The following is a 61424-nucleotide window of genomic DNA, read 5'->3' on the forward strand; positions in this document are numbered from 1 at the left end:
GACTCTGAAAAACACCAGAAGAAAGATGTATAGGGTTCCTGCTCACCTGCATGAACATGCCATAGACCTGCTACAGGGAGACAGGAAGGACAGCTGATTGTCCTTGCAGTGGAAAATTACATGTAACCACGTGTCTCCCCCAGACGTGATGGAGAACATGCAAATGACTTGATGGAAGAGTGGAGTAACATCTCTCAGAAAGACAGAAAGAACTGACAAATCTGGTGCAGACCATGAGGATGAGATGCACTGTAGTACTTAAATCAGATTCTGACTGCTACTTTTGATATCGACCCCCACTTTGTTCAGGGATTCATTATTCCATTTCTGTTCATCAAATGTCTGTGAACTTGTTCAGTTCATGTCTCAGTTGTTGAATGTTTTTATGTTAAAACAAATATTTACGCATGTTAAGAAATTAGTTGGAAATAAAAGCAGTTGAATGTGAGAGGACGTTTCTTTTTTGCTGAGTATATACACTAGCGGTCAAAAGTTTAGACATATTCATTGTTTATTTATTTATTTCACCTCACATTTTAGAATAATAATAAAGTCATCAAAACTATGGAATACACAAATGGAACGATGCAAATTATGTTGTGATATAAAATCCAAAATAAATCAAAATAATTTAATATTTTACCATCTTCAAAGTAGACGTGCTTTTTGCCTAGAATTTCCAAAAATGTATTCTTGGCATTTTCTCGAGAAGTGTGTTGAGGAATCTCCCTGAGATGCTTTTCAAACAGTAAACAGTATTAAAGGAGTCCCCACCTACGCTGGACACTTATTGGCTGCTTTTCGGAATATTTTGCTCCAAGTCATCCATTTTAAAAAAATATTTTTTTGTAAATAAAATGTTCATTTTCTAATGAAAGAAATATGTTGGCACAATTATTTGGCATGAATATTTTCAATTTCAAACATTTAATCATATACCTTCTGATCAAAAGGTTTTTAAGATCATGAGAAACATTCCAGTAGTGTGTATATATATATATATATATATATATATATATATATATATATATATATATATATATATATATATATAGTTCAGGAACTATGAACAACCACAAAGTAACATGGAACAACAGAACACTGCTTTATCACTCCAGCATTCGACAACATTTAACAGACTGTTTAGTCTTCATGTTATCATTAACTGCCAAAGTGTCTTGCCAAGCTCTTGTAAACAAATAAGTATGGTAGTGTTTTAGAGCCATCCAAATATAACAGGTCAGGCAAGAGTGCATTTGCATATTTAGTGAGAGTTATGTGTATTTTGTATATATATAAATAGATGAAACATTCAATATATTTTATTCATTTTTTTAAATGAGGAAGATGTGTTTAACTTTCCAGTTTACCATCTGCTGCATTTATTTGCATGAACTGTTAACGTCTTTGTTGAGACATATATTCACTGTGTTCTACAATGAATATTGTATATTCACTAATGTCTCAATTCATAAGAACTCATTGTATCCACCAATGTCTATGGGGTACATATTTCATTTATGACACATACCATTTAAATGTGACTTTTTACCGTTGATTTATGATAAATGGATCTGCATATCACACACACACACCCACCCACCCACGCACACACACACACACACACACACACACACACACACATACACACAGTTTAATTAGTTTTTAATGTATTCAAGCTGGGCAGTGGCTCTCAGAGTTCACTGGAAATGAACAAAGGTGATACATAAATGTAAAACAAGCCATTTACAGTTATGGGTTCAGAAGGCATTGTGTGAGAAGTGTGCTTTGTGATGCAAATGTGGAATTTTGGATTGGCCAGTGGGGGGTTAGGGATGGGGTAAGAAAATGGCTTTACTCTACACTACGCTCACTGATATTAACATTTACATTTATTCATTTAGCAGACACTTTTATCCAAAACGACTTACAAACGAGGAAATAATTAACCATTCATTTTCTGTCGGTATTTAATATGTGTGGATTCATTCAAATATACTTCCTAGAATCTCAGCGGTATTTATTGAGGAAACTTGGCCATAGAAATACTTCTACATACATTCTATAGTTTCAGATGTTTTACAATATATACATATATACACATATATATATATATATACACACACACACACACATATATATATATATATATATATATATATATATATATATATATATATATATATATATATATATATATATACAATGGCAAGGAAAAGTATGTGAAACTTTTGGAATTTCATAGTTTTCTGCATAAATTTGTCATAAAATGTTATGTGATCTTCATCTAAGTCAAGGGTATTGACAAATATAATGTGTCTAAACTAATAACACAAAAAAATTCGGATCTTTCATGTCTTTATTGAGAACAACCACAAAAATCTCATAGTGCTTGTGAAAAAAAGTATGTGAACCCTTGCGTTAATGACCTCAAAAAAGCTTCTTTTTTTTTTTGCACACCTGGAGTCTCGTTAAGAAAATGATTTGGAGGTGTGGACTACAGCTACTTTGACTGATAAAAAAAACCTCAAACAAAAAAAGAGCTTTCAGAGGATCTACTATCAAGAATTGTTGATTTACATAAAGCTGGCAAGGGTTACAAAGCGATTTCAAAGACTTTAGAAATTCACTAGTCTACAGTTTGGCAAACATTCTACAAATGGAGACACTTTGGGACTGTTGCTACTCTACCAAGAATTGGGTGCCTAGTCAAAATGACACCAAGAGCACAACGACGACTCATCACTGAGGTAAAGAAACAACCCCGAATGACAGCCAAAGATTTGAAGGCATCATTGGAACTGGCTAACATCTCTGTTCATGAGTCTATAATACGTAAAACATTGAACAAGCAGGGTATCTACGGCAGGACACCACGAAGGAAGTCACTGCTTACTAAAAAGAACATTGCTGCACGCCTGCAGTTTGCAAAAGAGCACATTGACACTCCACAGCGGTATTGGCAAAATGTTTTGTGGACTGATGAAACTAAGCTTGAACTATTTGGAAAAAGCACACAGCACTACATCTGGCGTAGAAAGGGCACAGCATATCATCATGAAAACATCATCCCAACTGTAAAGTATGGTGGAGGAAACATCATGATTTGGGCCTGCTTTGCTGCATCAGGGCCTGGCCAGCTTGCAACCATTGTGAGGAAGATGAATTCCCAAGTATATCAAACAATTCTTCAGGATAATGTGAGAATGTTTGTACGTCAGCTGAAACCGTGTAGAAGTTGGGTGATGCAACAGGACAACGACCCAAAACACCAGAGCAAGTCCACAACAGAACGGCTTCAAAAAACAAAATCGGCCTTTTGGAGTGGCCAAGTCAGAGCCCAGACCTCAACCCAGTAGAGATGCTATGGAATGACTTGAAGAGAGCCATACACATGAAATGTCCAAAGAAATTGACAGAGCTAAAGCTGTTCTGCCAGGAAGAATGGGCTAAAATTCCTCCTGAACGATGTGCAGGTCTGATCCACAGCTACAGGAAGTGCCTGGTTGAGGTTATTGCTGTCAATGGGGGGTCAGCCAGTTATTAATTGTAAGGGTTCACTTACTTTTTCCACTGCCATTTTGAATGTTGAATGAGTGTGTTCAATAAAGACATGAGGGATCAGAATTTATTTTGTGTTATTATTTTAGGCACATTATATTTATCAATACCCTTGACTTAGATGAAGATCAGATCGCATTTTATGACAAATTTATGCAGAAAACCATGAAATTCCAAAAGGTTCACATACTTTTTCTTGCCACTGTGTGTGTGTATATGTATGTATGTATGTATGTATGTGTATGTATATATATATATATATATATATATATATATATATATATATATATATATATATATATATATATATATATATATATATACGTGGATAGTCTGTTCCTTTTGCAGAAATCAAATTATAAATCATAATTAACTAACAATTATTATTTGAAAATTAATCTAAACTCAGTCAGCAGGGAAGTGTTGGTGTACTATTTTGACTTACATTTGAGTGCAAAAGTTTGCATACCCTTAGGAAAAAATGACAACCACAAAGAAACTTATCTGAACCAATTAAACTATTAGTGAGTTAGGTTTCGCATGTTCTTTCATTATCACAAGTGATGAATGGAAATGTCTAATAGTACATGTTTAGGTATTAATAGTAAACTAAATAATGAATTCTTTCCAACATTTCTGTTCTAACTCTAGCTCTTGTTCAATTCAATCCTGGAGACCGTGAGACTGTCATGGCTTCTTTTCTTTGGTTCTTTTCAAACTGTTTATTTTTGCTTTATGATTTAAATTGTTGTTTTATTTCCGTGTAGACATATTTAATATATAACTTCATGAAATAATAATGGTATTTATTATTATTGTTTTTATTATTGTTGTTGCTGCTGCTGTTAAGTAACTATGAAAGCACGAAGGATGTAAACCTGGGCACTCAACAGATTATTTGTCATTGAACCGTTTGACTTTGGGCCTTGAACATCGCAGAGCTCTGACGGAGTCTTGCAGCGTGACACGGTTTATACCGAATGGTTTTATATATATATATATATATATATATATATATATATATATATATATATATATATATATATATATATATATATATATATACAGATCAGTTCTCTCGTTCTCTACCGCCCAGCTTACTGCGTTGATCACGTTTTTGACAGTCAATGAGAGAGAGAGAGAGAGAGAGAGAGAGAGAGAGAAAGAGAGAGCTGTGAATGGTGAAGTAGCAGGGGAGGGCAGGCAGAGAAAAGGCGAGAGAGAAAGCGGCTGGCCTTTGTAGTCGGCCGAGGAATGCGGAAACGTCCCTGCTCTGTGTCAAACTCCTCCGGAGGGGGTCGAGGCAACATTCAGCACAGCGTGGGAAAGCGACGGGCAGAGCGAGCTCACCGAGCAGCTCAGCGCACCAAACTCTCTCCGCTTAGATGGGAAAAACGCGTAGTTGGGGGAAAACGGACGGACGGTAGCCTAGCCGAACTGAGGATATAAGCAGTTCTGCTTGCACGCTCACTGAGGGCTTGGGGGAAGAAACGAAAAAGCAAGTCGCTGAGTTGAGCTCGGTGTGCCGGAGTGGCGCAGGCGCTGGCGCAGGGAGGATGGGGGGTTAAAGCGCTGCAGCCGCCGACTACCTGTGTGGCCTCGCTGGGACAGTCCGGGATGTAGAAGGGGGGAGAGAATAAAAAACCCCACTCCTGCTGCTTCTTTCTCGCAGTTTTTTCCCCCTTTTAATAAACGCTAACGCTTGTAGCGTGATTTACATTTCAGTGAGAAACTAAAAGGGGTAAGTAACCTAGTCTACCACTTGCAGAATTCTTTTATTGCATTACGCATTATTATTATTTTTGTTTATTTGTGCAGTTTTGCGACTTTTGCACTTGCCTGCTTTGCACACATCCTCACGCGCATTTAATACACAGGCTAGTAGAAGACGGGCAAAATAAGTTAATAAAAGTTGCCAGTATTATGGTATTGTCAGCTTGACCAGTCGCGCAAACCGAAACTATTGTAGGCTACACACGCGGAGCTTGGCCACAGCTTTTTATTGATACTATGAACAATGAAATCAGTAGGCAGCCACGTGCTCGGGGATTTCGGGGCTATAATGCACGAGCATCTTTGCTCATTCTGTCAGAACTTTAAATACTTACAACTTCCCACTAAGGTCTGACCTGTATGGTTTACCTTCAGTATTATTACTGATGAGCGTTGTCTTGTGGGAGGCTGTTTATGTTACGTGAACGCTTTCTTTTGAATTGCTTAATTGTAGCCACTGTGTATTGTATGCGTAATAAGCATAATATTATAGCCTATGTATCAAGCAAGACCTTTAATAAATTGTGATTAGCTTACTTAAAAAATTATGCACATGTTTGTATGATTAACTTAGCCATTTTTTAGTATTACAGCTGGTACTGCGTAAAAACGGGAAAACATATTGGCCTATATATATATATTGGCCAAACGTTCAGCGCGACAGATGTTTGGACATCAGACTGTTGTGATGTTAATCCAAAGCTTGTGCTCAATTCATTCATGTTTACCTTGCCCCGCTTTGCGCTTGCTCTCCCTACAGGCAAGGCACGTGCAGAAGCGGTGCTGACTCTCCCGGTCATGGCTTCGTGAAAGAGCCTTTCCGGGCACGTTTTCGGCATTCCCCGGGGTCGGGCTGCATCCGAGCACAGAGACGCGCGTGCCAGAAAGGCAAGTAGATAGCGAAAAAAAAGGATGGACAAAGAAGCTCTAAATCAGCGGTATGAGCCCGTGGCTGAGATCGGCGAGGGCGCGTACGGGAAGGTGTACAAGGCGCGCGACCTGAAGAACGGACGCTTCGTGGCGCTGAAACGGGTGCGCGTGCAGACCGAGGAGGAGGGCATGCCCCTATCCACTATCCGCGAGGTGGCAGTACTGAGGCAGCTCGAGTCTTTCGAGCACCCCAACGTTGTCAGGTACAGACGGCATGGGGGTTTTAAACTCTCTAAAATCTCTAAGCACTCTCATAATTCCGTTTTTATTAGAGATTGTCACAAAGCAGCTTTACAGAAACCTAGATGTAGATTTATATTTAGATCCCCAATGAGAAACCAAAATGGGGATGGTGGCAAGGACACAATCTCTGAGATGACACAAGGAAGAGACCTCGAGAGGAACCAGATTCAAAAGGGAACTCTTTCTCGTCTAGGATTATAAATAATTACTCTACCACAATTCTATACTATAAAGTCAAACAGTTTTTTGAAGTTGAACGAATGTTCAGTATGAGCATCATTGTCTGTATGATTACAGCAGCAATTCTCAGGTACAATTCTATTATCCAGATGAAATTATCCAATGAAGAAAGCGTGAGTCACGGGTATAAACTGATGGGAAGTGCAAATCTTTAGGGTATCTATGTGGGACTGTCCACAGCAGCAGGGACTGAGTCACAAGGCTCCATCAGGAAGGTCCAGAGGGCGATATATCATATTGAACCAAAGTGTTCAGAATCAGCTTTAAAAAGTACTACTCTGTACCTTGCCTTGTGTCTGGGGTGGTACCCTGAAGAATACAGCTTTTGTGCCTGTAATGTGTATCTTTTACATGGTAGGCTATTGTGAATGTAGAATACATTTTAAAAATGAGGCACACATTTGGTCCTTAAGGTATTTTAATTAAGTTTTAGAGTAATACTTTAAAGGTACATGACGTACACCATTCCAAGCAAAAAATGAACACTACAGGTACAAATAGTCCACCATTTAGGGTGCCATCCCAGTGACAAGGAAAGGTAAAATAACAACTGTGTTTGAATTTAAAAAAATTCTACAGTATCACACTGATATTGGAATGCAATTCATCAGTCAAGGATGACAAAGTCCACAGAAATGGCAAATCAAAATGCAGGAGCCACCTTACAACGTTCAGCAACATCTCAAGAAAGTAAAAGCTAAAACATTGGAAAATGTGCTGTTTGCAGGTCAGTGTGATTTAATGATGGTTTGATGAGTTAGAGAGGGATCTGGTTAGCTCATTGTTAAGTTGCTTAGAAGTGCCCTATACTTTCCCCATTTTCTTTCACCTCAGAGTAAATGTCATAACAATTTTCTGGAACTTCATAATTATTGCCCTGATGATGGAAATGTGCATTTTCAAAGCTTTTGCTATATTTTTATAGCCACTTCCCATTTTGTGAAGCCCAACAACCTTTTGCTGCACATCACAGCTATACTCCTTGGTCTTACCCATTGTAATGAATGACAAAGGGAATTTGGCCTTTGTGTTACCCCATATTTATACCCCTGTGAAACAGGAAGTCATGGTTGAACAGTTTCCTGTTCTTAGTCACCCAGGTGTACTAAAATAAATTAAAAATATCAATGGGAATATACTTCAAATATATTTTTCTCAAATGAATTCATAGAGGTGCCAATAATTGTGCCACACATATATTTAACAAAGATTTGGATAAACCTGTGTTTTGTTTGCAATTGTTTGATATCCATGAGAGCAGAATATACTTGTGAATTTTTTTAAACAAAAGACCGAAAGGTTAAACAATAATAACAAATTTTCACAGCCTTCTTTGCTCATATTTACCAAGGGTGCCACTATTAGTGTCATGTCCCAAGACGTAATGGAGTAGAATACGGAAGCAGGTGCAGGTAAAGACGTTTTTATTTAAAGCAGACAGGCAGATAAATCCAAATCGTGAAACAGATGTGTTGTCAAAAACAGGCAGTGGGTCGGTCGATCGGCAAACAGGCATAAACGGGGCAAAGCAGGAATCGAAGTCACGGTCACAGAAAACAGGGTCAAAACACAAAACAGGAAACATAAAGCTATGACAAGGAACTGGGAGCGGAAATACCAGCATGGTCTAAATGAACTAATCTAGCGTGATAAACTAACTAAATCTAACAAGGTACGTAACATGAACTATTATACTATTATACTATACTATATCTAATATGAGCGGTATATATCCCGAACATAATCAGTGTTAAGTGCTGGCAGCTGAAAACAATGAAGCCACACCCTCGAACAACAACCAGTGACAAAACAGGGAGGAGACAGAACAGAAACAAAACAAATGCACGTGTCCACAGTAAACAATGTCATGGTTATCAACATCCGAAGAGCATGCGTTCCCTGAGTACTCGTGCACGTAGCCCGTGCATGCGCGTGCCCTCCGGCTCTCTGAGCGTGCTGCCAGAAGGGGAGATCGTGACAATTAGTGGAGGACACTGTATGTGTTTTTCACCAATTCTGTCTGACACACCATATTGTGCAATGGATGTTGCATTTACTGGAAAAAAAAAACAAAAAACTTGTAGTAAACAAAGATGTTTCTGATGTAAAGCAGCCATGTGGAAAAGGGTAACCTGCACTGATTAGCCATAACATTAAAACCACTGACTGGTGAAAGGGATCTGAGTGAATTTGACAAGGGCCAAAGTGTGATGGTTAAAGACTGGTTCAGAGCATCTCCAAATCAGCAGGTCTTGTGGGGTGTTCTCGGTATGCAGTGTTTAGTACCTACAAAAAGTGGTCCAAAGAAGGACAATCGGTGAAGCAGCAACAGGGTCATGAGCACCCAAGGCTCATTGATGCATGTGGAGTTCAAAGGCAAGCCCATCTGGTCTGATCCCACAGAAGAACTACTGTGTAGAATTAACACCTAGAGTGTGGAATTAACTCTTTTAGTGTTCATTTGTGTCTGACAGGACATAAATCAACACTGTAGGTGTTAATTCAACACTGGATTTTACTGTGTGTAGCCCAAATTGCTGAAAAGGTTAATACTGACTATGATAGAAAGGTGTCAGAAGCACAAAATGCATTGCAGCTTGTTGCGTATGGGGCTGCGTAACCGCAGAACGGTCAGAGTGTCAATGCTGACCCCTGTCTACCACTGAAAACTCCTACAATGGTGAGCGTCAGAACTGGACTATGGAGCAATGGAAGAAGGTGGCCTGGTCTGATAAATCAGTTTTATTTTATGGTCAGGTGCACGTGCTTTGCTTACCTGGGGGAGAGATGACACCAGGATGCACTATGGGAAGAAGGCAAGTTGGCAGAGGCACTGTGATTCTCTGGGCAGTGTTCTGCTGGGAAACCTTGGGTCCTGGCATTCATGTGGATGTTACTTTGATACATATCAACTACTTAAGCAAGTACACCCCTTCATGGCAATGATATTTCCTAATGGCAGTGGACTCTTTCAGCAGGATAATGTGCCCTGCCAAATAGCAAAAATTGTTCAAGAATGGTTTGAGGAACAAGGTGTTGAATTGGCCTCCAGATTTCCCCAGATCTCAATCCAATTGAGCATCTGTGGGATGTGCTGGACAAACAAGTCCGACCCACAGAGGCCCCACCTTGCAACTTACAGGACTTAAAAGATCTGCTGCTAATGTCTTGATGCCAGATACCACAGAACATATTCAGAGGTCTTGTGGAGTCCATTCCTTGATGGCTCAGAGCTGTTTTGGTGGCACAAGGGGGCCCTACACAATATTAGGCAGGTGGTTTTAATGTTATGGCTAATTGATGTTGTCTGCAGTATTTTCAGGGCCTCATATAGCTACAGGCTACACTTAGATGTTTCACATGAGAAGATTGATTTTTTCCATATGTTTTATGTCAGCTGAAAAGGAACAATTTGGATTCCTGGAGAAGAATTTTTTGGAGAAAACTTAATCAGTGATGTCATAGGAATGTGTTACTTTCCAGGATTTTTCACAATATATAAGGTTTGGCTTGGCCTGCCACTTACAACTAAAACAATTTTTTTAATGTCATAATTTTATCAGTAATTACTAGAGGATGATTCAGTTCATAATGAGATGAGTTTGATAAAAAAAAAAAAAAAAACAAACACAACAAAAAACATTGCAGTTCAAAGATCATTACAATGTTACAAGTTACAACATTACAATGCTTTTGGGAAACTGTGACCAGTTTTACTGTATTTTTCCTCATAGTACAAAGCAAGGTGCAAGTAGTTGGAATTTTTTTTCATACATATCTAGATGTATGACTCAAGGCTTGTCACTAACAGGTAATTGTAGTCATTCTGATATTAAGTGGGTGGAGCTTACATAATTATGAGCTGTGTGAAAGGGAAAATATGTAAAATAAAATAAAAATTACAAAAGCGTCTGGTACAAAATTATGGAAAATGTGCATTTTAAATTTAGTCTATAATTATTATCTTTGAATTGATCCGTTGATTGGCAAATGTATTTTTTGTCAATATATGACAGATTTAATTAAACATGATTTTAATGTTGTAAAGGTTAAAGGAATCTTAACCATTTAAAATATCATTATAGTAATTTTCACCTGATCATGAGAGAATACTCACAGCATGTCAAGAAGCTGATCTGTCATGAACTTACAGTTGGAAATGCTGATCACTTATTTGCACTTTGCCATGAAAACTCTGGTATTTGAAGCATAACAAGCATTCTTTCAGACAGTCAGGCAAACTAGTCTGGACAGTTAGCTCACCCTTTAGGATTTTTCCCCTCTTAACTATAGTGTTTGGTTCATTTAACATTTGAACATCAGGCTGCTTCATGCTGAAAAATGAACAACATTCTCTATAGTTCTTTGCCAAGAGATAAATACAATGAAAATAGTATGTTTGAATGATGAATATGTTTGCTCATGATCACATGTTTTCTTATGTTATTCCTCTAGGTTGTTTGATGTCTGTACAGTTTCTAGAACTGATCGGGAGACCAAACTGACTCTGGTCTTTGAGCATGTGGACCAAGACTTGACCACATACCTAGAAAAAGCGCCTGATCCAGGAGTGCCACCCGAAACCATAAAGGTACTCAACAGCTGATCATTTATAAATCATTAGAAAGCTAAATAGCAGCAGCAGATTCTTGGCATTACTTGTTCAAAAAAAAAAAAAAATACAAAAAGAGGAAGACTTATACAGTTGATGCCAAAGGCTTCCTTACATGCACCTACACTAAAGACATTCATACTCTATTTTTAACAACTCCACACATTTCATGTGACCATACATTTCCTGTGTTAGTACAGTTAGGACATCTACTTTATTTTCACAAAAGGCAGTTTCAAAATAATAGCTAAGATTATGGAATTGCCTTTTAATTGCTTGAACTTGGATCAAATGCATCTCTCAGTACTTCTTTAACTGGGTTTCTAAGTAAAGAGAACCTTAGCCCTTTGCTTCTGACAGATCTAGTGTAACTCTTTGTTGGATTGTTGGCCTCTTTACTAGGACTCACTTTTTCAGTTCAGTCCTAAAATTTTCTATGGGATTCAGGACAGACTTTCATGATGGCCACTTCAATACTTTGATTTTGGAGGTATGCTTAGGATCACTGTACTGTAAGTCTCACTTGTGGCAAAATTTGAACTTTCTGGCTGTCTTGAAGTGTTGTTTCAGTATGTTCAGATAATCCTTCTTCATCTATGCCATCTATTTACTGAAGTGTACCAGTCCCTATTTCAACCATTGATGCCTCATCCTAATTCCTCATATACAGCACTAATCAATGGCCTAACAATTCAATTTTTGTTTCATCTGACCAGAGAACACTCCTCCAAAGGCTGGTGAACTTTAGACTGGCTTTTTAATGCTGGTCTTGGAGTAGGGGATTCTTCCTTAATGACCATGTTTCAGACCATGGGGAATTAGGAGTCGCTTAATGGTGGATGTAGATATGTGGTATCTGATGCCTCCAAATCTTTCACCTCATTCACAAGTTGCTATCTTGAGGTTCAGAATCTTTTGGACCAAAGTTTGTTCATCATTTGGAGTTATTTTGTGCCACTTTCCTGAACAATGCAGTGTCTGTATGGTCCCAAGCTTTTTATGTTTGCTTGGACTTCAATGGTACAGTAGGCCCTGCTACAGTCACATGTGCACTCTTAATTAACTCCTAATTATGGTAATTGGCCAATCGAAAGCATCTACATTACTTTCTGGAATCTTCCAGACTGTTTAAAGAGACAGCAAACTTGGTGTATAAATAAATTTTACACACTGGAAGTCAGATATAGTGAATAAATAATTTCTATCTCTAATTGATTGTTTTAAAATGACATCTGATATGAACAAAGTAGATGCTGTAATTGACTTGTCACAATAAATGTATGGTAACATGAAATGTGTCGAGTTGCAAAAAACCGAGATTGAATATCTTTAGCCTATCTTTTGGCCTCGACTGTATATATGCTGACCTTTTAGCTGATTCAGAGCACCTCACACACTTTTACCAATATGACTTATGTGTATTACACAAGTAAACCTTGTGTTTTGGATTTCCAATTTGAGGCCCCTGAATGAGAATATAAATGGAGTCTTTTGGCATGCTTTAAAGAAGCAGATGGAGGATGGAACTCTCTAAGACTAGGGTGAGGCCTGGCCTTTTGATGGGCAGTGCATGTGGTAGATGGGCTTCTAATTAAAGAGCTGGGCCCTTGTGTGTGCCTCTATTTTCATTCAGCTCTGGCTTTCACTGAAGACTAGCCAGAGGAATGTTGTTCTGAGTGTGTGTGTATGTGTGGTTTTGTCTGCAGTGGCCCTCTCAGTTGCTCGCTTTTTGTTGTGAATAGAGAAATTGAATGTAGGAGGCTTCTGTAAGGGGCAGTAAGTAAGCGATCCTTATGTAGTGTGGATATACTTTTCATTAGTCCACAGATAATCCTTTAAGGCCAGCATCGTCAGAGTTCTCTTACCACTTTTCTAAAATGCTGAATATCCGATGGAAATGTTGGATTTTTTTTTCCTGAACACCTACTTTCTCATCAGTCCCGTTCCCACCTGCTAGTCTTACAAATCCATTTATCTTATTTCCATGCCTGTGCCCAAAGGATATGATACATTAAGTCCTGAAACGAGATATATCTTCTCTTCAGTTGTGTTCTACTGAAAACTGACTTTTCTAAAGTGCATATTTATATGTAAAGGGTTTCCTTTGCTAGTTTATCTATCAACATGAAGGAAAATCTTTGGAGACGCAAACATTTTGACTATATTTTATGGTACATAATCCACTGGTTCTCAAAACATAGTCTGCTAAACAGCATGTCTTGCTGCTGATCAGCCATTTATGAACGCATGGTTTCATGACAGCTGGCAAGAGATTAGGGAGAAAAGTGCAAAGCAAATGGACAAATATCATTTTTGAGAAGAGAACTGCTGTACAATACAGACTACAAATCAATACAAAGTTCTTTTGACTGATCAACTTTATTCGATGATGAAACATTTCTATGCTGATGGGAGTGGTCTCCTCCAGGATGACCATGCCTCCATCGACAGGGTATAACGGCTCACTGAACTGATGTTTTGATGAGTAAATGTATGATGAATAAATTTTATGCTATGGCTTTTATAGTCACTAGATCTCACCCTGGTTAAATACCTGGGAGAATTTGGACTGAGTGCCCTCTACCACCATCATCAACACACCAATTAAGGGAATATCTTTTGGAAGAACAATGTTCATCTTTCCAGAATAGTTCCAGAGGCTTGTAGAATATATGCCAAGGCACACTGAATCTGTTCTTGTAGCTCATGATGGCCCAAACCTTTAATAAGTTCATTTATGTTGGTTTGTGCTTTAATCTGTCGCCCATAAGGCTTAATTAACCAAAATAAGTTTGTGGAAAACTGTATAGTCAGGTTGGATTTTCTTGGGCAGATTGGATTTCTCATCAGAACATGATATAGTGGACATTAGGGACAGATGATAGGCTCTAGTGCAGTATTGCTAAAGACCCCCAACAACTTCATTTACTCTCGCCCTCCCAGAAAGACACCAGATTGCAGAGCTCCCAGCTCCCCCCTCCTTCCCATCCACTCCAAATCCCCCATTCTGTCCACTCCTGCCTCATTTTGGACCCACCACATGCTAATTGATGAAAAAGGCCCCAAGAATCAAACGGGCTGGAAGGACATCAAGCAGCTGGTGTTGTGTTGGCAAGTCCGGCCGGCCATTCCAGGCTCAGCGTCTCTCTGAGGCTTGTCTCCGCCCCATAAAGGAGAGCCTAATGAAGCATGGGGAGGGAATTACAACTAATGCTAACTGGCAGATGTCTTGCATTGTGCCAGGCTACAATAAACAATATGGCTGCCTCTCATGAATTAGCATGAGAATGGGGGGTGCCTTCTGGAGGCTCTGTTTTGACTGCTGTTTTTAAGGAGACTGTGTTTTTTTGTCTCTTCTCTTTTTTTCCTTAGTGCTCTGTCCATGTCCTTTGCAAACGAGGTGATGTTTAGGACAGGTGTAGTGTTTGTCCTGGGTGTTTGAGGTTGATGCTGTTGCTTGCTTAAGCAGATGGTTTTAAGCTGTAATCAGGTTTTTTTGCTCTGAGGTAATGCTACACAATGAAATGTACTAAGTGGCACTTCCATAGCTTTTAAATTCAGCCTCTTGAATTGCACTGTGGAAGACAAGGAGAGGTTTTTAGACAAGGAGAGGTAGCCACTTAACAGGTGTTAAATGGAATAAGGTTCTGCCTGTTATTCTGTTATTAGATATATTGTTATTTTCATTTATCCTATTCAATTGACATTAAGTAAACAGGTCAGTCGTATTAACCCTTTAATTATACAATCTCAGTAGACGCAGTGCAGCTTAAGTTAAAAAGACAAAAAAGAGGGCTGTGGGGTGAGTGTTTGTTTTGTCCTTGGGTCATTATGCTTGAGGAAATGTGGCAATATGGCTCGAAGCCAAAGCAGAGTAACTGATGAGGCATAATGCCGTTGCGCCAGCCTGCCTGTGCCACGGCAGCTTGGTAGGTCTGGTAGGTCATGGCTGGATGGGCATTTAGAAAGGGGCCCTTGTTTATGGTGGCCACCATGCCCCCAGGCCTCACCCTCATACACACGTTCATTTGGCTCTAGCTCCCTTTATCCGCATTATCAGAGGCCCCATCCCCTTCCCTCTTATGACCAGATCTGTGCCGTTTGCAAATGTTTTCCGCTTGAGTGTTCACACTATTGTGTCAGTGCTTTTAATCACTTACCAGCTGGTTGGGGACTGAATGGGGTGGTGGGCTCGGATCCATGTCACTTGTGAGGTCTTGGAGGCAGGTTTCTCCAGGACTGCCATCAACCCGTGCCTCTAGTTTGGGGAAATTCTTGCAACAAATGGTCACTTGCTTTTTTAAAACCCTTTCCCATTTGTCAGACACCTTTGCTTATTGACCATCAGGGCAGCTCCAAGAGCCTCCATGGCTGTAGTTTTTTCATGCTCCTATTGTGCAAGTTACACCAGAGGAAATGGCAGTTAAGCCGTTTTCTCTCATTTCATAGGCATTAAGGCTTGCTTTTCGCTTGGCCCACAGACTGAACAAGTGCTCGAAAGACAGCTGCAGGGAAGTGGAGGCCCAGCAGCACAGGACTTTAAAGTAACATGTCTTTCCGGCCCTGCGTCAATATCAGTTAACAACATCTGCCATGCTCCAGATTAAAGGGCCACACTCAATTTTTCCGCCAAGCCAAGCCAAAAGCCAAAATTTTCCAAACAGAAATTCTGATATCAACAGGATCCTGTGATAATTTGCTCACATCTTTGAACATTTCCTTTCCTTCTCATTCCTTGATTTCCTTTACCTTCTCATTAGCCTGCTACTCATCCATAAAGCAATGCTGACATATCTGGACCAGAGATAATAGGGAAAATCTGGGTTTTCTGTGTTTTTCAGGATATGATGTACCAGTTGCTGCAGGGGTTGGACTTCCTTCATTCACACCGTGTGGTTCACAGAGACCTGAAGCCTCAGAATATTCTGGTCACCAGTGGAGGACAGATCAAACTGGCAGACTTTGGCCTGGCACGCATATACAGTTTTCAGATGGCGCTTACATCAGTGGTGAGTCCACTTGGCATTTCCTTGCCCTCTTTTCATGGTTGTTGTATATACCTTTAACTTAAAAAAAACAGTCCAAGAACATGAGCTACATAGCAAATTTATGAAATCACGCTTATAAACATTCATCCAAAACAAATGGTATCTTACAATAATAAATGAACCTGATCCTAATATCACTCTCTTGTTTTAAAAAAAGTATTACAAGCTACAAGCGCAAGCTACAAGCTACTCATGATTTAAATTCCACTACTCTTGGTTCAGTTTTTTGGGGGGAAATATCTAGCTGGCTAGTTTTATCGTGCTACACTGCTACTTGGTGAAAAAAGTTAGTAGCACTACTACTTGTAGCTACCTGCCTCCTGACACTGCAAATATGTCTGTCTTTTTACACAAGTGACTGATCCCAATATCACTGATCCCAAATTAAGAATAAATATCACGATCGCCATTATTGTCCTTCATGGAAAAGCTTGTTATAAAGCTGATGTCTAATCTTTGCATTTAAACCCCATGTTTCTACATTTCTACCCCGTCTCTTGAGTCCTCCCAGGTCTATTTTAGCAATGGAGAGATTTAAAAAAAAAAATAGCTTAGTTAGGTGCAGGCCTGGTTAGATTTATTTCTATAATGCACCTTTGGTAAGTTTAAAAAAGTGACCTGCAGTAAAGTGAATAGATCAGCTGGTCCCCTGAGTCTGACATGGACAGCTTCCAAACAGGCGTGAGCTGCACTGAAAGAAAAGCCACCCATCAGCTGCTAGTCTAACAGCAGGTGTATAAAAAGTGTAAAATGAGACTGGCTGATTAATGTCACTGGGCCCCACAAAGTGGTCTGGAGATGAAATGGATCACGTGATTGAATCAGTGAATTCCCCCTGTCATTCTTTGAAGCCATAGTCTCTTGAAGGGAGCTCTGATGTCAAGAGATAGCATATAGCTTGTGAATGGACATTGTATCTTTTCCACTTCACACTGAAAATAGGAGATGCTACTCAAATGTGTATTGTATTGGTCTGTTAAGCATTTTAGAAAGCGAGTATTGCATATCATCTGCTGGACTTTTTTCTGAGGTATCTGAGGGAAATTTGTAGAAACTTAACGGAATCCCCACTCAGTAGCACAGCCTCAAGTATAGGTATTAACCCACTCGGTTTCACTGTCAATTCAGTTTGTGAAATTTGAATGACTGCTAAAATGTTCTTTCTGTTGTGTGGTTTCAGTGGTTAGGCAGTTGAGTGTCTGTAAGTTGAACTGGTACCACCAGAGATATTAGAGAACCCCACCTTCACCGTTAAATCAACTGTGAAACAGACACATAGTGAGAAACAGACAGTAAGAAGAGTTGGTGAGAAAGGGAGGGAGGGTGATATAGAGAAGTGATATACTTGAGAAAGGAGAGTGTGAGAGAAAGAGAGAGAGAGCCAGATAGAGAGAGAGAGGTGAAAAGTGAATGTTGGAATGTTCTGATTCATTTTCCTGCATCTGGAATCCCCCACATCACCTGCTTTCCATGTGGCTAAAACACTTCCTCTCTGTCTTTTACCGGATAAAGAAACGATAAACTCGGGTATGCAAAGCAGGCTCTGAGGTCACTTTTTGTTTGCTTTTTTCCCCATCATAAATAATAACTACTAAGTACCTGCTAACTAGATAGATGATATTCAAATCTAGAGCATGCAGAGAAACAGAATAGTTTCAAAAAGATGTCTAATGCCTGTCAGTGTCTGACAATCAAGATGAATCATTCAGTGAAAGGTTTTTAGCTGTCTGATTTACATAATATATGAAGGCATGTCCCTTGGGGATTTTACATGAAGAGGTCCATATTTAGTCAGTCTTCACATATTTAGTCAGTGTTCACCTATTTAGTCAGTGTTTATGCTCATGTTATGAGAAATCTAATGTCTTTTTTTAAGTCATGGATATTGACTAGATGCTTTCTGGCTCATGGCAATGGATATATATATATATATATATATATATATATATATATATATATATATATATATATATATATATATATATATATATTTGCTGTAGAGCAAAGATGCCTTCAAAATAATACTTGATAATAATAATAATGAATTACTAAATAATTAAATGTTTCTACATTCTAGAAAAATAATGTAAAGAGCAGTAAACAGTAGTAAATGAAACAAAATACATATTTGGTGTGACAATAAAAATAAAAATAGTAGTCTCAGGTACAATTAGTGCAGTTTTATAAGGAAATTAGCTGTAAGTTTTACTGAGCATGTTGTAGAACTAGCCACGGTTCTTCTTTTTCTTTGAGTGTTGCACTTCTTATTTTTGCAGCAGAATCCAGCAGCCTTCATTGTGTTTTTATATATACATATTTATGCACATACATATATACACACACACACACACACACACACACACACACACACACACACACATTCACTTTGACAGGACACCTATGTATGTCCCTGCTCATTCATGCCGCACAATGGTTGAGAGTTTCTGTTCATGTTCACATCAAACATCAGAACGAGGAGAAATGGTTTTTGTTGCAATCTTCAAATGTCCAGTATCTGTGATCCTGTGCACACCTGACTGGGAGGAGTGGAACTCAGTGTGGTCTTCTGATGTTGTATCCTATCTGCTTCAAAGTTTTTCTTCATTATTTTCTGCTTACTATTTTTGTAATCAGTGATTATTTTAGTTACTGCAGCCTTCCTCTCAACTCAAAACAGTCTGCTCATTCTCGTCTGACTGCTCTCATCATCAAGTGTTTCTGCCAACAGGACTGCCAGTCACTGGATGTTTTTTTGTTTCTCACACCATTATGTGTAAACTCTAGAGACTGTGTTGTGTGTGAAAATCTTAGGAGATCAGCAGTTTCTTCGAAAAAAAAATTCAGTCAGGTCCTTCTTGTGGAACCCTTAACGGCTCTTGTTGCAGGGTTCTGTCTGGAAGCCTGCAAGAAGAAGAATAACCCCTTTAGGATGGTGTGATGGTTGGTTAAAGGTTCACTCTAAGAACAGGTGGACAGTCACAGTTTTCTTTTATTGTACCTGGGACAAACATGACCAAAGGCTGGTTAACATATAGTGGATCGATGTTGCTCAGAAGTCGACAGCAAGAGATATAAGACTCTGCTGCTGTGAAATGTACCGTTTCATAAGGTGATAGTGAACATATAATGGACAGAAACTAAAAAAAGAATACTCATTCCTTCATTACTTTCATCAATTCGCATTAATACAAAATAACAATAAACTAAGTGACCATCAGTTTATGAATGATGGTTTAAAAAAAAACTATACAAAATGGGAAAAACCCAACCCTATGATGGCACAGTTACATAGCTCAGCACATGCGAGCAGGTTACACATGCTCTAATGCTCTAACCCGCTATATAAGGTATGCAAATATATGCAAATATAGTGGTGCAATAGCCAATGGTAAATTTTCCCAAATTCTGCATGAATTTAACAGTGATGTTTGAACTCTGTTACACGAGCTCAGTGATTAAGACATGGGACTTCTGATTGGAAGGTTGGAAGGTTCTGAGTTCAAATCCTAGCACCACCAAACTGCCACTGCTAGGCTCTTGCGCAAGGCCCTTAATCCTCAACTGCTCAGTTGGATAAATGAGATCAATGTAAGTTGCTCTGGATAAGGGCATATGCCAAATGCTATAAATGTATATGTAAAAAATTCCAAAGATGACTTGAGAAAAAGCATATGTGGAATTAAATGATTATTAAATACAGGACTGATTTCATGACATTTAAAGGCTGGTTATACTAAATTATACAGCCCTGCTTATGGAAAACCTATTGTACTTATTTAATATTCTTTAAGTTCAGAACATGTTCAAAATTCCTGAAGTGTTTAGCATGAGCACTGCCATTGTGCAGCTGTCTCATAGCTCTTGTTCGTTCTTCCAGCATGTAGATGAGACAGGGAGAGACTGAGGGAGTGTAAGCTGGCAGACCACCCATTGGGTGCTGCCGATGTGGAGATTAGCCTGACCCTTCAAATCTCATGGGACCACTGCATTGTTGATCATTATAACGACTCCACTCTCCCGGTGGCCATTGTGCACCTCTGATTGACGGCGCAAAGCCTCAGGGCAAAAGCTCAAAATATAGCAATGTTTCTTTCTCGCCCTCTTGCCTTTTTGGATACATTAGCTGGAGTTTATCCTGGGTCATGTACAGACAGAAGAGAGGTGAAGCTGCTTTGGTTACTAAGCTACAGCACAGTATTCACACGCTTTATGATGGTCATAATGTACCTTCTGCTGCCTTCTCTTTTCACACGCTGAAATTACAATAAGGTAATGGTAATGGTGCATGTTGAAAACTGATGCCAGTTTCTAACAGAAACTGGTGTAAAAGTGGAATGTCCGTTTAAGACTGTTTAAGGATTGTCTCATGAAAGTCATTAGGAAAGCACCCAAGAGCACATTATGTGCAACATGTTGCTCATAAAATTAGATTTACTAAAGATTAACTGAATGGATATTCCCTGAATAATTCATTCTGATTCGTGTGTTATTTTTACCTCAGCTAAAGTTGAGGACAAAATGAAGAAGACAGAGAAATTGAATTTATACCACCCAGACCATCGTTGTATCAGGTCTCAGAGATGTTCCTTCATTATCATATCATCATTAATGGCAAAATAGTGTTGAAAAATAAGATAAAAAAGCAAAACCATAGAAGTCCAAATCGTTGCACCTCAATGTTGGATAAATATAATAATAATACACGAGTACTCTGTATGTGCATCCTTTGCATTTATAACTGTCTCTAGCATCTTTGTGTATCTTCTGAGTAGCTTTTGTGATCCTCCCAGTTGTAATATTCCTGTCTTCTAATGCTGCCAAATTACATGGTCATGTGAACACTTCCCTTTTTTGTTTATTTTGCTTAATTGTTTTTCATTGATGCCTTCTAGGAAGACACACACACATTTTGTTATCATTTCTTAGAATTTTTGTAGATCAATTTTTAAAAAAGTGGTGCATTTGACTCTTTTTGTCCGGGAAACTAAGATATAATAATAATAATAATAAGAAGAAGAAAAGAGGAAGAAGAACCTTTATTTATATAGCAATGTTCATATATTAAAATGTAGATCAAAGAACTTTACAAAAAAACTTTCAAATTAAAGTCAGCATTAGGGAAGAAGCAGAAAAATAATTTAACTAAAAATAAAGAAAATAAAAATATAATGGACATGCTAAAAATAACAGTAATAAACTAATAATAATAACAAAGTAACCATGACTAAGTAATTAATTATAAAGATAAATGTGATCATTTGTTTATGAAACTTTAAAAAAAATAATATATATATTAAAAAGAAATATTTAATGCAAATTACATTTAGAAAATTTCAGATAGAATGGCAAATGATACAACATGTCTAAGTAAAAAGCAGAGTTTTAAGCTGTCTTTGGGAGCATATATACTAAAATAAGCCTCACCACTTCTTTTGTGTTTTGTTTTTGGAGATGCAAACTTTTAGACTCAGCTGTAATAATTGTACTAACAACTAATAAAAAGCAAGGTGTTTTAATATGGTGAAGGGTAAGATGTAAGATTTTATGATAAAGAATTATCACATTCTAGTTCATGATGACTCAAGTGAATTAAGCAGCTGAGTCTGATGCAATGCAATACAGCAACAGAACTTTTGTGTCTTTGAAATATATCGTATAAATGATTTCAGTCTTCATTTGAGGCTGCTATCCCCTCAGCTGGTCAGCTTATTATTCAGTTATCCATCTTAAAGCTTATTATTGAAATTCATAGAGACTACATGAAACTATTCAGAACGAGTAGGTAGTGTGAGGAATGTGAGTCTGGATCCATCAGAGCCCAGCATTTAAGGTTTACAGGATTGTAAACAGTACAGAACAGTACAGAAACTGCTATTGTTTGCATGGTGTTTGTGGTGTCATGCAGCTCGAGTGGCCTGATACAGCTTGTTTTGTGCTGTGTTAAAAATGACTTGATCCAGCAACTGTTTTTCTGCATACCACAAACTGCACAGCAGCCTTTGCTGTGGGTCCTCTGGGCCCTGATGCTTCCTTCCTCTCTTCCAGAGGAATGAATTCCTCATGTTGGCAAAACCTAACCACCGCCTTCTCCCTCCCTCTCTCCCTCTCTCCCTCCCTCTCTCTCTCTCTCTCTCTCTCTCTCTCTCTCTCTCTCTCTCTCTCTCTTACTGTGTGTTTTGCTTCCAACGGTCACCATGCTCATCACTTCTGTCACTATCTAGACTATCAGGTCTGATAGGGCCCGAAATACGAAAACTCAAAAATGTCAACGTGACATTCAGTCAGGTGAAAAATTAGTACACCCAATGGAAATTGTTGGCTTTTTTGACATATTTTGACAAGCAAGAATTTGATCATCTTTGAGACAGTGCCTATTAATGACGTTGATATACCTGAAGGCAAAATTAGCTTTTTCAATCATTCATCCAACAGAAATATCAATAGTCCACACCAAACATGTCTGCTGTTACATTAGCCAAACAACTCTATCTTTACTTCATCTGTCCAGAGCACATTATTCCAAAGGGCCTGGTCTTTGCCTATATGCTCATTGGCAAACTGTAGTCTTTCAAAGCCTTTTTCCTGGCACGCCTCCCATGCAGGTCAAATTTGTGCAATCTCTTTCTGATTGTAGAAGCATGCACTTTGACACCAACAGCTGCAAGACGTACTAGCAGATCCTGTGATGAAATGTTGGGTTTCTTAGAGACTTCTTTTTGCATCAGATGGTCTGCTCTTGAGCTGAATTTCTGCCCTCTCCAATCCTGGACAAATTGGAAGTCGTTTAAAATCTGCGTCCTTTGCAGTGGAATGAGGAATGATGTATCTCAATTAATTTGGAGATCTTTTTAAATCCCTTGCCAGACTCATAGGCATCCACAACCTTTTTTCTGAAGGCCTAGATCTCTTTAGATTTTGGCATGATGACACCACACACCTCAGTACCAAAGGGAACACCAGACACTAGATATGAGAGGGGTATAAATAAGACTGGTTCCACCTGCACTCCCTAAGCAGGTTGTAATCACTGGCAAACAACCTTGAACACCTGATTCAAATTATATGGATTAGAAGGTGTGATTAATGTACATTTACATTTACATTTATGGCATTTGGCAGATGCCCTTATCCAGAGCGACTTAATCTCTTTTTTCATATACAACTGAGCAATTGAGGCTTAAGGTCCTTGCTCAAGGGAACAGCAGTGGCAGCTTGGCCGTGACCTTCCAATCAGAAGTCCAAAGTCCTAACCAGTGAGCTACCACTTCCAAATGTAGGGGTGTACTTACTTTTTCCATGTGACTGACCTTTTTTTTTAATTAATTTAAATTGTGAAAATTACTGCTAAATGTCAATTTTATGTGTCATTTGATAGAGTGTATCAACTTTATTAATAGGCACTGTTTCAACTGAGATAGATCAAATGTTTGCTTGTCCAAATATGTTTAAAAAAGCCAACAATATGCCATATGTGTTAAATCAACTGCCATGTAAACATCATTTCTAGATTTGCTCAGACATGTTGCAGTTGGAGACGGTTGAGAGCAAAAGATGCCAGTTTACTGTGGCACCAGCATAATAGTTCAACTTTTGCCAACTATTTCTGCATGCAAATGAGGCTAATAAAATAGATGATTTGGTGAATTATATAAACAGCAGATTATTGTGTACAAAAAAAGCTTATATTTGAGGAGGATTTAGACAAATGGCTTTTTTGGAACGGAAGTATTTAACCTCTACCCACCATGGTGGTTAACAATCGCAGGAGGATCCCTACTGTCTGTTTTGAATTGTTGCCACCTATCCGAAGAGTAATTAAGATTTGTTCCAACTTCTAACCTTTAGATTTTAAAGTCCCCTGAAATTAAAATGAAAATATAATTTAAATATCCACAAATGAGCATGCCGGTTGTTTGAACCTTTGTATGCGTGGCTGGGAGAAATTCATCATTCAACATCCGTAACCTTTAGCTTCTTATGATTAATGATTTTGCTCTCCAAGCTTTCGCTTTAGCTGCTCTGTCTCACCTATAGTACCCAGATGTATTCCATTCATAGCATTTCCCGTATAAGGTGCCAGTCCCTGAAACATCAGCTGAGTAAAAAGAGAATGAAGTGGGGAGTTAGAAGTGTGCCAGTGAGAACAGAAAGGCAGTGTCATCTCCACCTCTAGTGGGAACTTTTTCAGAACCAGGAGGTAAGCTGATGATTAAAGTGATGGTACGGTGGCACTCAAATATAAACCAGCGAGAGTGCTTGGGAAGCGTGAACATTCAGTATTCTTCTGTTATTCCTGGTTTAACTTCCTGAATGTTTTTTATTTTCAACTCACATTCAAATATTGTCTTTATGCAAAGCCTTCAAAAATTGTCTCTTTGTTTGAGTTGGCTCTCTTTGTCTGGATGTAATATGAAGTGTGTGTATTGTCTGTGAAAGTCTAAGGAATGTTGATATGAAACAGGTGAGAGGTAATTTGACTTCATGAGGTCCCTGTTACACCCGGAATAATAGGTGAGGCTTGTACAAATAACCTTCTCTCAAACCGTTTTCTACTAGCACCTCAGATGTACTGGAACAAGTAACTGCTTTAAATAACTTTGTCATATGCCTACATGTCTGAGAAACTGGAAGGCTATTGCGAGGGGTTACGGCTCCAAACTTTTTTCCCATGAAGATTTTTGTTGTCCTAAATGCACTCACATGAAGCCAGGTTTACTTTTGATCAAAATTGTTGATGAAACTAGAGATTTATTTTGAGCTGTAGTTTCCAGAAGATTTCCAGAAGGTTCTTGTGCCGAGGGGAAGCACAGCAACTCGGTTTCTGCCAGACAATGTGCTTCTACTCTGGACAGACACACAGGCAGCGGCATGGCTGGGGGAAAAAAATGAAAACAAGGCATGCAGGAGAACACGTGCAACAGACTCTGGGAATGTTTAGATATCTCTTCCGGTATTCGAAAAAGGAAGAAGAAGGAAGGAAGAAACGAAAAAGGAAAGAAAGAGGCTGGGTTCCTGAACTGCAACAGACATCACAAACAGAGGCACAGCATGATGCATGAGGAGCTTTTTATTTGGTATTTCCTGTGTGACCCTCACCAATGGCTGTCCAGTGGTGAGCTCTTACTCTTACCTCTGTATGGATTGATTGCTGATGATGTCTTGGCAGCGGACCAGAGCAGCAGAAAAACTGATCAAGGGGGTGCAACAGCATCTGGATATTAAAGAGTTGCCTGTACCAGCAAAAAAAATTACGGCATATATCAGGAATTTTCCAACTAATGATGTGCGGATGTGGTAGCACAGGGGAAAGAGAGGCTGACTGTACTCTCTTTGTTTGCTCAGAGAGGGCCCCATACAGCATTCCTGTAAGCTCTGCATATTTTGGCAGCAGTTGGGGGCGTTTTCTTTTTTTTTTCTTTTTTCTTTCTTTTTTTTTTTACTGTATACAGTTTTGCATGCATGCTTTGCTCACTTGTGACTTCATATATCTTTTTGCCATCTTGAGCAGGCCTGACGGACTTTTCTAAATGTGTCACTATTGTAAATGGGATTTCACAAGAGCAGAGAAAAAGCACTGAATGACTCTAGGGCTTGACAATAATGATGTTTACAGTCTGTTTGTACAGGAGGTGAGGAATGAAGCAACACAAGACAAAGTATGACAAGAGGGGATATGAAAGACATTTAATCCACACATGTTCATTTAATTGATTTGCATTGTGCATGTATAGAAATCAATGATGCTGATTTAATGAATGATATAATGCAAATATGGGAAACACAATGGCTTCTCATTTCTCGTGTCCATGTAAGCTTCGTACAAATTCTCCGGTTTCCTTCCACCTCCCAAAACCGTGCTGGTGTGTTAATTTGTGACACTACATTGCCCACTAGTTGTCAGTGTGTGTGTGCATGGTGCCCTGCGATGGACTGGCATTCCCACTTCATACCCGGTGTTCCTGGGATAGACTCTGGATGCACCACAGCCCTTACCAGGATAAAGCAGTTACTGAAGATGAATCTAAAATCTTATACTTTTATTTGATCGCTTTCTTCATACTGTATTATTTGCCTTAATTCCTCAAAGTTGCTTAAGGTAGCATTTCCATAAATAACACTGTGAAACACTTTAATAGACTGAGAATTAAGCTTCTAAGCATGGGCTAATCATATCGCCTTCAAGATCTGTTATTAACTAAATAAGAGATCATTGGCAGAGGCTCATTTTTAAGGATGGCCCTTTGTCCTCTGCCAAGTTAGTAGACTTGTCCATTTAAAAGTGTCCAAGGGCAGCCTGAAAGAATGTGGACGAAGGTCTTGTGTTGAAGGGGGCTTTCATCCTTCACTTCCTTTGAGAGAGAGAATGTAAACATAGGCTGATGGCCAAGCCCAAAGGCCAGCCTTATTCTTAATCTCAGTGTATCTCTATTGTTTTAATTCCATGAGGCAGGGATGAAAAAGTGGAGGTTGGGGACTGTAGTGCTCGAGTGTAGTAACTGAAACCATGTAACTGAAGAAGATGGCAGCCAGAGTGTTTTGACATGTCATCCTGTCTGTCTGTTTGTGCATTTTCTTGTCAATAGCGATCCAGTTTGGATTCAATATTTGTATATTAGGTGCAATATTTGTATATCGGGATGGTAATTGTGTTGTGTTGTCTGATACTGAAGGTGTCACAGTCACAGGTGGTACAGTCCAGTATAGTGGAAGTGCAGCTTGACCAATTGAGCCTTGTATGATGTGGATGTGCTTGAGCAGCATTGCTAAGAAGCGCTGCAAAGCCACTGTTTCTCCTTGTGCTGAGTGAGCCCACGCCGTCTCACCAGATAGGAATGCACAGAATGCTGTCCTTTAATCTGAAGGCAGCCAGGATCACTTTATCTGACCCTTCAGTTAGCAGCCAACGGCACACAGGACCAGCCTGAGAGAGAGAAACCATTACCTCACGCAAAATAAGCACTACAGTTATAGCAGTAAGTATAACCATGTCAATGTATAGACATTTATTGTAGGGCTGAGACTCGCCGGTTTAAAGTAATGTTATCATTTTTCTCAAAAACATTTTTCACACATTTCAGTGTTTGCATTTTTTTTTCTTATGTGAAAGTTTTATTTTTGTGATCACAACATATGGTGCAAAATTATCTCCATAGACGTCCACAAGACATACGATACAACAAGAATTTTGGTTTTACAAAAAAATCCCCCCCCCTGATTTTGGTCATCCGCCAATTCCCAACCACTAGCCAGCTCTGCCGTATCATGGAACAGTAAGTCCACAGTAAGGGAGGGTGAAGGCTAACGTGCTCCCCCGAGACATGTGTAGTCAGGCATTTTGCTAAACTGCCACTCAAAGTGCAATGCAGCACACTCGGAAGAAAGCGTTTTGCACCCTCTTCTCCCATTCAGAGAGTGCCCAGAGAGACTCGAATCCTGACGATGCCACAGCACTACGTTGGCAAATTCAAAATTGCACTCTTCGGATGATGGGGTGAACAATTTTCTGTTGAGAAGGCAGATGCTATTTCATTTGCAAGAACCTGATTTCCTTCAAAACCAAATGATTAGCAGTTAGGGTAAGAACTGGTTAGCAATTAGCTATGTAACAAATACTATGTTGTAAAAAAAAAAACTACAAACACAACAGTAAAAATATTAATGTTGACAGTGAAAAACAATTAAAACAACACTATATATGCAGCAATATAATAAAACACATCCCCAAGTGGGTTGACATTTGGGGTTGACATCTAAATCCTGGAGTAAAAAATAAGGCAGAGTTTCATTTGGTTGCTTTCTCACTATAAGTAAATAAATATATTGTTTAAATTGTCTTTATTGGACTGATTGTTATAAACGTGCAATACCACTCGATACAATCAAATAAAAGTTTAATAGCCTAACAAAATCAGCTCAGTATGTGTAGAGTCATCTAAATGAACATTTATCAAAGTGATGACGGCTAGCGGTTAACACTTCAATGAGCTTTTAACTTTTCATTTCTTTTCAAAAATCCATTGACTCACATTTAAACACATGCAGAGTCAAAATAAAGACACGAGAGAGACAAAACAGGCTGTGTTACAGAACAGTCCGTGACTTTCTGCCACAAAACAGGCTTTATAGAGTCGTCTGCGTCTCCTTGGAATTAACATACCCAGACATTTTTCATCAAGTTTTTAGATCGTGAAAAAGACCAAAAAATCTTTATAAGGTGCCCGCTAGCAAATAAATAAAAAGTAGTCTCTTTCTGTTGGTGACCCCGACACCCCTATTTCCCCCTCCCTGAACCCCTCCCTTCGTTAGTAATTACATCAGACCAGTGATAGGTGATGCTGTTTGAATACAAAAGCATGACCATGACAGGAAAAAGCTGCTCAGGAGTTGATCTTTAACAGTTTGCACTTCACACCAAAATAGTTTTGAAACAATGTGACGCATGCATGAAATATGTTTTTTTGAGAAATACATTGGAATTTAGTTTTAACTGCTGGCTCAAAAGTTCTGCACTTAGTGACTTCATATTGTAAGGAAAACAAACGATCTAATGAGGCATGCAGACAAGGCCATTTATTTACCTTCACCTCACACCCACTGCATTTAATTTTACAGTGCCTTGCGAAAGTATTAACCCCCCTTGGTGTTTTTTCCTGTTTTGTTGCATTTCAACAATTATGTGCAATTAAAATGGATTTCGTTGGGGTTTGTACCGTTTGATTTACACAACATGCCTACGACTTTGAAGGTGCAAAACCAAGGGGGTGAAAACTTTCGTAAGGCACTGTATTTCATCATAATCACCGAGTTGTGTTTTGTGAGGAGCCAGTAGTCATGCAGATGGTGGCATGTGCCATTTAACAAAGGAATCCTGCTGTGTGTAAATGTCATGCGAAACAGTTTTACTGGCAAGTGGCCAAATGAAAACTAATGTACAATGTTTATGGTCGCAATGTGTCGCTAGGTCTTTTTAGCACCAGCTTCAGTGTGTTTCAATATTGTTCATAAAGCCTATTTACTCATAATGGATCTATAGCGCTTCGTTAATTTTCTTCTGATCAGAACAGTTTTATGTTTTAAATAAATACAACAATAGCACCTCAGTAGCTGAATCTTTGCTGGCGAGTTTTGCACAGCTATAGCATGTGTACCATATGAGTAGAATGTGTGTATGTGTGTGTTAATCGAAGGCCACACCACAAACTCACAGCGCTGAGAAAAGCGGATATACTTCAGCTGTGGTTCTTCCTAGAAGTTAAAAAGCACTCCTCCAGTACTGCTACTTATAGAGCTAGCTTTAGTGTAGAGTATACACTAAAGCTAAAATATAGAACTAACTAGCATATTTTGAATGCAAATTTGTGTAGTGAGTATTTTCAGGTGCTATTTATAAACCTATTTATGAAACTGTTTACTGTGACATACTCACTGTAGCCTGTCATGCTGTCGTAATCATTTTATCAGTGTTCTTGTTGAGTTAATATCGATCTGAGCAACTTAGATCATACCACCGTTCCAATAGTCATAAGACGGAACCATCTGAATGGAATCTGATTTTGAATGATGATGGAGAGCAGCTATTTTCGAATGAATCATGTGCCTATGTTTCAGTCACATGACAACAAAGAGACCAACAAGTTTCATCACTGGTTTCCTCTCCAGTTCCTCTTAATCAGGAAGACTAACTTGAGAAAGTGTCAGCGCTTAAAAATAACTCCTTTTACACATGAAAAATGTGGGTTTTAAATTTGATTCCATTCACACTGGTCTTGCACGAAGACCTTTACGTTTGCACAGTCAGAGGCTATAAAAGATTTAGGCCACAAATGAGTGAAGCAACCACAAGTTTTGAGTAAATTTATGAAGGCCATTTATGTACGAAATCCACATTGAGAAATGTAATGTATCAATGTTTTGGAATACATTGATGGCATACAATTTGTACTTTTTCCAATGAGAACATATCAGTTCATTTATACTTATACCACAATGCTGTTGAATTGTTGAATCTGATTGGTCAGACGCTGTTCATTTTCGAACTTCAGAACTCTGACATATCAAAGGTTTATACAGTCAAACCTTGGATTGCGAGCATAATTCTTTCCGGAAACGTGCTCGTAATCCAAAGCATTCGTATATCAAAGCGAATTTACCCATAAAAATAATGGAAACTCATATGATTCGTTCCAAAACCCAAAAATATTCATATATATATAATAATGATTAACACAAAATACCATTTTATATTTTTATTATTTAAATTTAATATAAAGTAATCAAATTTATTAATTATTGTGTAGGACGACTTTCACTGTTACTAATGGAATCACTGCTATCTGTTGGCTCACTGGAATCTTTTTCTTTTTGTATGACGTTAACAAGGAACCTATCCAGTGACACTTGCTTTTGCCTCCTTTTAAGGATTTCGCGGAAATGTGACATTACATTGTCGTTAAACAGCTTCTTCGCTCGCACTGCTACAGTCTTACTCGGGTGGTGCTCTTCTACAAAATTTTGCACTGTTTCCCACATTTTACACACCTCCCTAATCTTATTTGAACTGAGGGATTTCTCCGTCTTTTTCTCCTCCTCCTCCTCCTCCTCCTCCTCAGATGAGACCTCCTCCATAACCTCTTGCTGTTGCTTGTGATGCAGATCCATCAGTTCGTCGGTGGTCAGCTCCTGGCCATGTTCCTCCACCAGCTCTTGAATGTCGTCTTCATTCACCTCCAGTCCCATGGTCTTCCCCAAGGACACAATTTCATCGACAACTGACTACTCGTAACTCAGCTACTCACATACCTCGTTTGTGCTTCTCGAAGATTTCCTTCTTAACTTCCACCGTAATCATCTCCTTTTTCTTATTGCCTTCCTTTTCAAATTTTATCTTCATGGGGGCCATTGTCGCAGTACAGTTACTACACAGTCACAACAGTTACAACACGCTCACACGGATGTTGACTATACAAATGAGGCACACTGACTGAGACCGAGGATGTGAGAGAAGAACCATCGGCTCAATAGTGATCACGTGACGCTCGATAGACAAAGCAGCGTATACGTACTACAGGTACTCATATTGCTCATATTACTGAGACCTCGCTCGTATATCAAGTTAAAATTTATTAAAAATTTTTGCTCGTCTTGCAAAACACTCGCAAACCAAGTTACTCGCAATCCAAGGTTTGACTGTATTAATGTGCTACTTCTAATATTTTAGTGTTTCTAGCAGCTAATAACATTTAATTCACAGGGAAGTATATGGCAAATTCTCCGCATAATCTAAGCCTGAAAATTAACAGATTTTAAAAAGCTGTTGTTATTTGACAATGTATAATCTTTGATATGGTGAAGCTTTCTGAAAGGAAACCTTTATGGAAGGAGTATTCAGTGCCAGAGGTTTACCATCCCAGGAAAGTCTGGAGATGGAGAATGTTCTGTTTTGTGGGTAACACTTTGCAATACATGAATTATCATGCAGTAATACCTGAATTAATACTTACTTAAACAGGAACTAATGCCGAGTTAAGGCATGTATTAATCATGAGGAATAACCACCACCTTAAGTACATGTGAAAACATGTTTGTTAGTTAAAGTATTAATTAACATGTAGGGGTAAACTAAATTAAACATGCTCTATAAGAAAGCATATGAATTAAATGTGCAAAATTTTTAATTGTTTATATAATTTGCCGTATGCAGCTGCAGACATAAACATCATTGGATGGTGCTGGATTGCTTTCAAAATTTACAGTGATCCTCCTTATCATAGAAACCTAGAAAGACACACTAATAATAAACACCAATAATTTCATCTCAACACCATCCAATGGTGTTTGTGTACACAGCTGCATGTGGCAAATTATGTAAACAATTGTTTTATTATGTACATTTAATTCATATTCTTCCTTATAGGGCATGTTTGATTAGTTTACCCCTTCGTGTTAATTAATAAGTTAACTAACCATCATGCACTAAGATGTATTCATGATTGAGGTGCTCATGATTCACGTATGAATTCATAAGACACATGTCATAGTTAAGGTTAGCTCTTCATTTATTTTGTGATTAGTACATGCCTTAACTCATCATTAGTTCATATTTAAGTAAATATTAATTCAGGTATTGCTGCATGATTGTAAAATGTTATCAGTTTGTGGCTTTTCTTATAAACAATTGTGAAGAGAAAGTCAGGGAATGAGTGTTAATAATTGCTGTTCCATGTTCTGCAACCTTAAATGTGACAGTAAATACATTTATTTTATTTTTTTTAATAGGATGTGTCCAAATAAAAAAACTTGTAATCCTTAACAAATTTTTGTGGTATAAGAGGAATAAAACACCCTGCTGTAAAAGGAAAAGAATCCATGCCTCATAACGCTACCCTGCAATTGATTCTTTTCCTATAATGACCCACCCCATCATGTTTTATTCTGTAATTGTTTTTTTAATATACTTTGCTTCAATTGAACAGTTCCTCTCCCTCTGAATTGCTGCGTATAGCTCTAATTAAGCTCTAATCAGGGACATACGGCCTGTGTGCTGTTCACAGCTTCCTTCCCACACCAGCACTCATTAAGCGCATCATTCTCTTAGCGCTGAGTCCTTTGGCACATTTTATGATACGCGCCCCCGATATACACCCCAGGCTTTGCTTACAAACACAGGGACGGCTGATTTGGCTGAAAAGCCTGAGGGTTTCTGGGCTGCGAGCCCATGGGAGGACGGCATGTTGGAGAGGGAAAGCACCTGGAAGTCGTCCACTTTACTGGAACGGGGTCACTGAGTTTTGTCTGGAAGCTCTCCCTACTGTAGCTGCTCAGCTGTATGTGCCGTCTGCTGCAGCTGTAAGGCTAAGAGTCACAGAGTTTAAGGACTAAACATGGGTTTAAGTGAGAAAAAGCAGCAGTCAGATTTGAATAGTTTGATTAGTCATTAAACGCTTTAGGCTCCGTAGCGGCCTTGAGAAATATCCACACCCTGTTGGAAAAACAAAACGGGGAAAACAGGATGCTGATTTATATTAGTTAGTGCTGTCTCATACTGGTTTATCTGGTCAGTAAGTTTGGAAAGCTAGCAAAAGTGGAGTGAGCATTCTGGTTTTAGGTTTTTTTTTCTCAGCAGGGTAGTGACTCTCTGTGAAATTTGTGCAATCTTGGCATACCAAAATGAGCATTTGGAGGCTTGCACTGCCAGATATGACTTCATACCTTACATAACTCATAGACAAGGGGGCACAGAAACAAAAGTGCAGTGTGTATTTGTGAGCATCTTTGCTAAATATTAATAAAGACATATGCACAGAATCTGTGATGCTAATGATTGTCCTTGTGTCCCTATATGAACTATCTGCATGTGACAATATATGTGACGTTTGTGTTGTACTGTAGGTGGTCACTCTTTGGTATCGAGCTCCAGAAGTGCTCCTGCAGTCGAGCTATGCGACCCCAGTGGATCTGTGGAGTGTGGGCTGCATCTTTGCTGAGATGTTCAGAAGAAGGTGAGGAAAACACATCCAGTTAAACCACTTATCAGAGCATTTTCCACCCACACATACCCTTTTTACCCTTAAACTCACACCTTCTGCAGTCTCACAGATGGGAATGAGATTAAGGGATGCATATATGACGTTCAAAGCGCGTGTGCTCATTTAGACTGAAAGAAACACGTCAAGCCTAGGTGACCTGATTGCTCAGTTGTGCGCCCAGCATTGACAGTTGTTCACTACTTGGCATGCACTCAAAAATAAAACAGAAGCAGCATGTGTTCAGCTTCTGACCTTTGGTTACAGCTTCAAAGCCACGGTGACTAACACTACGGTGTCTTAGTTTATAGTTTATCCTCAAGTGTAAACGGTGTTAATCTCTATAGAAGTCAGTGATATTTCAGCTTATCAGTCTTATTTTGAATTGATTTCAATGATTTGCATCAGACTGTGTAAGCAGGGCAACACCGCATGAGCTGTTTCAGGCAATGTATTAATAACTATTCCTCATAGTTTCACATTGAATGTAGAAAAGCTTTTTAAATTCTCTGTTCTTCATCGTGAACACATTTTTGTGGTCAGTTGGGGTTGTTAAACTGTTAGGGAAATACCATGTGCTGTGGTTGCAGAAGGCATGCAAGAACTTCAAGTGCCATGTTCCTCAATGTCGGCTGTAGCAACTGTCTCTGTTGACCTGCTGCTCAATGGCCTATGAGTACTGTGTTTACTTGAAATTTTGTCATTTACATAAGTTGCACCATTACTATACTCATGTGTAGGAAATTGTGGATCTGTTATGCTGCAGGCATTTTGCTGACATGGTTTGGATCCACTTGTTGTGTTCCCCTTAGAGGGACGTGTCACTGCATCACTGATCATCTTTATTCTATGTTGAAACATTTCTATCCTGATGGGAGTGGTCTCTTCCTGGATAACTCTGCCCCTATCTACAGGACATGAGGGCTCACTGAGTGAATTGATGAGGAAGAAAATGATGTAAATCATATGCTGTAGACTTCACTTTCAGATCTCAAGCCAATTAAACACTGATGGGAGATGAGCACCATCAAACTGAGCAATTGAAGGAATATCATTTGGAAGCATGGTGTTTGTCACTTAAGCACAGTTCCAAAGACTTGTAGAATCTGTGCAAAGGCACACTGATGCTCTTCTGGTCACCTGTGGTGACCTAAAACCTTACTAAGAGACTTGATGTTATTTTTTTCCCTATAATTTGTGGCCAGTCTGTAAATTATGAACTCAATCGTAATAGGGAAAGAATGAATGAAAAGCAGCACTCTGTTTAAGATAAGCAGTTATTCCTGTGAAGGGAAGGGTGCATTTAAAATGCGAGCTCAATCTGCAATCTGAATTTCCTTCCCCTAACCGCCACCAATAAGAGACACGTCCTTTCTGTGTAACGGCAGAAAGACCCCAGGTGGGTTTCGGGCGATAATATTGCAGCGTGGGCGGGTGTGGGTGCAATGAAATGTATGCCAAATTTGTTTTAACACACGTGTGTTTCCTACTTGTCGATGGCTGGCTGAGTGTCCCTCATTGTGCTGGGGAGGATGTGGGGGCTGATGTCTTCCTCTCAACACTCTTGAGGAGGGAGATGTGTATGATGGGGAGGCCAGATTGCAGATCTACTCACACACATCCTGTGTTTCACATCCTAACAGGCCTAACTGTAATATGCAATTATGCAAACCTCAGTTCAGGAAGTTGAAATAACAAGATTATTATTATTATTATTATTATTATTATTATTATTATTATTATTATTATTATTATTATGCTGCATGCTACATTCTGCAGACCTTTCAAATGATCTTGTGACAGAAGGACTGAAGGTTAAGGTCAAGGAGACGTAGTGATTCTATTTGGTTCATGAATCACAAAACGATTGGATTCACAACTCGTTGGTTTTCCATTGAGCTCCAAAGTAAACAAAGCAAATAGAAAGATTTGATTCAATTCAGTGCACTAATTATTGTGATTTGATTCACTGGTTCATGCTTCTTATGATAAGATATGTGTCCAAAGATTTTTTTTAAATGCACACTCCTGCCAGTCGCTGCATTCATGGTTCATTTATAAATGCTTCCTGAGTAATTCACATGCTGTTCTGGCACTAAAGAATGATATCCCAGACAATGGTATTAATTTTTATGTACAAAGTATTTGTTCAAACATCAGCAACAATTTTTTACAAACTCTACTTCATTTTATTTGCAGCATTCAAAATGTTCTAGTCTGAGAAAATGAATTAATAGTAACAGCCTTAGGTAGGGGGTTAGTACTGTGTTTGACTGAGTAAAACGTGTGACTTGACTGAGAAAGGTGTGTGTTACTGTGTGCACAAGACAGGTCCTCAGCAGGTTGTGTAACGTGAGGTGTTGTACAGGTAAGGCTGTCTCACTGACACAATACCCTCAAAAAAAAGCCACCACGCTGGGCTACTGGCCTACTTCCAAGAGTGCCAGAGGGCAGAAGGGAGACGCTTTGATCCATGCAGTACACCTCCTTTTCTCTCTCTCTCTCTCTCTCTCTTCTTGAGAAGACTTTTTAAAAAGGCCACCTGTTGCAGATTAAAAGGCACCTGGGAGAAGCTTTTCCAGCGCTTCCATTCTGTTGTCTAAGAAGTGCACTGCATTCACAGATTTGAGTAATGGGGTTTAAAAGTCACTGGAGAATGATAAAGACATGGCGCACCTGAGCTAGCAACACTCTGTCTGGTTTATTGTTTTATTTACGGTTGAAAATGGGTTTTGGGGAGCAAGGCGTACAGCCTGGAAGGGATCTTTTTTTGTTGTATCAACCAAGGAGGAAGTCCTTTTCAACATAACACATCTGACGTACTGTTTAATGCAGTCCTCCAATGCAGTTCACCTGGGTGGCCTAATTTCCTTGATTTCAGAGCATATCGTTAAGTTAGTGGGAGTTGTGTATCTGAGATGGCAGAACGATTAGTCACCGTATTTATGAATTATATTGATAATGCTGTTGACATTCCACCCATTCAACGGTTCAATGTGAGCACTGACTTCTTAAGAAGACGTCCTTGTTTACTTTTTCACAAATATGCATTGTGTCTACATGTTTCTTCAAACATAAATGCTTTCGTGTTAACTCACACACACACACACACACACACACACACACACACACACACACACACACACACACACACACACACACACACAGTGGAGCATTCCACTGGCTATCAGTGCGGAATGTGGACAGAGGGACTGGCACTTGGAGTGTGACTCAGCTGTGTGTGCTGGACTGGTGTGGTGCTGCGGCTGTGCCCACTCAGTCAGGATGTATAATATCAGCCTTGTGTACAAAACAACAACAACAACAACAACAACAACAAAAATGCTCCCTTCTTCATTCAGATTAATAAGTAGGCTTGGTGCAGGGGAGAATGCAGCTTCAGTGAATTTCAAGCATACATGTTTTGGCATGACGCAGGCTAGATTACTGTGTTTTTTTTCCCATGCTGCTAGAAAATAGGACTGGTTTTCTCAGTTTTGCCCAGTTAGACTGTGAACATTTCACAATTTGAACTCTAGGCTTTCACTCTTTGGGAAATAAATGACATGTAAGTTTCGTCCATTCTGATGACACACAGTTAGCAAAAGAGAAGATTGATTTATTTATGTTGGTTTCACTTCTGACTTATAAAGAATGTTTAGAATCTGAAATCTGACAGGAAGATATGAAGGTTGTACTTGAAATAATGATTGTCTGACAAGCCATAAGACACTCTGACAGCGTAATTACTCCAGCGGGTAAAATGCACGTCTGATTGAGTCAGAATGAACTTTCCGAGGTGATGTTAGGCAGCGGTTAGATGAAGCAGAGAGCTAACATGTGGTCTGAGCCGCCTCTTTGTCTCGTTACAGTTAGTTGAGTTCCGCACTGTTGTGTATTGAAAGGCCTCGTGCCGATCTCAGATGTTCGCTGTAGTAGAGCGACCTCTGGTGAAAACTACAGAGCGTGCTACAGACGCATTCTATTACAGTGAAATTCAGTGCAACTAATTCAGGGATAGAATATAGATGCCATGTGTGAGAGCAGGACTTGTTATAGCTGCTCGCAGACTCTTTCTCATGTTTTTTAGATAGTCTGAGCCACTATTTCTCATGGCTCATTGCTGTTCCCCCACACAGCGGCATACGGACAGCCAAAGCAGACTACAGGGATAAATAGCTTTCTGCCCCCTCACCCCCCACACCCCCACCCCACCATGGTGAATGTGGTTCGGATTCAGTAATAGTGACTGGAATTTGTGAGCATGCCAAGGGAAGCATGCCCGCCTACAGGCATCGTGACGGGCCAAAAGCCACCGCAAGCAGCAGTGGTCCAGGCAAGAAGACTCCAAAACGAGTGCCGCTTCATCTCATCATGTGCTGAAAAAAGCGCTCAGTCTTCTCTCTCTCTCTCTCTCTCTCTCTCTCTCTCTCTCTCTCTCTCTCGGCCAGGAAACTACAGCATTAACTGGAGTGTAGGTCCTCACATCAGTACTGCTATATGACATGGCTGGCTTTTTCCAGGGGATTTTTCTTCTCTCCTCTTTCTATATACTCATGTCTGCACGAAAGCATCTTACAGTGTTAACAGACCATGTTCACAAACATATATGTGTGAATCACATATGTGTGAATGCCACAGAGGCAAAGTGTTTACACTCTGTTTTACAGAGTACACTTTGTAACCCTGTGTTTATAAGCTTGCATGCTATTATTCAAACTGTGTGATACCAGTCATAATAGTGACAATTTTTTAAAACTTTGAGTTTAGGTCAGAACCATATTTATAGTAAGAAACATTAATACACTTCTAATCTAATCTACAGTCACTAATGAATTAAATATATGCTGTATCTATGAGAGTTGCTTGTAATCATGAAAGAAGTATATTTAACAACATACACATCTTTTAGTGCTAAGCATCATTTTACTAACCTCTGTATTTGATTTTGCTCTATTTTAGACCGCTTTTCCGTGGGAATTCTGATGTTGACCAGTTGGGCAAGATTTTTGAGTAAGTATGATTTTAATTGATTAATAAATCCTCTTTAGGTGATAGATGAGCATTATGGTAAATATATGGCTTTAACCAATACAATAATACATATTTTCAAATGGAAAAGGTTTAACAGTACTTATGACGCCCGCAGACTTCTAGAAAGTTGTGATGCAAATGTGTTATAAACATAATGAGTGCAAACACAACAAGGAATTATGTTAGTGAGCATGATGAGATGCTTGTGCTGCTGTTGATGATGGTGATGATGATGATGATGATGATGATGATGATGATGGTGGTGGTGGTGGTATCAATGATTCCAGTGTGGTTGGAGTCCCTCCACCTGAAGACTGGCCCCAGGAAGTGGGTTTGCCTCAGAGTGCCTTTCCCCCTCGCCCCCCTCAGCCTCTAGAAGACCTGGTGCCTGATATGGATGAGCTTGGAAAATCACTTCTACTTGTATGTATCTGGAGTATTGCTCATTATCAAGTGGTTTTAAGGCTATAAGCCTGGGTTGTACCAAACAAGATTAAGCTTTAACTTGGATTGAATTGAATTTGATCTTTTAATCCAGTTGCACCAACTTTTCTTTGATTTACAAATTCATCCCTGGTCGCCAGCTAGAAATAATCACAGGTCAAGTTCTTAAGTGAAGATTTTAATCAGAAGTTATTCGAATGAAAATTAAACTTACCAAAAAATTCTTTGTTGATGCAACCCATCCTTTACTTTAATCTTTTCCGTAAATAAAATCTACAGTCCTTGCATCAAACAAACATGTCTTCATTTTAGATTGCGTTTCTAGCATATTAACAGAATTTAATGCAAATTTTTTCTCAATCTTCACAGAAATTTCTGTCGTTCAACCCAGGCCGAAGGATATCGGCTTATGATGCCCTGTCTCACGCATACTTTCAGAGCCTGGACAGCACCAGCAAGAGTCTCTATGCCCAACCCTTCCCGAGCAAAAAGCCCTCCCTGGAGGAGAGAGCTGCTTGAAAAACTTTCCTTATTTTTATAGACTCACTGGCACAAGCCCCTTTTTGAACTTGTCTTCCATCGCCGCATTACATGCTGCTTTTAGGCCTCGTTGAAGTATTACCGCAATTTTTGGTTGATGCATTTTCACTGCAGCAGGTAACATCAATATCACTGCCTGCGACACTTTTCACAAAAAAAAAACAAAAAAAAAACATCAAAAGCTGCTTTCCTGCCTGCCTGTCTTCCTTAGCAGGAAGTCCCTCTGCTCAGAGGAAACTCCACTGCCAGATATCTGATACAGAGGCTGCTACACCATGTTGCCAGGGATCACTCTGTCTTGACGAATGCCATAAAAATATAACTGCCAGGACTTAGCTAATTCTTAGCTAATAATTCACACTGCTCTAAATCAGCAAGTTCACTGCCTGTGACTGACTCAATATCATATTTGAATCCTGAAAAACCATATAGGTTTCACTGCTAATGTGGGTCTGTTGAACAGAACCACACTCTATAAGATGCAGTTGCACACACACACACACACACACACACACACACACACACACACACACTCTTTTGCTCATGCTCTAAAAGTGCCCAGAGTCAAGCATTTCGGTAAATTATCTGTCGGTATATCCCCCAAGGCTGGTCTTTGTGGACCTTGACAGCACATTTCAATTCAGTGCCTTACGGAGAATGAGAAATCACACAACTACGGTTTAAGCCCTCACACTTTCGAGGCCTTGATGACGCTTTATTAATCCAGCAGACACCCAACACTTCAGGCTGGTTTTCTGGACACAGACTAAAGTCTGGTTTATGCTTCATCATAAACATTTTATAGAATTTCTGAAAACGAGGTAGTAAACACGAAGTAGTGATGACATAGATGAAGACATTGAAGTTCTTAGTGTGAGCTCATCTGTGGAACATGATATTGAACCGCACCATCTCAGCAGTGTTGGGTAAGATATTTTTTCAAAATACAGTTATTTGTAACACAAGCTATTTTACATAAAAATTCTAAACACTGATTGCATAGAAACAGTTTTTTTCTCCAAGACCATTTTATGTAAATGTGGTTTACAGAAAGTGGTGTTGCATCAGGTAGCATCCTGCTTCACTGCTCCATGGCTTGATAATGAGCTTCACATATTTATGTGGGTTTCCTGCAGGTACAAAGGCTTCATCAGACCTCCTAACAACATGCCAGTCACCTGATTGGGTACTTTAAATTGGTGTAAATGCAAATGTTTTTGGTGCATTTCCACTTTGCTCCCAGTGGAACCTTTACAGCCCTAACCAGGATAAAGCAGTTGTTGAAAATGAATGAATGAATCATGTCCATAACTCAACTTATTTAAAATATATTTTCTAAAAGCAACATCAAGAAAATTAAACATTTTTGGCTGTTATTAATAGTGTTTGGCTAAAAGAGTTGAACTCTCGACAAGCTCACTGACATGTTCCCAACTTGCTGCTGGGAAATGTAGTTAACTAATAGTCCGGATTATCGGACTTTCAGTCCGGATTATCTTCAAAAATTGTCACTGGGTTGAAGCTGCCACCAGTTCCCACAGCTTTCCTACTGCTAGTCAATAGAAGCACAACTGGGTGGCCCAGTTGGACATTCAGTTTTGAAGCGAAACTTTTCCAAATTGTGTTGCACCCCTCCCTCCTCTCTGAATAGTTTTTCTGATCTCTGGATAGAAGCATAAACCAGTCTTGACCAGTGTAAATTAGTGTCTGGAAACCTGGCTCTTACACTTCTAATAATATAGCAACACATTATAGTCTATATCTACACAAATTGTTCTTTCTACACTGTTCAATTATTTTTAATATCAGTGTTGATTGTTGATGACTTATTGGGGTAAAGTCTTAATTTTAGTTGACTTGAAGGTGTAGGGACTTGTATGTATGACTTGTATATTATACAGTATGTATGCACCCTGTTGTTGTATAAATGGAGTAGTAACTCCTTATGTAGTTTGAGGGCTAACCCTCACTGGGTAGGATTTTACAGTTGAAATGATTTGTTATAAGAGCAAGAAGAAACGAAACTGGCAGGTGATTTGAAAAAAAATAATTGTAGTGCATAATGCTTGAGCAAGTAGAAAATGTCTAGCTTTAGAGACAATGAATGAGGCGTGAAAGGGTCGTTTTGAGAGATTAAGAGTGTTTGCAGAGGTTGACGAAGGGTTATGTAATAACTGTGTTTTTTTGCAGAAATTCAGGACTTGTACATTAAGTTTGAACTTCCATTTCATCCTTCCATTTTCCAATTCACTCAAGTCTGGATTGATGATAGCCAGGTAGCTCATAGACGTATCCAGCTTTTTGTCTGGCTCTTCAGATGAGTCAGAGAGGGGAAGGAAAAGAAGAAGGAAGAATGCTGCTTTAGAAATGTAGGATGTGGCCCAGGAGCTTGGTCCAAGATGAGGCTAAACAGAAGAGAACAACACCCATATACTGTGTCGTAGGCCTTTATCCACAGGTTCATCCATATAAGCACTGGTGCTTCCTTCATACACTCAGGATCTCAGTAGACTCATTGGTTCCTACTTATTAGATAGCTCTGATTTTACAGGTGATCTGTGATGGACTTTTTTCCTTTCATAGTAAAGAAGAATTTCTGATCAATATAACTCACTCTACCACACACACTCAGGTCTATTTATGGTTGTTTATGCATAGATTCAACAGGTTTCATATCTGTTTCAGTTTAATCTTGTTTTAACATTAGTGCATAGTAAATTAAGTCTGCAAACTAGTCACTGTATTAATTCCAAAATAGCATAGTACAATAAATGTTGCTTTCAGACTATTTATGGCTATATTTACACACGTTCATCGGGTTACTGGTATCAGCAGACATTATAACAATTAACACTGTTACAGTCTGGACTTTTACATTTATGAAGGTTTTGAATCATTAATGTCTTTTAGTCTAGAAAACTGGACTTGTGTTTAAATCGTGAAGACATTTCACCACTCATCTGTAGTACAGCATAATGAACACGGTCCAGCATAATGAGGAATTTCCAGAATTGTATGTTAAGTGAGTAAATTAACCACTTAGATGAACAGGAGAACAAATTCCTCAGGGCAGGACCAAGCCATCAACCTATACCTGAAAGACAGGCAACATTCACATCAATTCACACTTACAGATGCAAGTGTTAGCCCAGTGACAGTAGCCTCATGACATCCAGGTGTAAGATAGTTGGAAATTTCCAGCTATTTAGCAGAGCTGATGAAGTCTTCATGATTGAAACTCAAGTCCATAGAGGACTACAAGACATTCTGGACACGTATATGTGTGGCGATCTGGGGGAAAAAAACCTGTGAGATATCTCAGTGGCTGAACTCTGAAAAACAGCCCAAATGGGGAAAACAAAACAAAAAAAACATCAACAAAAACAAAAAAACAAGGTTTTGACCAAAATTGGGGTTTTCTGTCTCTAACATACATTAAGACTAGAAATTTAACAAATCATAAATATATTTCACAAAAACAATGTTTTTATGTTTTTATTTTCTTTTGGGTAAGGAGCAAGTTTAAGAAAAGAGATCTGTCTAAAGATAAACGTCTGCCAAAACCTTGCTAACTAAGTATGATTTTCTTAGACAGTGAATGTTATGTTGAATAGTTACATACTGTAGTGAAATGCATATAAGCATACAATCCAATCAGTTTTTACATTTACATTTACATTTATTCACTTAGCAGACGCTTTTATCCAAAGCGACTTACAAATGAGAAAGATACAAGTAAATCAGACACTGACTGTCAAAATGTCCCTGATGCTCCTGCACTCCAATAGAGTCGTAATGACAAGGGTTTTCCCAAGCTGCCACACATACAGATTTATAATAAAACATGGAGACAGTTTTGTCTTTTTTTGGGGGGGTTGCTGTTGCTTCTGACACTTTACCGCTAACATTCCTTCCAGTTTTTTTCCATGTGTTGTTAAAAACTCTTCTCTTTTGGGCAGTTCCTCAACATGACTGTTGGTTCAGACATAGCATGTTCTTTCCCTCTCCCAAAATGAGGAGCAAATGAGGATTGTTGTTATTTTAGTGGGCATTAGATGTCAAAAAGTACAAATATTTACACAAGAAAGTGATAATTGTACTCATTTGATTACAGCATTCATTCCGCACTAAGCCTTTTCTGTCTCACATAAAGTCACAATGGCTTGGAATTAAAGCTGAGTTCAAGGCTAAAACTTTGGAATGTTAAACTAAGATAGTAACAAACTAAGATGTGACATTTGTCACAAATAGCACCTTGAAAATCACCCATCGCACCATATTTGTGAAACATTAAAATGGAGTTTCCTCTATATTTCTCATTTGCTCTATATTTTCTCAAGATCAATACACGAGGGTGACATAAACAATGAATTGAACTATTTTTCTTTAGTGTTTTCTTTACTTTAATTTGGAATTGAAATATAATCAGTTGAGTTTTATTTAATCAGTTATCAATTTTACATTTTTTATTGTATTTGCTGGATAGTGGTACTTTGCTTTTGTTTTTATTTCTTATCTTCCTTATATTTTGTCTCCACTTTATTTTTTATGATTTTTTTTTATTTATTGCATTTTAATAGAAATACATTGAAAAGATTGTTGTGTGAGAATGAAACCTGCCTATTTAGCTGGTAATGCATTGATGGTGCTATGATATAAGAATTTCCTAAACTTGAAATGGAATCACTATCAATATGGGGCAAATTTGTGTTTAGAGAACCGCAACAGGGAACATTCAAGATTTCAATATTGCTTTTCCATTTTTGTTTTTATTTTCAACATACATTTCCCATATAAAACAAATTCAATTAGGGCCCTCATGACATATATACGACATATATTAGACTTGAATTACTTTATAATAAATGGTAATCCTGCTGATTCCACATAATTTGCCTTAAATGCTACAAATAACCAAGGAACAGACTCACTGTGCAGATCAAATCTGTACTTCTACTGAATTCCCCAATTTTCTGAAAATGGAATAACTGCCTTGTTTCAAGCTGTATCCAGGACAAAATTAACTATTATTGGTCTTTTTTTTTTCTTTTTCATTTTAGTGTCCACCACACATATGGATTTCATTGTACCTTGTATTTCACTGGAAAATTAAGAACTATTTCAAGTTGTTTGTGAGATATTTTATCTTTCTTGATTTTCCATGTCTTTAACCTAATAACAAAACAAAACAAAACAAAAAAAAATAGGCTGTTGTTTGCATTTATATTATACTTTGTGGATCTGTGTAATCTTTACCTAATTGATCATTCTGATATTTACTGATTTGTTTTGTTGCTTATCTTTCTGCTTAGCAGCATTTTAACCATACACAGCAACCAGAAGTAGGTTTTGTTCATTGATGTGTTTTTGTGAGTAGGTGTCAGGATGTTTGTTCTGAAAGCTGGTGTGTGGATTTCTGATCTACATTGTTTATTTCAGTTACTGTTCTTGGCACTTACCAGTTCCTGAAATGGTACTCATAACACGTGGTTTATAACACATGCATAGAAGCATCGAAATGTTACAGATTTCTTTTTCTTTTTTCCAATTGATTTTTAGGCCTTTTTTTCGGTATGGAAGTGATTACTTGTATTATTCATAATCAACTTTCATTTTTGAGAAACTGAGGTATTTGGCAGCTTTTCATGGACTTAATATGACAAATGAATATCAACAACAACTACAGCAGATTTCTATAATCAGTACCTAATGTAAATCAATATTATAACCATAAAAATCGCTACTGTCAGTGGATTTAGACGTTATCATTTGAGCTTTTGTTTACTTTTACCACTGAGTCAGAATCACAAAAAAATACCTGAATTCATTTTCCTTTGCTGCTTCAGTTTAAAGCTTTGAATGAGAATATATCCAAGATTTCCTTTGAACCAGATTAAAGTGAGAGTATCATTACTGGCCATGGCTCTTTTTACCATTTTAATTTTATCCTTATTTTACACCCCCACCCTTGTTTCGTGCATAAATTATTTATACATAAGATTTTGTATTTGTCTTATTGTTTGTTTGTTTGCTGCTAATTTTTCACAGCTTGGCACAAATACATGATGAAAAGTACCCGCCTAAATTTCATGACATTGATCAATAAAGCTGCTTATGCTCATTTGTTGCATGTGTTATTGTCTGACATTGTTTTTTTGTTTGTTTGTTTGTTTGTTTGTTTTTTTAAAAACTTTTTTCCCTTTAAATAAACATTTTAAAATGACTTTGTCTAATCTCGTTCATGAAATTTTGAAGATCTGTGCCACAGCTGGCAGTTAGCATAATAGCAAAATAGATGTGTGTTGTGTGAAACAAGTAAATAATTGATCGTGAACAACATAACAGCATAAAGTCATAAATTCATAAAATGAAATGAGTCTTAGTAATCTATTGTTCCAAGAGTGATTGTCATAGTAACAATTACAAAACTAATAAGTTCATCACTTTATTCATTCATGACAGTGAGATGATGAAATTATTCACTTTACCCTATTTATTGTTGTTTGGTTGATGTTGAATGGTGTGTGTGTGTGTGTGTGTGTGTGTGTGTGTGTGTGTGTGTGTGTGTGTGTGTGTGTGTGTGTGTGGTCCTCTGCACCCCCTGGTGGATTGAACTGTACTGTACTGTACACTTTGAACAGTACTGTACATTGAAGGAAACCGTGAATGAAGAATAGTGCCTCTATGTAGTGTAATATACTGTACTGAATTGTAATGTGCTATAATAAACTGTACTGTTATGTAATGTACTGTAATATTCTCTACTATAGTGTACTGTTATGTAATGTACTGTAATATCCTCTACTATAGTGTACTATTTACTGTACTGTAATGTAATAAGATAAGATGAGATATGATTTATTGATTTATTAAATTTCACAAAATAAATTTTTGTACCAACTTTCTCAAGACAATACAAACAACAATGAACAGACAACAAGGAAAAGAATGACAATAAAAAAAATCACTCACTTTCAGTAATTGCTTTATCCTGATCAGGGACTGGATTCAGAGCTATCCCAGGAACACTGGACGAGAGGCAGAAATACACCCTGGACAGGACACCAGTCCATGCACACACACACACACACACACACACACACACACACACACACACACACACACACACACACACACACACACACACACACACACACACACATTCACACCTAGCAGCGAATTACTTTAGCTAATCCACCTACTGGCATGTGGGAGGAGAACATGCAGACAAACTCCACACAAACAGACCCTGGAGCTCTGGGCTACACAACCCACTGTATCACTATATACATTTACATCAATACAGTTGATAAACCTATAATGGATAATAAAAATAAAAATGTTCTTTTTAGCATTTACGTTTTAGAGAACAGGAGTGCGTGAACAGGGTTGTCCATGATGCTGAGGAGCTTCTGCCGCATCCTCCTTTCAGTCAGTTCCTCCAGCAAGTCTGGCTGCACACTCAAAATGGACAGTTTCTGGATCAGATTTTTGATGCCCAGTACACCACTGTGTAGAAGGCCACACAGGACACCACTGAGCATTACAGCATTCGCAGTGTCCAGGCCCTTTCACACCGGGACGTGAATGTAAATGATACTAATGTGATCAGTGTAATATACAGTACTCTGCTGCACTGTAATATAATATGCTGCGATGCCTCTCGTGAACGCTAGGTGGCGGACATTTTCAGTTTCTCAGACGCGATGCGGCTGCAGCAGACATGTAAACAAAGCGTGTAAGTTTGTGTGTGTGCGCGCGGTAAATCTCTGAAAATGGGAAAGCGGGACAACCGAGTGGTAAGTTAAATCAGAATAGAGTTATATATGTGTAAGATATTGTAAATACGCTACAGGCAGTACAATTTCTACACTAAGCCCAGTTCTGTACTAAAGGCTTGCGTGAGGCCTAGGTAGCTTAGCCTCGCAGGTGTTGGGGTTATTTTATTCATTTAGTTCTTGTGCACTTTGTGTGCGTTATATTACATCATATAAATAAAGTCTTGGGGAATTTCTAAGCTGTTTAAAGATTGTTGTGTAAATTTGATTCGTCGAATTGTACGACTTCTGCTTAGCCACGTTGGCTACTAAGTCCTCAGCTAGCTGGCTAATTTTGTGTGTGTGTGTGTGTGTGTGTGTGTGTGTGTGTGTGTGTGTGTTGCTGGAGTAACGGTTTGGGTTAAGTTATCTTTCTGTGTCAATCTGTATACGGATAGTTTTATGCTGTAAATGTTTAAATACTTTTGCTTTTGGAACAGAATATCTAGGTTAGCATAATAGCATAAATGTTCATAGAGCGCTAGTATCTAAGTAACGTTAAAGTCGTCTGCAGGCTTGCTGAGAAACTGACTGCAGTTAGTAAGTATAAACTGGAATAAAGTTGGTTTGACGGTGAACTTCGATATTCACAGATATGCGGAAATTAAGGGACCGTCTCTAAAGTTACATGCGACATTGTTAAACACGTTTCTAACTTCAATAGCATTTGAAGGGAATGACTTATAGTCACACACACACACACACATACATACACACACACACACACACACATATATATATATATATATATATATATATATATATATATATATATATATATATATATATATATAAATAAAATGTGTGTGTGACTGTAAGTCATTCCCTTCAAATGCTATTGATCTTTAAATTATGGTATATTTTGTGTATGGGCCTATCCTGTAGTGAAATACATGGCAAAATTTACATGTGATTTAATAGCTTATTTTTAATAAATATCAAAAATCTCAGAGATGTGCATTATAGCTGACAGCTAGATGAACACTTCACAGTTGGTTATATGACTGTACGTCATTCCCTTCAAATGCTACTGAAGTTAGAATCGTGTATAATAATGTCGTATGTAACTTTAGAGACGGTCCCTTAATTTCCGCATATCTGTGAATATCGAAGTCCATTGTCAAACCAACTTTATGCCAGTTAAGTATAATAATAATAATTATAATAATAGTAATAATAATAATTAGTTTTGCTTTCACCTCAACATTTATCCACAAACCGGTAAATAATTTCTCAATTCACTACCTTCAGTTCACTTGATTGGCAATTGTCAGAGATGCAGATGGAATTGTTAGGTGTGTGTGTAGTGGACTATATATGTATCATGTGCACTACAATCAAGTATTTATAGCTAAGCAGCACCAGAGAATAGTTTGATTATTTGCATTGTCTACAGTTGCTAAAATAATAACCTTTAGGACACTCCCCAATCCCATAAATAACACCCAAGATAACATGTTTACAAAACTGAGAAATGGTAATGGCAAGCTGTACCTCCTCTCAACAGGATGGGATTAGACATTCATTAAAAAAAAAAAATAGATGAATGATCAGGTTTGAGTTATTCCATGTTCACTGATTTTATCTAACTGTTTTATCCTGGTAAATGTAGCAGTGGATCCAGAGCCTAGACCTGGAGCACTGGGCATGAAGCTGGAGTACACCCTAGCGCGCGCACACACACACACACACACACACACACACACACACACTCTTGAACCTGCGACCATAGCGCACACGCACACACAAGCACACACACTCGAACCTGCAACCCTGGCGCTGTGAAGCAGTAACGCTACCCACTGCACTACCTTGTTGTGTGTTGGTTCCATGAATATGCAGGACAATACCAGGGGTTCTCCTGGCTACACAGACTGACACCCTCCTCCACTTTGGTGTGTTTTTGATAATAAGCTGGGTTTACATGGAACTAAATTTGTGCCAAATGTGTTGAACGTAACTTTTCAAAAAACGAACAGAAATATACAATGAGAGAGAAGAAAAACTCTGGACTGAAAACAATTAACTCGTGGTAAAAAAAAAAAAAAGTGACATGGTCTTCAAATAAACAGCGTTCTTTGTTAAGTTTTCTAATTTTATGAATGCACTGCCAGAGTTTTCATTTACACTTTCAAATGCAAGTTTACGTTTATCATTCTGGCACAAATGTCTTGTGTGGGTGGGGCTTAACAGTGATTTACTCTCATTGGTTAGTGAGATTTGGATCAACAGCTCCCTGATAAGGAAGTAGGGACTTCAGTGTCGTGAATTTTGGAGACCGTTCTGGATGCAGTTCTCTGTATAGTTATAGTGTTTGTACTTTGTAGTGGAAATGACTCACTTTGCCAGTGTATTAGTTTGTAATTAATATTTGAGGTGTGGGTAGTCTATTACGACTGTTATCTCGAGATGAGCTCTCAGGAGCGGCACGTAGCATTGTTGTCCTCATCGTCCTCCTCCTTTGAGGACACTTGGGCTGACGTTCCAAATCTCACTAGCCAATGGGAGTAAATCATCGTTAAGCCTACCCACACAAGAGCTTTATGCCAGAATGGCGAACGTAAATTTGCGGAGCGTAAACAAAAACACTGGCAGTTCATTCATAAACCGAGATTAGTGAAAAGCATACTTAGAAAACTGTTAACAAAGAATGCTGTTTATTTGAAGACACATTTTTGCCACCGAGTTCACTGTTTTCAGTTTCAGAGAGTTTTTCTTCTGTCTCATTGTATATTTTTGTTGGTTCCTTGACAAGTTAAGTTCAATACTTTTGGCACAAATTTAATTCCATAGGTTTACACTGCCTGATTTTGCTGTTGCAGACAAAAATCTCACATCATAAAAAACTTGTTTGGTTAAGAGCTCAGATCACAAAGCATAATATGACATGCTCACACCACCGCAACCACGACAGCCAGTGACAAACTTTTAGCAGTGTCCAAATTGAGTGTGAGTGCTGCTGTGAAACTAAAAGCCACCAACAGGAGGATGGCATACTGTATAATGATGTATAAATGAAACATGCTGATAGACAGGAGGAAAATATCTTATTACCTCAAGCTGACTTTGAAGATTGTTTCTGCTTATTCGAGATCTTTTTTTGCATTAGCCCAGATTGAGTACATAAGCATGTAACCTGATCATTTCTCTTGATCATAGGTCTATCATTAGGAGCTTCATCATATAATCTGACATGGAGAAGGTGTTATGGCATATGGTTTTTTCTAGAATTCAGGACCGATTTAATTGGGATCTTCTCTTCCTTTGTGACAGTTAATAATGTAAAAAAAAACGCTAAGTTGTGAGTTGGTTGTTCAGTCACGGTGTGCTCAATGTGATTGTTTCCTAACAGCCGTACATGAACCCCATAGCTGCTGCTCGAGCCAGAGGACCTACACCTGCCAGCGGCCCCACTATACAGGATTATCTCAGCAGACCTCGACCAACATGGTATGAGGTATTAACTTGTAAAAAAAATAATATATATATAATAAGTAAACACTTAGGTATTGACTTGGTGTGACTGCTCAGCTGAAAGCAGGTCAGCCTTTTCTGGAGGATTTTGTCAGTGTTTCTGTGACTCACAGACTAGACTACAAATTTCTCTCATTCATTTTTTTACGTTGTTTTTTATTATTAATTTAGAGCACGCTTATACTTTACAGATTGATTGCTGACGTTAAATCTGAAAATCTTAGATCTGGAAATGCTGTCTTGTGTTAAATACAGTGAAGGAGAGACAGCTTTCCATCTTTACTCTTAAATCTTAACTCTTAAATGCACTTGAAATCAGCTTAAAACATTTCCTTTTTACTTGATTTGTCATATTTGATATTTATTTTAATTTAAGATGCTTTAAGGTAAGTTCATACATCCAGTGACAAAGCGACTGGAGACCATTCCTTTTCAATGAGAGCTGGTGTTCCGGCGTCATGAGCCACAGCGACTGCCAGAGTCGGGTGTAACACGTTACTGTAATCGAATGACTTTTTATGATAATGCAGTAATGTAATGCATTACAATTTAAATGTATATAATTTGATTACAGATACTGATGTCAGTAAAATGACCTTACTTGGGTTACAAATTTATTGTTAAGAAAACAGTATTAAGTAAAATGCATTTTAAAATAAATCACGTTTTGCCCCGAAGTTTTTTTCTTTAGCCCTGAATAATTCTCCACTTGGAGCGGTTTGTCACTACGTAACAGACCGTCAGTAAAAGAAGACCGTCTGTAATTTTATATCTTCAGTGAACAGCGGCGAGACCAGTCAGACAGGGTTTACAGGGAAATACGTGGAAACACTCGTGTCTTGTTGACTGACTGGTCTCAGTTCTGTCAAACTCTCGCTCATAGTCAGTGTGAGGGGAAAATGGATATACGCCGACTTATTTATTTATTTATTTATTTATTTATTTATTTTTAAGCCAGTAAAGGGATTGAAATTGAAACCATAACATCCTCTGATGCTGAGCAGGAAAACAAGGTGTGTAAATGTGTATACGAGTTCCAGCTTACATGAACATGATATGAGCAGAGCAGAAGGAAAGATAATGTACTTTGCATGGCACTGTAGCATCTAAACCCGTACAATGATAGAATAGCTCTGTTCCCCTTGGCTAGCGACACCAAACTCACCTAGTTGGAAAAGTTTTATATTTTAGCGGTCTGGTAGCCCTACAAACAGTGATCGCACCCGAGGCATGTTTTATGATAAATCCAACTTTTCCTGATCATGTCATACATTGATGCGTGCTAAAATTACTGCAAGAATACACTTTGTAGTGCATTTTTGTAGTTTTTTTTTTTTTTTTTAAGTAACGTGAAAGTAATTAGTAATCTCATTACTTTTTACATGCAGTAATCTACAAATGGGAGTGAAGACGGTAGAGCGCACATGATCCTTAGCCTCCCATGCGCACTAGCTATCATTTTGCTTTAAACGTGCTAAGGCCATAAGCTGTGCTAAGCTTTCGCTGCCGATAGATGTCCGCAATGTCAAAGAACACGCACTGCTTCTCCTTCATCTCGTAGGATATAATACATATATACGCTGGTGAATTTTATAAACAAACGCTCTCCCTCCAGATAGTTTAATTTTAGCAGTTTGTTGTGGAATGCTAGTTGCGCCACTCACTGATGTATGTAACTATGGCAACCAGTAGTAGGAACGTCTACTGGCAACTTGCAGTGATAGTCATTGTATGTGTGAATGTACCTTTTAGAGAAAAAAATGTCTTTAATTCAGGACTAATTAAAACTTTTTTCCGCTAACAGTACTAAATCAGTGTACTAACTCATCCCAAACAGGGTTTTAACTTGATGATATTCTTAAACCCTGACCTGTTTGTATTAGCATTAGAATATGCTTGTTTGTTTATTTGTCTGTTTGTTTGTTTGTTTGTTTTTAATGGAGACTGCAAAACACTCTGGAAAATTGCTGCCTGCCAAATGCTGGAAATGTAAATAAATACTGTTTATTTTTACTCTTTGCCATGCATTACGTGTCATTTAGTATTTTTATTATTCTGATTTTAATTCCAAAGCACTATCAGTAGTTTATTGACTACTCTCAGAACATCACTATTGGCAGTGATTGACCACTACTTTTGTTTTATTTGTAATAAGTTCACACGTTGTACGTGCACTCCGGAGATCCTCGATTCTTCAGTGTTACATTACAGAATTAGGTTTCCACAGTGCTTTAATTTGACTCTGATGCTCTTCTGATATTCCCTCATCCTGCTTAGGGAGGAAGTGAAGGAGCAGCTGGAGAAGAAGAAGAAAGGCTCTAGAGCTTTGGCTGATTTTGAGGATAAAATGAATGAGGTACACATCTGTTAGTAATTAAACATGATTAATACTTGCATTCAGACTTTGTTAAAACTGCTTCCTTCAGCGAAGGTCTCGGGTTTAAACTTGTAACGAATTTCCAGAGATGGAAGAAGGAACTGGAGAAAAACCGAGAGAAAATCCTGGGAGGGGGTGAGAAGAAAGAAAAAGAGAAAGACAAGGAGAAGGAAAAGAAAGAGAAAGAAAAGGATAAAGACAAGAAAGAGGTCAGCTCTTATTTAAAATGATTAGTTTCGAGTGCGAGGAATAAGGACAGTGTATTGTAATGTATGATAATGTTAACTGTGTCTTTTACAGAAAAAGAAAAAGGAAAAGAAAAAATCCAGTAGGGTGAGAAAAGCTTTCCATCTTTCACATTTCCTGTATTGTGTCCCAAGATCTGCATTACAAATAAGGAGAATGAAAGAGAGAGTTTTTTTTTGTTACACTTTCATCTCCCATTTGCTTCCATTATTCTTGATATCTAATGAGCTCTGCTTTTGTGTGTGGTCAAGCATTCTTCGTCTTCTTCCTCCTCCTCATCGAGTTCTGATTCCTCCAGCAGCTCGTCATCCGAGTCTGAAGATGAGGTACGGCACGTTTAACTGTACTGCGCTCTTAGAGCCATCGACTCAGTCGTTATCTGAAAGGAGATTTCCTTCCTGCTTTTCTTCTGATTTTGTTTTCTCGAATTTTGGGTTATTTTTTTAACTAATGCTAGGATGAAAAGAAGAACATGAAGAAGAAACGGAAAAGGAAGCGATCCTCGGCACGGAAAGCATCAGAAGACTCTGATGCAGAGTCAGAAACGGACAGCAAGGTAATGTTCATTCATTGCTCTAGCTGAAGAGAGCTTGCTATGTGTTCTTTACTGTCGTGGGCACACTAACAAAGTGTTCAGAATGGATGGCTTTGCGGTTTCTCGGTAACTTGACAAGCTAGGATTTTTGTCTTCTTGACTTAGGAAATAAAGAGAGGCTAGTGAGGGAAAGAGTGTTCCACAAAATTAAACACAACTTTAATTGGATAAAATCTTCAAACCTGTTCTTTAATAGATAGGAAAATTGTTAGCATTGGCAAAATATCTTTGAATTAGAAGAAAAAAACAAAACAATAAAACACATGCTATTATAGAAGAATAAACATTGGGGCAACACACCGCTCCATCACTGATTATTTTTCTATAAGAACAAGAGAGAAAGAGTCTGGATTTCCTGATGAGGGTTAAAGTGTAGTCACTGACTGACTCTTTAGTATACCAAATTGCTCAGATTGTGAACTGACATTAATTTGGCATGCAATTCATTTCAGGAATCGTCCAAAAAGAAAAAGAAAAAACTCAGGGAGGAGGGAGAGAAAGATAAGGTGATAAAAATATATTTCCCTGTTTGTTTATTCAGTGGGTATGGTTTAAATATTTGCTGTATTCTAAGACTCTGAACGTTTTCATTTCAAAGGACGAAAAGGGCAAAAAGGACGAGTCTGAATTAGACGATGATGTGAGTACCTTCCTCTAATCACCTTGTTGAAGTCGGCTTGATGCTAGGTTCTGTGTAAGTTGTACGTGGTATACATTCAGAGTACACAATCACTGACTGATGAATGTTTCCTCCATGAACAGGGTGAATCCAGAAAGAAGAAACGCAGTAGTGAAGAGAAGGAGAAGAGCACAGTAAGTTTTATTGTTCTTTATCTAGACAGTAAATAAAACCACAATTTTCTTCACACAAGAGCTAGCAAAGAGCGAGGGCGAAGGGTTACTGAACACTTGAGGAGAACGCTAACTGCCCTGTTCTCTGTACATGAACTCTCAGACATTAAGTTAGCTAGCGTCACTCTTTTTGACAAGGGGGACAGAAATGCCATCATTTCCACTCAGAAAAAACGGCTAGTTAACCGTACTCAAATCTCAAGCTAGTCTGCTGCGCAGAAGATGAACTTCTGTTTTGTTAATGAACTGTTAATGTTGTACATTAATGTTTTTTTAAGTGACATTATACCACAGTGCTCTTAATCTCTTGAATCTTGATTCTAGTCGCTCTTATACATGACCATTTCTATAGTAACCGCTATTATACTCAAGGTTAAAAATAAACAGATTGTAGTAATTGACTAAATCGCTGTGTTGCAAAATGAAATAAAACACTATGGGGTGTGCTAAAACATTAGTTTGCAAGAACAAACCATGTACATCAGTATTACTACACCACAAGTAACATTCAACTAACTGACTAATGTTTATTTCAATGTTTTATATTTATAATAAGCCAAATGATTACCACATTAACAAATGTTCATACAATGTTCCTCAATTTGTCAAATTAAAACAGAGTGTCTAATATGAAACAAAGCCTTAATGAACCTGTTTGTGTTTGTTTATTGAATATTTAGACTTAAGGCCTGTTGCACGAGGCTAGTTGAACAAACTCAGAGTTGCAGAGTAAGCTTTGAGTTCACAAAACCAAACCAATCCAGGTTAACAGGTTTCATGATGCTGGTTATCAGTGTTCTCAGTCAATGCAGGTTTTAACCCAGAATCAAAGTTCAATTCAATTCAGTTTTATTTGTATAGCGCTTTGTACAATAGACATTGTCTCAAAGCAGCTTTACAGAAATATCAACACAGTATATAGATATTAAAGGTGCGAATTTATCCCAATTGAGCAAGCCGGTGGCGACGGTGGCAAGGAAAAACTCCCTAAAATGTTAAGAGGAAGAAACCTTGAGAGGAACCCGACTCAGAAGGGAACCCATCCTCATCTGGGTAACAACAGATAGTGTGAAAAAGTTCATTATGGATTTATATGAAGTCTGTATGGCCTTAGGGGCAGCCGTAATCCCAGCAATCTGGAATTGGAGTAGATGAGGGCTCCATCCAGAGGCAGGACGTCTGAAACGGATCAGGCAGGTCCGGAGAGCAGAAAGGATCAGGATCTCTAGTATCTCCATAAAATCGTGTGTGGCTCGGCAGAAGGAGAGAGGGAGAGAAGAGATTGTTAGGACTGTGCTTAGCATAATAGAAAGTCTAGTCAGGGTAGGCTTGAGTAAACAAATACGTTTTAAGCCTAGACTTAAACACTGAGACTGTGTCTGAGTCTGAACACTAATAGGAAGACTGTTCCATAACTGTGGGGCTCTATAAGAGAAAGCTCTTCCCCCTGCTGTAGCCTTCACTATTCGAGGTACCGTCAGATAGCCTGCATCTTTTGATCTAAGTAGGCGTGGCGGATCATAGAAAACCAAAAGGTCGCTTAGATATTGTGGCGCGAGACCGTTTAGTGCTTTATAGGTTAATAATAGTATTTTATAATCAATGTGAGATTTCACTGGGAGCCAATGCAGTGTTGATAAGATCGAGGGGATGTGGTCGTATCTTCTGGCTCTAGTTAGGACTCTAGCAGCTGCGTTCTGGACTAACTGGGGTTTGTTTATGCTCCTACTGGAACATCCAGACAGTAAGGCATTACAGTAATCTAATCTAGAGGTGACGAATGCATGAACTAATATTTCTGCATCATGTAGTGACAATATATTTCTTATCCTAGAAATATTTCTGAGATGAAAGAAGGCTATTCTAGAAATATTATGTACATGAGCATCAAATGATAGGCTGGAGTCAATAATCACACCTAGGTCTTTTACTGCTGCACATGATGAAACAGATAGACCATCTAATGTAACCATGTGTTCAGAAAGCTTACTTCTAGCTACACGTGGTCCTAATACGAGTACTTCTGTCTTATCAGAATTAAGTAAAAGGAAGTTAGTTAGCATCCAATGTCTAATGTCCTTTATACAATCCTCAACTTTAGTAAAAAAATTTTTTTTTAAAATGAGTAAAAAGTTTACTCAGCATGCACATAAAAGCCAGACGTTTGCAGCAAACAGCCAATAGCGTTCATCATGGTAAAAAAGCAGATGTGCATACTTCCTGTTGAAGAGTGAAAAATTATTTTGCAGAAATATGAGGAATTTAAACATACACTAAGGTCAGAGAGTAACACCGTTGTGGCTGCCAAAGCTTGGGAAAATTGCTGGTGGAACAGTGGTGTTTTGCGTAAATGAGTATGTTTACTTTTACAGGCTCACAATGAGAATAAACGAATTGAAAACTTTGATATAAATGTAATTAATAGAATAATATATTAATAAAATGAATATCAAGTTGTGAAAATATATTAGGTCAGGAATAATGGCACCACATGAAAATATGTACCACTCGCAAGAACCGCATACAGTTTGCAGTAGAGTAAGAGTGTAGCTTCAGCGTGTCTGATTTTTAACATGCGGCTCAAGAAGCCACCGTAGACAAATTATACCCTCTGCCGAAAATCGATATATTTTGTAAAGCCAGGGGATTGTGTCTGTCCCTAAAACTTCTTTTCCTTCAAAGTGCCCTTATTATTGTTTGTGCTCCGAGCTCCACAGGATTCTCCATAAAACGCTGAAGCCATCTGTACAAGCAATAATGGTTAACTTTTGAATGCATCAGATTTATATCACTTTGCTCTCATCTGATTGGTCCACGCTGGGTTAGAGTTTTCTTGCCCAGATTAAAACCCTACCAAAATTAGCCGTGTAGTGTAAGTTACCATGACAGTAAAACCAATCAATCCACCTTTTTGAGACAGAAAAACCAGAGTTTGCTCAAACTAAACGCAGACTTACCTGCGTACCCACCAAAACCAAAGCCTCTGGAGACCAGAGTACAGCAAGTTTAGGAAAATGCTGTAATGAAAATTTTTGCTCATTCATGTGTACATGTTTTAAGTCATGCATTGATTAAGCATTTATCAGTGTGTTTTGTTAACATTTAAGCAAATAATACACATTATCTTAGTTTGTTAATTTATTAACATAACTTGTGTTGTGATGTTATTCATGATTTGTTAATGTTAACTAACACAGTAAATAAAGGAACCTTAATATAAAGTATTACAGATAAGTGTTTAGATACTCAGGGGACTTCAGGACACTCATTGCTGTAGTAGAAAAACAGCAGGCTGAGTGCAGTTCATTATCCTACACTATCCCTCATTCTGTGCGTTATTACTTTTGCAGGACAAATCAAAGAAAAAGAAGAAGCGGAAGCATAAAAAACACAGCAAGAAGAAAAAGAAGAAGAACTCAGGATCAGATGTAGACAAGAGTGCAGGAATGTGGAATCCTGACTGAACTGAATATGTTTGGAGCCCTTCCCTGTCGCTGGAAAACCTGACTGATGTCTGCCAGTGGGACTGTGAAAGCTGCTCGTGTGTAGCAGTGTGTCTTCCTGCTTAAGCAGGGTGATGATTGTGTGTGTGTGTGGATGGATGGATGGATGGATGGGTGGGTTGTGTGTTGGGGGTTTGAGAAGGGCTTGAATTCACTTTATTTTTTGTTATTTTAATTTTTGCTTGAGTTTTTTTTAAGCAGAAGTTTGTGTGTCCCAATAAAGCGCTGTTCTAACATTTCAGTTGTGATGCTACAAGTAGTATGTGATAGACATTAGGATTTTAAAGGGGCGGTTTGTACATTTTTCATTAAAATTGCTTGGAAGGTGAATTGCATTTGCAATGAAATGGTCATGAATCCTACACTTTGGGAGATGCAGAGCTGAGCAGGTCTGTTGTGGTGGTGAAACAGGAAATATAAACAGCAACCTGAACCAAATAAACAAAAACAAAGAATTGTAATATTGTGACTTTTCAAAAGTACCACTGAAATTCTATGATTATTCTCAATCTTCGAAATTACATACTGCACCTTTAAAGAGGAGATGCTGAACAGAGAGACTTGAGTGAGATGAGCCTTTACTTTCGTTATATTTTAACAGAAGTTGTGATATTGTGTTACTTGTTATAAGCAGTGAGTTCAACTTGCTTCCGATTTACTCCACTGCTTATAGCAGATTTACTCACAAAAAACAACAAAAAAATTTTTGGCACAAAAATATTCATAATATGTTTCCTTAGTTTATGTTACAGGTTTACTCTAAAATTGATTAAACTCCTTTTAATATCTTGTCATTTATCATAACATATATTCAGTCAGCTCCAGAATTATTCGCACCCTTGGTAAAGATAGGTCTTATATCAAAAGTGTTTGTTATTAATTGGTTTAATCTCTCACTCGAACGCATGAATTATCTAGATCTGTGCCTTGATGTAATGTTATCTTGTTTATTTTTGTTTGTTTGTTTTGCTCTGGCAAACACAGACATGCTCCTCTCCAAACAAACTGAAGTTGTAGAAACCTCTCAAATATAATAAATGGAATCAGGATGCACCCGAGCTCAGATTTGAATGTCATAGCAAACGGATTAAATAATTGTGCAATTGACATAGCAGGGATTTTAAAAATATGTTTAACAAATTCTCTCAAATAATTTGTATATTCTTACAGGAACAGCTATTATCATTTATCATTAGCAGAACACTCAGTACAGTAAACACTGGTTCACTGAGTGGTAATATTACGTATTAAATTTAGAATTTGGGCATGAAATTTTGTAAAAGGAAGAAAAAAAACTGAGGACAGAGATAAGACCATCTGCTGTTTATTTAGTCTGGTGTTTGTGTGTTTTGTGTTCTGAGACTCTAACAAATATATATATATGTATATGTATGTATGTAAATATAAAACAAATGTATATAACAAAACCTCAGAGACAGAGAAGTCTTCTTTTGCAGTTTAATAAGAATAGCAGCAAACAGTCAAAGTTAAACACTCAGTTTAATGGTAAACAGGAATAACAGGCAGATTAGAATATTCAGGCCAAGGTCAAACATTAAAGGGTAATTTCTTAAAAATACTTAACAAGTAGACTCTGCAGTGTCCCACCTCACAGGTTCTCCACCTGGTCCTCGAGTCCTGCTGCCCAGCACATTTTACATTCAGTTTTCTCTGCTCCCTGCACACCTGATTCAACTGATCATCTAATGAACAGCCTTCCTTAGCAGAAGTGGGTGTATTAAGCAGGGAAAACACTAACGTGCAGGACAGGGGGCACTGTAGGACTGGGGTTGGGAACCTGTGTTCTATCCAAGAGGCAGTTAAAGAGAACCAATTCACAATTCAGCACTCTGGAGATGGTGACCTCTTGTGGTCGGCAGGTGAACTGCATGTAGTAACTGTTGGAGTATATCTGGAGAATCGTCTAGAGCAGTGGTGTCTAATCTAATACGGAAAGGGTCAGTGTGGGTGCAGGTTTTTCATTCTAACCAAACACACACCTGAGTCTATTGTAGGCCACGATCAACTGATTAAACAGGTGGAATCAAGCGTGGCTCCTGCTACATTGACTGCGGTCAGGCCAGCCTCCTCTTCGAAAAGCACGGTCAATCTAGCCACCAGTTCATGCACATACTGGCCATTGTGGTAAGACCATCTGAGAACTGATCTGAAAACAAGTCATCTTCAAGTCTATTCAGTCAATCTGTCTGTCAAACATGAATCTGTCTATCTCTCTATCTAATTTTCTATCTATCTATCTATCTAATATTCTATCTGTCATTCTATCTATCTATCCATCCATCCATCCATCTATGTATCTACTGTGGGGGAAATAAGTATTGAATGAGTCAACATTTTTTTCAGTAAATATATTTCCAGTAAGGTTATTCACATGAATTTTTCACCAGACATCAATATTAACTCAAGAAATCCAGAAATATAAAGAATTCGCAACATTAATGTCCATAAATAAAGTAATGTGTAATAAAGTGGAATGAAAAAAGTATTGAACACACTAAGAAAAAGCAGTTCTCTGGTAAGGCAAGGAACCAGCTGAAATCCATAAGTAATTATACCCCTATCTGTGCAAATTAATATCAGCTGGGTTAGTAA

At 38.3% G+C, this 61424-nt stretch overlaps 2 protein-coding genes across 5 annotated transcripts; both read left to right on the top strand.

The window, feature by feature from the left end:
* Positions 1-4748: 4748 nt before the first annotated feature.
* cdk6 (cyclin-dependent kinase 6) lies at positions 4749-46068 on the top strand. Its single transcript, XM_017454562.3, has 8 exons — positions 4749-5302; positions 6095-6467; positions 11203-11338; positions 16201-16368; positions 33796-33905; positions 38892-38942; positions 39251-39386; positions 39777-46068. The coding sequence occupies exons 2-8, from the start codon at positions 6247-6249 to the stop codon at positions 39924-39926; spliced, it is 972 nt and encodes a 323-aa protein (XP_017310051.1). The 5' UTR covers positions 4749-5302; positions 6095-6246; the 3' UTR covers positions 39927-46068.
* A 1559-nt stretch (positions 46069-47627) lies between these two features.
* On the top strand, positions 47628-59047 carry fam133b (family with sequence similarity 133 member B). 4 transcript variants are annotated; one of them, XM_017454563.3, is made up of 11 exons: positions 47628-47746; positions 51117-51214; positions 53516-53594; positions 53702-53824; positions 53916-53948; positions 54113-54187; positions 54319-54417; positions 54909-54962; positions 55055-55096; positions 55219-55269; positions 58659-59047. In XM_017454563.3, the coding sequence occupies exons 1-11, from the start codon at positions 47723-47725 to the stop codon at positions 58770-58772; spliced, it is 792 nt and encodes a 263-aa protein (XP_017310052.1). In that variant the 5' UTR covers positions 47628-47722; the 3' UTR covers positions 58773-59047. The 4 variants fall into 4 exon arrangements, with proteins under 4 accessions (XP_017310052.1, XP_053531376.1, XP_053531378.1 ...); XM_053675401.1 differs by lacking the exon at positions 54909-54962; XM_053675403.1 differs by lacking the exon at positions 47628-47746 and having other exon boundaries at positions 51117-51221.
* Positions 59048-61424: the final 2377 nt, after the last annotated feature.

This window comes from Ictalurus punctatus, chromosome 24, assembly GCF_001660625.3.
Source record: "Ictalurus punctatus breed USDA103 chromosome 24, Coco_2.0, whole genome shotgun sequence".
NCBI classification, from domain to species: domain Eukaryota; kingdom Metazoa; phylum Chordata; class Actinopteri; order Siluriformes; family Ictaluridae; genus Ictalurus; species Ictalurus punctatus.

Bases quoted from the DNA above. Each gene is read 5' to 3' on its own strand.
- cdk6 (XM_017454562.3), top strand. From the start codon at position 6,247: ATGGACAAAGAAGCTCTAAATCAGCGGTATGAGCCCGTGGCTGAGATC. The intron at 11,339-16,200 runs GTACTCAACAGC...TGTGTTTTTCAG, and splicing joins TGCCACCCGAAACCATAAAG to GATATGATGTACCAGTTGCT. The intron at 38,943-39,250 runs GTAAGTATGATT...CAATGATTCCAG, and splicing joins CAGTTGGGCAAGATTTTTGA to TGTGGTTGGAGTCCCTCCAC.
- fam133b (XM_017454563.3), top strand. From the start codon at position 47,723: ATGGGAAAGCGGGACAACCGAGTG. The intron at 53,949-54,112 runs GTGAGAAAAGCT...TGTGTGGTCAAG, and splicing joins AAAAGAAAAAATCCAGTAGG to CATTCTTCGTCTTCTTCCTC. The intron at 54,188-54,318 runs GTACGGCACGTT...AACTAATGCTAG, and splicing joins CATCCGAGTCTGAAGATGAG to GATGAAAAGAAGAACATGAA.